At 24.2% G+C, this 72,089-nt stretch overlaps 5 protein-coding genes across 5 annotated transcripts; 3 read left to right on the top strand and 2 right to left on the bottom strand.

Annotated features, from left to right (window-relative positions):
• Positions 1-18,833: 18,833 nt before the first annotated feature.
• LOC129609279 (beta-mannosidase-like) lies at positions 18,834-22,724 on the top strand. The gene is made up of 7 exons (XM_055521212.1): positions 18,834-18,944; positions 19,300-19,550; positions 21,033-21,140; positions 21,245-21,455; positions 21,808-22,200; positions 22,302-22,502; positions 22,569-22,724. Exons 1-7 carry the CDS (start codon positions 18,834-18,836, stop codon positions 22,722-22,724), a joined length of 1,431 nt encoding a protein of 476 aa, XP_055377187.1.
• A 10,564-nt stretch (positions 22,725-33,288) lies between these two features.
• LOC129609069 (U4/U6.U5 small nuclear ribonucleoprotein 27 kDa protein) lies at positions 33,289-42,176 on the bottom strand. The gene is made up of 2 exons (XM_055520930.1): positions 42,116-42,176; positions 33,289-34,311 (listed from the first exon to the last, which is right to left on the bottom strand). Exon 2 carries the CDS (start codon positions 34,085-34,087, stop codon positions 33,524-33,526), a length of 564 nt encoding a protein of 187 aa, XP_055376905.1. The 5' UTR covers positions 34,088-34,311; positions 42,116-42,176; the 3' UTR covers positions 33,289-33,523.
• Positions 35,773-40,383, bottom strand: LOC129609067 (polyhomeotic-proximal chromatin protein-like). The gene has a single exon (XM_055520927.1). The coding sequence runs from the start codon at positions 39,513-39,515 to the stop codon at positions 36,387-36,389; it is 3,129 nt and encodes a 1,042-aa protein (XP_055376902.1). The 5' UTR covers positions 39,516-40,383; the 3' UTR covers positions 35,773-36,386.
• LOC129609068 (MIT domain-containing protein 1-like) lies at positions 40,468-41,732 on the top strand. Its single transcript, XM_055520928.1, has 5 exons — positions 40,468-40,591; positions 40,653-40,888; positions 40,954-41,192; positions 41,247-41,446; positions 41,522-41,732. Exons 2-5 carry the CDS (start codon positions 40,774-40,776, stop codon positions 41,664-41,666), a joined length of 699 nt encoding a protein of 232 aa, XP_055376903.1. The 5' UTR covers positions 40,468-40,591; positions 40,653-40,773; the 3' UTR covers positions 41,667-41,732.
• Positions 42,177-44,605: 2,429 nt separating the features above from the next.
• On the top strand, positions 44,606-67,973 carry LOC129609278 (polyadenylate-binding protein 4-like). Its single transcript, XM_055521211.1, has 3 exons — positions 44,606-44,940; positions 45,166-45,490; positions 67,854-67,973. Exons 1-3 carry the CDS (start codon positions 44,606-44,608, stop codon positions 67,971-67,973), a joined length of 780 nt encoding a protein of 259 aa, XP_055377186.1.
• The last annotated feature ends 4,116 nt before the right edge of the window (positions 67,974-72,089 follow it).

Raw genomic sequence — 72,089 nt, 5'->3', positions numbered from 1 at the left:
CCGACTTATAGCCGTATAACTGAAGAAAGATGCCCTGATTTAACAACATTACACAAAAACGCAACATCCCCATTTGATTTGTTGGAAATTTTTGGTCGAAAATACCGTCGAATTGGATGTTTTTCTGTCCCTCATACAAATAATCATTTTTATCGTTTTCATTATCCTATTGAACGATATTTTCATATACCAAAATCATTTACAAATAAAGAAGATTTAAGAAACTTTTATTTTGAAATCATTTTTCGCCACATTGGACTTATTGAGAGTCAAATGTGTCTATTTAAATTTAAAAATATTAATACCGAAATAATTCAATCGGTTAATTTTAATTCAGGAAAAATCTTAACTTATATTGCCAAATCAAATTCAGGATATAAACATACAAGAGCAGTATTAAATACAACAAATGATACTAATAATATTGAAAATTTAATAAAAATTTTATCATTATTTTGAAAATAATAATTCAATAAATTTTATAGATTTATGATGGGGAATGGCATCGTCTTCAAGTTGAAATTATTCCAATGAGAGAAGTGATTGAAAATAATGATGAAAATTATGAAGAATATTGGAGTAAAACAATTAAATTTCATGAAGATTGTATTCTTTTTGGTGAAGGTAATATTCTAGATTCAACACCATTTAATACAATTGATCAAATTGGAATAGTTTTTAAAAAAAAATTAAAGAATTCGTTTACAGATGTAAGATTTTCTATAACTATAGGCAAGTTTATGTATTAGAAAAGTTTCTATTTTAGTTCAATGTGCTTTAAATGAGAAATAACATGTAAAAAAACTACATAATGAATAAACAGATTATTTGAAAAGTGTTACTAAATTAAGAGGGAATTCTCCATTAAATACGCTATGCTTAATAAAATTCTTTAGCTAGACTTTAATACATTTTAAAACTTGCATTTATTTTAGGTACGCTCACTTTAGGTACGACATCAAGAGTTTAAATTACGATTTTATGGCTGCTATTTGTCGTTCTTTGCCAAAAATGAAGAAGCAATAAGTTGTAAATGCTCTCTAGTATCTGACTACTCAGTATTGATACACACATGCCTATAATATAAAAAGAATTTCAAAAAATATAATTAATTTTGGATTTATTGGACTTGGTCACAACAAAAATACTTTAGTTAAATTTAAAAAGATAAGCAAAAATATCATATTCGCAGAGATTTATTAAAATTTATTATGTGAGAGGTGGTCAAGCTCTTCGTTAATTCAAGCCATATTTAAAAATTTGAAATTTTTCGAGAGCCAAAATTTAAATTGTATTAAAAAGTTATCATTCTTAACTTTCATAAAATTCTTAATTATGATTGAATGAAATTTGTTTCTTAACTAAAATGGAATTAAATTTTTATATTAAATAATTTCCATTTATTTTTCAGTAACTTAATTTAACTTTTTGAGTAAAATTTTTTAAAATACGAGTATATTAACACAGAAGTTAAAATAGAACTTGGGTACATTTATCATTTGACTCGGGAGTCGCGTTTTGCCACACCAGTAATATTGTTTACTTTTTGGAATTTATTGTTTACCACTTTGTTGAATCATAACGTTAATTCAAAGAAAGTGTACTAATTCACACTATACCAGCCATAAATAATTCTGTCCAAATTTTGAAAATAATCATAACTTGCAATAGTCAACTGGACTTCTTCATAAATCGGATAAATTCTCGGAAGCTGCACAACAATAAAAATTTTAATAAAATGTTAATGAGAATTTTCTGCAATCATTGTTGAAACTGAAATTTTATACATATATTATTTTTTAAATTTCTCTTAAAATCTGTAACTATATACATATATGTATATATATACACACATTTGTTTAACACAGATGTAAACAGAAACTTCCATTGAGCAATTTAGAACAATTTGCTTTTTGAACATTTCCAAACTTTGAATATTAATACATATATATATGTAAGTATATTTTCTAGTATAAGTGATCACTCTTTAATTTTCATATTATTATTCTTAAATTGTAGAATAAACTTGGAACAACAACAACTTTTAATAACATATATGAATCATATTTTAATAACAATTAAAAATTTTATGAACCGGCATTGTTTTTTTATTTTTATTGTAAATATAGTGAAATGTAAATATGTAAACGGTTGTAATACTTGTAAATTTCACATTCTGTTCGTCAGCCATACGAATTAATATACACTTATACAATGTAGATCGATAAGAACAGAAACTGTACAAAATATTAAACGTATAGGTCATCATGCAAGTACAGCAATAATTGCTGGTAATAATGAAAATGAAGCTGCATTAGTACAAAATTGGTAAGAAATTTAATTTTAAGATTTACACTTTAAATTGTTAAATTTATTTTGAAATATTAAAATAAAATTTATTCGACATAATTTATATTATAAAATTTAAAGGTACAATACAAAACCTGAGCAGAAACGTTTTGAAAAAGAACATCGGCTTTTATACAATGCAACAATCAACGATAAGTAAAGAAAATTTTATAATCATCCATCAAGACCAGATCCATTAACATCATCACCATCAAATTGTGATAAAACTATTGAAGATGATTTTATATCACCACAGCCACAAGATCCAAATTATGGTGACAGTAAGTTATATGTTAACAAAAATATTCAGTTTTATTTCAATTTTGTTTTTGCAAATCATTTGGGTCCAAAATTTTTCTCGAATTAATTCATTTTAGAATTTATTTATTTATTTCATTCATTTTAGAATTTATTTATTTCAATTGTTACTCAAAGAAATCCATAGCATCACCAATTTTTTAAGATTTTATTAGAAAACTTTATTACTCTCGCTCTTTTACAATAATATTCGATCTCCATTATTATTTAGAAAAAAATATGATTCTGATGTAACCTTAAAATTTTCTAAAAAAATTTTAATAAAAATAATTTATCACAATTGTTATAAAATTTTTAAAATAATTTTTTGTAATTATTGTTTTTTTTAGTACATTTCTATGAATATTTTCGTGATTGGTCTGATCCAGACGTATATCCAATACTAAGATTTTCATCAGAATATGCTTTTCAATCATTACCACAAAAATCTGCATGGGATAAAATTATGTATAATTATGATAATTTCAATGATTTATTAGAACATCGTCCACATTTACCATTTGGTAATGAAATAAGATCATGTTTAATATTCCATTAATAACAATTACCATTAATAACATCAGATCAACCAGATTATGCTGAAAATATTATATACCTTAGGCAACTTACACAAGCTTTAGCTACAAAATTAGAAACTGAAATTCTTCGTAAAAATCGTAATAGTAAACATAATACAATGGGTGCATTATATTGGCAATTAAATGATGTTTGGATAGCACCATCATGGTCTAGTATTGATTTTAATGGAAATTATAATGTAAAAAAAATAAATAATACTAAGTTTTACAATTCAATTATTTAAATCTTTTGTAATTTATATTTTAATAAAAAAAATTATTGGGCTATAAAGAATTTATGAAACCAATATCAATAATAGCACATTCAAATAAAAGTACAAATGATGTTGAAGTAACAGTTATAAGAGATACCATCGAAAAGTCATCAGCCAAAACTATTTCTATTGTCATTACTCTTCCTTAATACATGTAACACAAAAAAATATTTTAAAATTGATTAATTATATTTTAGAAACCAAATAGTGTGTTGTCTGCTGATACATTCCAACTTGAATCAAATTTAGATCCAAAAACATATTTTTATGAGATTCTTCTTAAAGATGGTAGAGGTGATACTATTGCTAAAACATATCATTTTCCTCAACCTATTAAAAAAGCAGTCGGATTAAGAGATCCAAATATAGAGGTAAAATTTATAATTTTAGAATAATACTTAGTTAATAAATTACTTAATTTTTCGTTTAACCAAAAAAAAACAGGTGGAAATTTATACAAGCAAATATCAGGCTCCAATTTCAAGTATTAGTATTGGTGTTAAAGTTAGTTATCCAGCATTATTCGTTTACATAGAAATTGCACATGATAATATTACAAGTTATACATTATCAGATAATGGTTTTATTTAAACTGATCCAATTAAAATGATTTATTTAGAATATAGAAATGATTATAAAATATCAACAGAACATATTAAAATTTATACAGTAAATCAATATATGAATGAAAATTATCCAACAACTGAAGAACTACCAGAAAGATGTAAAAAATAGAGATTTTTTGCTTATGAGAAAATTTCTTTTTTAATGATTAAAATTATGTATCCAAAAAATTCCTATTGTACTTTTTTAAATTGTGTATCCGAAACTTTTAATTATTATAGTCTCTTGTACTTTTAAATTACTTTTATTAGCGTAAAATTGATATTGGATTTGATTGCTCAAATAAAAATTTTATTGCTTAATGTACCAATTCATTATATTAAAAATTCGATTCAATCTGCAATCCAAACGTACATAGTACGTAAATAAATATATTTATAAAAACATACTAAATACGTTAATTCAGAAAGAATAACACCCGAATCATAACAGCTTGAAGTTTACCATATTAAAGTTTAGTTTAGAAACTAGAGAAAATTGCAAAATTACGTCGATTAATTGAAAAACTAACAAAAATTTTTTTAAAAATTAAAAATTGAAATTTTTCAAACTCTAAACACACGCAACTTCGAAATTTGAAAATATCACAATGAAGAGGAATATCAATTAGAAAGCCGTTGTTTTAGGCTCCCCAAAACATATTTAAAGATAGTAAAGTACTTAGAAAGAAAATTCTGTGTATTTACATGAAACTTTATTATATTTTAAAATTTATTATTTCATGCAAACAAAAAAAAAATTTTCTTATAAAAATGGTAAAAATTGAATTTGAACTCAAGCATATTTTTTTTGTATAAACACAAAAAATGTCAAAATTTTGACGGATCCAGACCTAAGTCCGGTCTAAAAATTTACCAGTGACTACCCTTAAGCCTCGCGGTCGTACTGCAATTCTAAAAATTTAAGTCTAGGAAATGTTTTGAAAACTTTTAACTTAATCTACTAACACATTCACACAACAACTAACAAACTCAACAACATTCACACAAAATATATAGGAACTAACTCTTAATATAAACCACCAAATTATAGTATACATATATTTTTTCCAAAAATATTTTTATTTTTTAAATATTCACGAGGATAAAATTTTTCTTTTTTCATTTTCAATTCAAAATGAAAATATTATTAAAATTTTTTTTTTTAGAAAATGGTAAAATTTGGATTCGAACTCAAGACAAATTTTTTTGAAAAATTGCTGTCAAAAAATTATGAAAAAAATCATAAGAAAATATAATATAAGAAAATCAAAACATTATGAAGAGAAAAATATATAAGAAATTAGAATTGAATTAAAATTTTAAAACGGATAACAAAATGGCTAAAATTACTTAAATATGCACATTAAGGAGTCTAAGGAAATTTATTAAGAAAAAATTAATCCAATTAGCGTTTACCATAAAGCTGAAAATAACAAGAACAATGAAAGTTTCGAAATGTTTAAATGAACTTTTTTTAACAATAACCAGAATATTATGAAATTTTCATCTGGAATCAATTTTCAAATCAAAAACATTTTTAATAGCTAAAAGGAGACATGTAATGCACACGGAGTTTGAAATTTTTATAGAAAAAATGGAAAAATTCAAATTAACAAAGCTGAGAATTTGGAATTAAGGTAAACAGCTGTATTTTCGACCTATTTTTCAAACCTCTGTCTAAAGAACACCTTTCTTTGATTTTGCTGTATTAGTACATTACCCTGAAGAAAAACATAGGACCACAATAATAAAAATTTTTTCTTAAATTTTATGTGAAATTACAACATTCTCTGCAAAAAATTGAACTATTCATGCCCCGACAAAAACTAAATAATAAAGTCAAAATTATATCGGAAGCGCTGTGGACTCGAAAATCACCTTAGTTATGGAACATTAATTTAAAAACATATTTAATTTTTATTTGTCACTTTATGTAGATTTTTTTAGAACCGAATTACATGCGCGAGACCGACTTATAGCCGTATAACTGAAGAAAGATGCCCTGATTTAACAACATTACACAAAAACGCAACATCCCCATTTGATTTGTTGGAAATTTTTGGTCGAAAATACCGTCGAATTGGATGTTTTTCTGTCCCTCATACAAATAATCATTTTTATCGTTTTCATTATCCTATTGAACGATATTTTCATATACCAAAATCATTTACAAATAAAGAAGATTTAAGAAACTTTTGTTTTGAAATCATTTTTCGCCACATTGGACATATTGAGAGTCAAATGTGTCTATCTAAATTTAAAAATATTAATACCGAAATAATTCAATCGGTTAATTTTAATTCAGGAAAAATTTTAACTTATATTGCCAAATCAAATTCAGGATATAAACATACAAGAGCAGTATTAAATACAACAAATGATACTAATAATATTGAAAATTTAATAAAAATTTTATCATTATTTTGAAAATAATAATTCAATAAATTTTATAGATTTATGATGGGGAATGGCATCGTCTTCAAGTTGAAATTATTCCAATGAGAGAAGTGATTGAAAATAATGATGAAAATTATGAAGAATATTGGAGTAAAACAATTAAATTTCATGAAGATTGTATTCTTTTTGGTGAAGGTAATATTCTAGATTCAACACCATTTAATACAATTGATCAAATTGGAATATTTTTTAAAAATAATTTATGGAATTCGTTTACAGATGTAAGATTTTCTATAACTATAGGCAAGTTTATGTATTAGAAAAGTTTCTATTTTAGTTCAATGTGCTTTAAATGAGGATGCAGTATAATTATGAAGAAATAACATGTAAAAAAACTACATAATTAATAAACAGATTATTTGAAAAGTGTTACTAAATTAAGAGGGAATTCTCTATTAAATACGCTATGCTTAATAAAATTCTTTAGCTAGACTTTAATACATTTTAAAACTTGCATTTATTTTAGGTACGCTAACTTTAGATATGACATCAAGAGTTTAAATTACGATTTTATGGCTGCTATTTGTCGTTCTTTGCCAAAAATGAAGAAGCAATACGTTGTAAATGCTCTCTAGTATCTGACTACTCAGTATTGATACACACATGCCTATAATATAAAAAGAATTTCAAAAAATATAATTAATTTTGGATTTATTGGACTTGGTCACAACAAAAATACTTTAGTTAAATTTAAAAAGATAAGCAAAAATATCATATTCGCAGAGATTTATTAAAATTTATTATATGAGGGGTGGTCAAGCTCTTCGTTAATTCAAGCCATATTTAAAAATTTGAAATTTTTCGAGAGCCAAAATTTAAATTGTATTAAAAAGTTATCATTCTTAACTTTCATATCATTCTTAACTAAAATGGAATTAAATTTTTATATTAAATAATTTCCATTTATTTTTCAGTAACTTAATTTAACTTTTTCAGTAAAATTTTTTAAAATATATTAACACAGAAGTTAAAATAGAACTTGGGTATACTTATCATTTGACTCGGGAGTCGCAGTTTGCCACACCAGTAATATTGTTTACTTTTTAGAATTTATTGTTTACCACTTTGTTGAATCATAACGTTAATTCAAAGAAAGTGTACTAATTCAAATTTTGAAATTAATCATCACTTGCAATAGTCAACTGGACTTCTTCATAAATCGGATAAATTCTCGGAAGCTGCACAACAATAAAAATTTTAATAAAATGTTAATGAGAATTTTCTACAATCATTGTTGAAACTGAAATTTTATACATATATTATTTTTTAAATTTCTCTTAAAATCTGTAACTATATACATACATATATGTATATATATACACATATTTGTTTAACACAGGTGTAAACAGAAACTTCTATTGAGCAATTTAGAACAATTTGCTTTTTGAACATTTCCAAACTTTGAATATTAATACATATATATATGTAAGTATATTTTCTAGTATAAGTGATCACTCTTTAATTTTAATATTATTATTTTTATATTGTAGAATAAACTTTGGAACAACAACAACTTTTAATAACAAATATGAATCATATTTTTATTAAATATAGTGAAATGTAAATATGTAAACGGTTGTAATACTTGTAAATTTCACATTCTGTTCGTCAGCCATACGAATTAACATACACTTATACTTTGTAGATCGATAAGAACAGAAACTGTACAAAATATTAAACGTATAGGTCATCATGCAAGTATAGCAATAATTGCTGGTAATAATGAAAATGAAGCTGCATTAGTACAAAATTGGTAAGAAATTTAATTTTAAGATTTACACTTTAAATTGTTAAATTTATTTTGAAATATTAAAATAAAATTTATTCGACATAATTTATATTATAAAATTTAAAGGTACAATACAAAATCTGAGCAGAAACGTTTTGAAAAAGAATATCGGCTTTTATATAATGCAACAATCAACGATAAGTTAAGAAAATTTTATAATCATCCATCAAGACCAGATCCATTAACATCATCACCATCAAATGGTGATAAAACTATTGAAGATGATTTTATATCACCACAGCCACAAGTTCCAAATTATGGTGACAGTAAGTTATATGTTAATAAAAATATTCAGTTTTATTTCAATTTGGTTTTTGAAAATCTTTTGGGTCCAAAATTTTTCTCGAATTAATTTTCATTCATTTTAGAATTTATTTATTTCAATTGTTACTCAAAGAAATCCATAGCATCACCAATTTTTTATGATTTTATTAGAAAACTTTATTACACTCGCTCTTTTACAATAATATTCGATCTCCATTATTATTTAGAAAAAAATATGATTCTGATGTAACCTTAAAATTTTCCAAAAAAATTTTAATAAAAATAATTTATCACAATTGTTATAAAAAATTTTTTGTAATTATTGTTTTTTTTTAGTACATTTTTATGAATATTTTAGTGATTGGTCTGATCCAGACGTATATCCAATACCAAGATTTTCATCAGAATATTGTTTTCAATCATTACCACAAAAATCTGCATGGGATAAAATTATGTATAATCATGATAATTTCAATCATTTATTAGAACATCGTCAACATTTACCATTTGGTAATGAAATAAGATCATGTTTAATATTCCGACAATATATAATATTGGCAATTAAATGATGTTTGGATAGCACCATCATGGTCTAGTATTGATTTTAATGGAAATTTTAAGGTAAAAAAAATAAAATATACTAACTAAGTTTTACAATTCAATAATTTAAATCTTTTGTTATTTAAATTTTAATAAAAAAAATTAATATTAATTATTTTTAGATTCTTCATTATTGGGCTATAAAGAATTTATGAAACCAATATCAATAATAGCACATTCAAATAAAAGTACAAATGATGTTGAAATAACAGTTATAAGAGATACCATCGAAAAGTCACCATTAACCTTTAATATTATTCGGAATACTTTCTTATATAATACATTATCTCCAGCAAAAATATGTGCAGCTAAAACTATTTCTATTGTAATTACTCTACCTTAATACATGTAAAACAAAAAAATATTTTAAAATTGATTAATTATATTTTAGAAACCAAATAGTGTATTGTCAGCTGATACATTCCAATTTGAATCAAATTTAGATCCAAAAACATATTTTTATGAGATTCTTCTTAAAGATGGTAGAGGTGATACTATTGCTAAAACATATCATTTTCCTCAACCTATTTATTATAAAATTTATAATTTTAGAATAATACTTAGTTAATAAATTACTTAATTTTTCGTTTAACCAAAAAAAAACAGGTGGAAATTTATACAAGCAAATATCAGGCTCCAATTTCAAGTATTAGTATTGGTGTTAAAGTTAGTTATCCAGCATTATTCGTTTACATAGAAATTGTACATGATAATATTACAAGTTATACATTATCAGATAATGGTTTTATACAAACTGATCCAATTAAAATGATTTATTTAGAATGTAGAAATGATTATAAAGTATCAACAGAACATATTAAAATTTATACAGTAAATCAATATATGAATGAAAATTATCCAACAACTGAAGAACTACCAGAAAGATGTAAAAAATAGAGATTTTTTGCTTTGTATAAAATTGTATTAAATATTTATTATGAGAAAATTTCTTTTTTAATGATTAAAATTATGTATCCAAAAAATTCCTATTGTACTTTTTTAAATTGTGTATCCGAAACTTTTAATTATTATAATCTCTTGTATTTTTAAATTACCTTTATTAGCGTAAAATTGATATTGGATTTGATTGCTCAAATAAAAATTTTATTGCTTAATGTACCAATTCATTATATTAAAAATTCGATTCAATCTGCAATCCAAACGTACATAGTACGAAAATAAATATATTTATAAAAACATACTAAATACGTTAATTTTCTGAATAACACCCGAATCATAACAGCTTGATGTTTACCATATTAAAGTTTAGTTTAGAAACTAGAGAAAATTGCAAAATTACGCCAATTAATTGAAAAACTAACAAAAATTTTTTTAAAAATTAAAAATTGAAATTTTTCAAACTCTAAACACACGCAACTTCGAAATTTGAAAATATCACAATGAAGAGGAATATCATTTAGAAAGCCGTTGTTTTAGGCTCCCCAAAACATATTTAAAGATAGTAAAGTACTTAGAAAGAAAATTCTGTGTATTTACATGAAACTTTATTATATTTTAAAATTTATTATTTCATGCAAACAAAAAAAAAATTTTCTTATAAAAATGGTAAAAATTGAATTTGAACTCAAGCATATTTTTTTTGTATAAACACAAAAAATGTCAAAATTTTGACGGATCCAGACCTAAGTCCGGTCTAAAAATTTATCAGTGACTACCCTTAAGCCTCGCGGTCGTACTGCAATTCTAAAAATCTAAGTCTAGGAAATGTTTTGAAAACTTTTAACTTAATCTAATAACACATTCACACAACAACTAACAAACTCAACAACATTCACACAAAATATATAGGAACTAACTCTTAATATAAACCACCAAATTATAGTATATGTACTTATATTTTTTTCAAAAATGTTTTTATTTTTTAAATATTCACGAGGATAAAATTTTTCTTTTTTCATTTTCAATTCAAAATGAAAATATTATTAAAATTTTTTTTTTTAGAAAATGGTAAAATTTGGATTCGAACTCAAGACAAATTTTTTTGAAAAATTGCTGTCAATTTAAAATCAAAACATTATGAAGAGAAAAATATATAAGGAATTAGAATTGAATTAAAATTTTAAAACGGATAACAAAATGGCTAAAATTACTTAAATATGCACATTAAGGAGTCTAAGGAAATTTATTAAGAAAAAATTAATCCAATTAGCGTTTACCATAAAGCTGAAAATAACAAGAACAATGAAAATTTCGAAATGTTTAAATGAACTTTTTTTAACAATAACTAGAATATTATGAAATTTTCATCTGGAATCAATTTCCAAATCAAAAACATTTTTAATACCAAAAAGGAGACATGTAGTGTACACGGAGTTTGAAATTTTTATAGAAAAAATGGAAAAATTCAAATTAACAAAGCTGAGAATTTGGAATTAAGGTAAACATAAATGCTGTATTTTCGACCTATTTTTCAAACCTCTGTCTAAAGAATACCTTTCTTTGATTTTGCTGTATTAGTACATTGGTTTCGATCGGTTTTAAACAAATTTTTAGATGAAATTTTTAATTTTTAAATTTTAGCATAAAATATCTACCTAATTCAGTCTGTAAGCAAGCTATAGAAACTTATGGAAAATTATTATTATAGTGACGAATTATTTGTATACATAATGGCTCATGCTTATAACAAAAATTGATTGTGATTAAGAAGCACAAATATGTACGAAGTTTTACAATTTCTTTTTTTTTTATTGTATATTTTTTAAAATTACATTTTCTAACAATTTGATAACATTCTTACTTTCTCACTATATAAAACTATTTCCTCACAAAAAGGATAACAAGAATGTTCCTAATATAGTCTTAAAAGAATGTACCTAAAACGGTCTTAAAGTTTTTTAATTGTATTTGTAACCCTGAAGAAAAACATAGGACCACAATAATAAAAATTTTTTCTTAAATTTTATGTGAAATTACAACATTCTCTGCAAAAAATTGAACTATTCATGCCCCAACAAAAACTAAATAATAAAGTCAAAATTATATCGGAAGCGCTGTGGACTCGAAAATCACCTTAGTTATGGAACATTAATTTAAAAACATATTTAATTTTTATTTGTAACTTTATGTAGATTTTTTCAGAACCGAATTACATGCGCGAGACCGAATTATATAGCCGTATAACTGAAGAAAGATGCCCTGATTTAACAACATTACACAAAAACGCAACATCCCCATTTGATTTGGTCGAAAATACCGTCGTATTGGATGTTTTTCTGTCCCTCATACAAATAATCATTTTTATCGTTTTTATTATCCTATTGAACGATATTTTCATATATCAAAATCATTTACAAATAAAGAAGATTTAAGAAACTTTTATTTTGAAATCATTTTTCGCCACATTGGACTTATTGAGAGTCAAATGTGTCTATTTAAATTTAAAAATATCAATACCGAAATAATTCAATCGGTTAATTTTAATTCAGGAAAAATTTTAACTTATATTGCCAAATCAAATTCAGGATATAAACATACAAGAGCAGTATTAAATACAACAAATGATTTTAATAAAAATTTTATCATTATTTTGAAAATAATAATTCAATAAATTTTATAGATTTATGATGGGGAATGGCATCGTCTTCAAGTTGAAATTATTCCAATGAGAGAAGTGATTGAAAATAATGATGAAAATTATGAAGAATATTGGAGTAAAACAATTAAATTTCATGAAGATTGTATTCTTTTTGGTGAAGGTAATATTCTAGATTCAACACCATTTAAAATTTAATACAATTGATCAAATTGGAATAGTTTTTAAAAAAAATTTAAAGAATTCGTTTACAGATGTAAGATTTTCTATAACTATAGGCAAGTTTATGTATTAGAAAAGTTTCTATTTTAGTTCAATGTGCTTTAAATGAGAAATAACATGTAAAAAAACTACATAATTAATAAACAGATTATTTGAAAAGTGTTACTAAATTAAGAGGGAATTCTCTAATAAATACACTATGCTTAATTAAATTCTTTAGCTAGACTTTAATACATTTTAAAACTTGCATTTATTTTAGGTACGCTCACTTTAGGTACGACATCAAGAGTTTAAATTACGATTTTATGGCTGCTATTTGTCGTTCTTTGCCAAAAATGAAGAAGCAATAAGTTGTAAATGCTCTCTAGTATCTGACTACTCAGTATTGATACACACATGCCTATAATATAAAAAGAATTTCAAAAAATATAATTAATTTTGGATTTATTGGACTTGGTCACAACAAAAATACTTTAGTTAAATTTAAAAAGATAAGCAAAAATATCATATTCGCAGAGATTTATTAAAATTTATTATATGAGGGGTGGTCAAGCTCTTCGTTAATTCAAGCCATATTTAAAAATTTGAAATTTTTCGAGAGCCAAAATTTAAATTGTATTAAAAAGTTATCATTCTTAACTTTCATAAAATTCTTAATTATGATTGAATGAAATTTGTTTCTTAACTAAAATGGAATTAAATTTTTATATTAAATAATTTCCATTTATTTTTCAGTAACTTAATTTAACTTTTTGAGTAAAATTTTTTAAAATACGAGTATATTAACACAGAAGTTAAAATAGAACTTGGGTACATTTATCATTTGACTCGGGAGTCGCGTTTTGCCACACCAGTAATATTGTTTACTTTTTGGAATTTATTGTTTACCACTTTGTTGAATCATAACGTTAATTCAAAGAAAGTGTACTAATTCACACTATACCAGCCATAAATAATTCTGTCCAAATTTTGAAAATAATCATAACTTGCAATAGTCAACTGGACTTCTTCATAAATCGGATAAATTCTCGGAAGCTGCACAACAATAAAAATTTTAATAAAATGTTAATGAGAATTTTCTGCAATCATTGTTGAAACTGAAATTTTATACATATATTATTTTTTAAATTTCTCTTAAAATCTGTAACTATATACATATATGTATATATATACACACATTTGTTTAACACAGATGTAAACAGAAACTTCCATTGAGCAATTTAGAACAATTTGCTTTTTGAACATTTCCAAACTTTGAATATTAATACATATATATATGTAAGTATATTTTCTACTATAAGTGATCACTCTTTAATTTTCATATTATTATTCTTAAATTGTAGAATAAACTTGGAACAACAACAACTTTTAATAACATATATGAATCATATTTTAATAACAATTAAAAATTTTATGAACCGGATCAATGAAATTCATTGTTTTTTTATTTTTATTGTAAATATAGTGAAATGTAAATATGTAAACGGTTGTAATACTTGTAAATTTCACATTCTGTTCGTCAGCCATACGAATTAACATACACTTATACTTTGTAGATCGATAAAAACAGAAACTGTACAAAATATTAAACGTATAGCTCATCATGCAAGTATAGCAATAATTGCTGGTAATAATGAAAATGAAGCTGCATTAGTACAAAATTGGTAAGAAATTTAATTTTAAGATTTACACTTTAAATTGTTAAATTTATTTTGAAATATTAAAATAAAATTTATTCGACATAATTTATATTATAAAATTTAAAGGTACAATACAAAACCTGAGCAGAAACGTTTTGAAAAAGAACATCGGCTTTTATATAATGCATCAATCAACGATAAGTTAAGAAAATTTTATAATCATCCATCAAGACCAGATCCATTAACATCATCACCATCAAATTGTGATAAAACTATTGAAGATGATTTTATATCACCACAGCCACAAGTTCCAAATTATGGTGACAGTAAGTTATATGTTAATAAAAATATTCAGTTTTATTTCAATTTGGTTTTTGAAAATCATTTGGGTCCAAAATTTTTCTCGAATTAATTTTCATTCATTATAGAATTTATTTATTTCAATTGTTACTCAAAGAAATCCATAGCATCACCAATTTTTTAAGATTTTGTTAGAAAACTTTATTACTCTCGCTTTTTTACAATAATATTCGATCTCCATTATTATTTAGAAAAAAATATGATTCTGATGTAACCTTAAAATTTTCTAAAAAAATTTTAATAATAATAATTTATCACAATTGTTATAAAAAACTTTTGTAGTTATTGTTTTTTTTAGTACATTTTTATGAATATTTTAGTGATTGGTCTGATCCAGACGTATATCCAATACCAAGATTTTCATCAGAATATTGTTTTCAATCATTACCACAAAAATCTGTATGGGATAAAATTATGTATGATCATGATAATTTCAATGATTTATTAGAACATCGTCAACATTTACCATTTGGTAATGAAATAAGATCATGTTTAATATTCCGAAAATTACCATTAATAACATCAGATCAATCAGATTATGCTGAAAATATTATATACTTTAGTCAACTTACACAAGCTTTAGCTACAAAATTAGAAACTGAAATTCTTCGTAAAAATCGTAATAGTAAACATAATACAATGGGCGCATTATATTGGCAATTAAATGATGTTTGGATAGCACCATCATGGTCTAGTATTGATTTTAATGGAAATTTTAAGGTTAAAAAAATAAAATATACTAACTAGGTTTTACAATTCAATAATTTAAATCTTTTGTTATTTAAATTTTAATAAAAAAAATTAATATTAATTATTTTTAGTTTCTTCATTATTGGGCTAAAGAATTTATGAAACCAATATCAATAATAGCACATTCAAATAAAAGTACAAATGATGTTGAAATAACAGTTATAAGAGATACCATCGAAAAGTCACCATTAACCTTTAATATTATTCGGAATACTTTCTTATATAATACATTATCTCCAGCAAAAATATATGCAGCTAAAACTATTTCTATTGTAATTACTCTTCCTTAATACATGTAAAACAAAAAAATATTTTAAAATTGATTAATTATATTTTAGAAACCAAATAGTGTATTGTCAGCTGATACATTCCAACTTGAATCAAATTTAGATCCAAAAACATATTTTTATGAGATTCTTCTTAAAGATGGTAGAGGTGATACTATTGCTAAAACATATCATTTTCCTCAACCTATTAAAAAAGCAGTCGGATTAAGAGATCCAAATATAGAGGTAAAATTTATAATTGTAGAATAATACTTAGTTAATAAATTGCTTAATTTTTCATTTAACCAAAAAAAAACAGGTGGAAATTTATACAAGCAAATATCAGGCTCCAATTTCAAGTATTAGTATTGGTGTTAAAGTTAGTTATCCAGCATTATTCGTTTACATAGAAATTGTACATGATAATATTACAAGTTATACATTATCAGATAATGGTTTTATACAAACTGATCCAATTAAAATGATATATTTAGAATATAGAAATGATTATAAAATATCAACAGAACATATTAAAATTTATACAGTAAATCAATATATGAATGAAAATTATCCAACAACTGAAGAACTACCAGAAAGATGTAAAAAATAGAGATTTTTTGCTTTGTATAAAATTGTATTAAATATTTATTATGAGAAAATTTCTTTTTTAATGATTAAAATTATGTATCCAAAAAATTCCTATTGCACTTTTTAAATTGTGTATTCGAAACTTTTAATTATTATAATCTCTTGTATTTTTAAATTACCTTTATTAGCGTAAAATTGATATTGCATTTGATTGCTCTAATAAAAATTTTATTGCTTAATGTAGCAATTCATTATATTAAAAATTCGATTCAATCTGCAATCCAAACTTACATAGTACGTAAATAAATATATTTATAAAAAAATACTAAATACGTTAATTCAGAAAGAATAACACCCGAATCATAACAGCTTGAAGTTTACCATATTAAAGTTTAGTTTAGAAACTAGAGAAAATTGCAAAATTACGTCAATTAATTGAAAAACTAACAAAAATTTTTTTAAATTCAAATTTTTCAAACTCTGAACACACTCAACTTCGAAATTTGAAAATATCACAATGAAGAGGAATATCAATTAGAAAGCCGTTGTTTTAGGCTCCCCAAAACATATTTAAACATAGTAAAGTACTTAGAAAGAAAATTCTGTGAATTTACATGAAACTTTATTATATTTCAAAATTTATTATTTCATGCAAACAAAAAAAAAATTTTCTTATAAAAATGGTAAAAATTGAATTTGAACTCAAGCACATTTTTTTTGTATAAACACAAAAAATGTCAAAATTTTGACGGATCCAGACCTAAGTCCGGTCTAAAAATTTACCAGTGACTACCCTTAACCCTCGCGGTCGTACTGCAATTCTAAAAATCTAAGTCTAGGAAATGTTTTGAAAACTTTTAACTTAATCTAATAACACATTCACACAACAACTAACAAACTCAACAACATTCACACAAAATATATAGGAACTAACTCTTAATATAAACCACCAAATTATAGTATACATATATTTTTTTCAAAAATATTTTTATTTTTTAAATATTCACGAGGATAAAATTTTTCTTTTTTCATTTTCAATTCAAAATGAAAATATTATTAAAATTTTTTTTTTAGAAAATGGTAAAATTTGGATTCGAACTCAAGACAAATTTTTTTGAAAAATTGCTGTCAATTTAAAATCAAAACATTATGAAGAGAAAAATATATAAGGAATTAGAATTGAATTAAAATTTTAAAACGGATAACAAAATGGCTAAAATTACTTAAATATGCACATTAAGGAGTCTAAGGAAATTTATTAAGAAAAAATGAATCCAATGAGCGTTTACCATAAAGCTGAAAATAACAAGAACAATGAAAATTTCGAAATGTTTAAATGAACTTTTTTTAACAATAACCAGAATATTATGAAATTTTCATCAGGAATGAATTTTCAAATCAAAAACATTTTTAATACCAAAAAGGAGACATGTAGTGTACACGGAGTTTGAAATTTTTATAGAAAAAATGGAAAAATTCAAATTAACAAAGCTGAGAATTTGGAATTAAGGTAAGCAGCTGTATTTTCGACCTATTTTTCAAACCTCTGTCTAAAGAACACCTTTCTTTGATTTTGCTGTATTAGTACATTGGTTTCGATCGGTTTTAAACAAATTTTTGGATGAAATTTTTAATTTTTAAATTTTAGCATAAAATATCTACCTAATTCAGTCTGTAAGCAAGCTATAGAAACTTATGGAAAATTATTATTATAGTGACGAATTATTTGTATACATAATGGTCCATGCTTATAACAAAAATTGGTTGTGATTAAGAAGCACAAATATGTACGAAGTTTTACAATTTATTTTGTATATATTTTAAAATTACATTTTCTAACAATTTGATAACATTCTTACTTTCTCACTATATAAAACTATTTCCTCAAAAAAAGGATAACAAGAATGTTCCTAATATAGTCTTAAAAGAATGTATCTAAAACGGTCTTAAATTTTTTTAATTGTATTTGTAACCGTGAAGAAAAACATAGGACCACAATAATAAATTGAACATTCTCTGAAACGCAATGAAATTACAACATTCTCTGCAAAAAGTTGAACTATTCATGCCCCAACAAAAACTAAATAATAAAGTCAAAATTATATCGGAAGCGCTGTGGACTCGAAAATCACCTTAGTTATGGAACATTTATTTAAAAACATATTTAATTTTTATTTGTAACTTTATGTAGATTTTTTTAGAACCGAATTATATGCGCGAGACCGAATTATAGCCGTATGACTGAAGAAAGATGCCCTGATTTAACAACATTACACAAAAGTGCAATAACCCCATTTGATTTGTTGGAAATTTTTGGTCGAAAATACCGTCGAATTGGATGTTTTTCTGTCCCTCACACAAATAATCATTTTTATCGTTTTCATTATCCTATTGAACGATATTTTCATATACCAAAATCATTTACAAATAAAGAAGATTTAAGAAACTTTTATTTTGAGATCATTTTTCGACACATTGGACTTATTGAGAGTCAAATGTGTCTATTATAATTTAAAAATCTTAATACCGAAATAATTCAATCGATTAACATTAATTTAGGAAAAAGTTTAACTTATATTGCCAAATCAAATTCAGGATATAAACATACAAGAGCAGTATTACAACAAATGATACTAATAATTTTGAAAATTTAATAAAAATTTTATCATTATTTTGAAAATAATAATTCAATAAATTTTACAGATTTATGATGGGGAATGGCATCGTCTTCAAGTTGAAATTATTCCAATGAGAGAAGTGATTGAAAATAATGATGACAATTATGAAGAATATTGGAGTAAAACAATTAAATTTCATGAAGATTGTATTCTTTTTGGTGAAGGTAATATTCTAGATTCAACACCATTTAATACAATTGATCAAATTGGAATATTTTTTAAAAATAATTTAAAGAATTCGTTTACAGATGTAAGATTTTCTATAACTATAGGCAAGTTTATGTATTAGAAAAGTTTCTATTTTAGTTCAATGTGCTTTGAATGAGGATGCAGTATAATTATGAAGAAATAACATGTAAAAAAACTACATAATTAATAAACAGATTATTTGAAAAGTGTTACTAAATTAAGAAGGAATTTTCTATTAAATACGCTATGCTTAATAAAATTCTTTAGCTAGACTTTAATACATTTTAAAACTTGCATTTATTTTAGGTACGCTTACTTTAGGTACGACATCAAGAGTTTAAATTACGATTTTATGGCTGCTATTTGTCGTTCTTTGCCAAAAATGAAGAAGCAATACGTTGTAAATGCTCTCTAGTATCTGACTACTCAGTATTGATACACACATGCCTATAATATAAAAAGAATTTCAAAAAATATAATTAATAATTTTGGATTTATTGGACTTGGTCACAACAAAAATACTTTAGTTAAATTTAAAAAGATAAGCAAAAATATCATATTCGCAGAGATTTATTAAAATTTATTATATGAGGGGTGGTCAAGCTCTTCGTTAATTCAAGCCATATTTAAAAATTTGAAATTTTTCGAGAGCCAAAATTTAAATTGTATTAAAAAGTTATCATTCTTAACTTTCATATCATTCTTAACTAAAATGGAATTAAATTTTTATATTAAATAATTTCCATTTATTTTTCAGTAACTTAATTTAACTTTTTTAGTAAAATTTTTGTAAAATATATTAACACAGAGGTTAAAATAGAACTTGGGTATATTTATCATTTGACTCGGGAGTCGCAGTTTGCCACACCAGTAATATTGTTTACTTTTTAGAATTTATTGTTTACCACTTTGTTGAATCATAACGTTAATTCAAAGAAAGTGTACTAATTCACACTATACCAGCCATAAATAATTCTGTCCAAATATTGAAATTAATCATCACTTGCAATAGTTAACTGGACTTCTTCATAAATCGGATAAATTATCGGAAGCTGTACAACAATAAAAATTTTAATAAAATGTTAATGAGAATTTTCTACAATCAATGTTGAAACTGAAATTTTATACATACATATATTATTTTTTAAATTTCTCTTAAAATCTGTAACTATATACATATATGTATGTATATATAAACACATATTTGTTTAACACAGGTGTAAACAGAAACTTCCATTGAGCAATTTAGAACAATTTGCTTTTTGAACATTTCCAAACTTTGAATATTAATACATATATATATGTAAGTATATTTTCTAGTATAATTGATCAGTCTTTAATTTTAATATTATTATTTTTATATTGTAGAATAAACTTGGAACAACAACAACTTTTAATAACAAATATGAATCATATTTTAATAACAATTAAAAATTTTATGAACCGGCATTGTTTTTTTATTTTTATTGTAAATATAGTGAAATGTAAATATGTAAACGGTTGTAATACTTGTAAATTTCACATTCTGTTCGTCAGCCATACGAATTAATATACACTTATACAATGTAGATCGATAAGAACAGAAACTGTACAAAATATTAAACGTATAGGTCATCATGCAAGTACAGCAATAATTGCTGGTAATAATGAAAATGAAGCTGCATTAGTGCAAAATTGGTAAGAAATTTAATTTTAAGATTTAAGAACTCTAAATTGTTAAATTTATTTTGAAATATTAAAATAAAATTTATTCGACATAATTTATATTATAAAATTTAAAGGTACAATACAAAATCTGAGCAGAAACGTTTTGAAAAAGAACATCGGCTTTTATATAACGCAACAATCAAAGATAAGTTAAGAAAATTTTATAATCATCCATTAAGACCAGATCCATTAACATCATCACCATCAAATTGTGATAAAACTATTGAAGATGATTTTATACCACCACAGCCACAAGATCCAAATTATGGTGACAGTAAGTTATATGTTAATAAAAATATTCAGTTTTATTTCAATTTGATTTTTGAAAATCATTTGGGTCCAAAATTTTTCTCGAATTAATTTTCATTCATTTTAGAATTTATTTATTTCAATTGTTACTCAAAGAAATCCATAGCATCACCAATTTTTTAAGATTTTATTAGAAAACTTTATTACTCTCGCTCTTTTACAATAATATTCGATCTCCATTATTATTTAGAAAAAAATATGATTCTGATGTAACCTCAAAATTTTCCAAAAAAATTTTAATAAAAATAATTTATCACAATTGTTATAAAAATTTTTTTGTAATTATTGTTTTTTTTTAGTACATTTCTATGAATATTTTCGTGATTAGTCTGATCCAGACGTATATCCAATACCAAGATTTTCATCAGAATATGGTTTTCAATCATTACCACAAAAATCTGCATGGGATAAAATTATGTATAATCATGATAATTTCAATGATTTGTTAGAACATCGTCAACATTTGCCATTTGGTAATGAAATAAGATCATGTTTAATATTCCGACAATTACCATTAATAACATCAGATCAACCAGATTATGCTGAAAATATTATATACTTTAGTCAACTTACACAAGCTTTAGCCACAAAATTAGAAACTGAAATTCTTCGTAAAAATCGTAATAGTAAACATAATACAATGGGTGCATTATGTTGGCAATTAAATGATGCTTGGATGGCACCATCATGGTCTAGTATTGATTTTAATGGAAATTATAAGGTAAAAAAAATAAAATATACTAACTAAGTTTTACAATTCAATAATTTAAATCTTTTGTTATTTAAATTTTAATAAAAAAAATTAATATTAATTATTTTTAGATTCTTCATTATTGGGCTAAAGAATTTATGAAACCAATATCAATAATAGCACATTCAAATAAATGTACAAATGATGTTGAAATAACAGTTATAAGAGATACCATCGAAAAGTCACCATTAACCTTTAATATTATTCGGAATACTTTCTTATATAATACATTATCTCCAGCAAAAATATATGCAGCTAAAACTATTTCTGTTGTAATTACTCTTCCTTAATACATGTAACACAAAAAAATATTTTAAAATTGATTAATTATATTTTAGAAACCAAATAGTGTATTGTCAGCTGATACATTCCAACTTGAATCAAATTTAGATCCAAAAACATATTTTTATGAGATTCTTCTTAAAGATGGTAGAGGTGATACTATTGCTAAAACATATCATTTTCCTCAACCTATTAAAAAAGCAGTCGGATGAAGAGATCCAAATATAGAGGTAAAATTTATAATTTTAGAATAATACTTAGTTAATAAATTGCTTAATTTTTCATTTAACCAAAAAAAAACAGGTGGAAATTTATACAAGCAAATATCAGGCTCCAATTTCAAGTATTAGTATTGGTGTTAAAGTTAGTTATCCAGCATTATTCGTTTACATAGAAATTGTACATGATAATATTACAAGTTATACATTATCAGATAATGGTTTTATACAAACTGATCCAATTAAAATGATTTATTTAGAATATAGAAATGATTATAAAATATCAACAGAACATATTAAAATTTATACAGTAAATCAATATATGAATGAAAATTATCCAACAACTGAAGAACTACCAGAAAGATGTAAAAAATAGAGATTTTTTGCTTTGTATAAAATTGTATTAAATATTTATTATGAGAAAATTTCTTTTTTAATGATTAAAATTATGTATCCAAAAAATTCCTATTGTACTTTTTTAAATTGTGTATCCGAAACTTTTAATTATTATAATCTCTTGTATTTTTAAATTACCTTTATTAGCGTAAAATTGATATTGGATTTGATTGCTCAAATAAAAATTTTATTGCTTAATGTAGCAATTCATTATATTAAAAATTCGATTCAATCTGCAATCCAAACGTACATAGTACGTAAATAAATATATTTATAAAAAAATAGTAAATACGTTAATTTTCTGAATAACACCCGAATCATAACAGCTTGAAGTTTACCATATTAAAGTTTAGTTTAGAAACTAGAGAAAATTGCAAAATTACGTCGATTAATTGAAAAACTAACAAAAATTTTTTTAAAAATTAAAAATTCAAATTTTTCAAACTCTAAACACACGCAACTTCGAAATTTGAAAATATCACAATGAAGAGGAATATCAATTAGAAAGCCGTTGTTTTAGGCTCCCCAAAACATATTTAAAGATAGTAAAGTACTTAGAAAGAAAATTCTGTGTATTTACGTGAAACTTTATTATATTTTAAAATTTATTATTTCATGCAAACAAAAAAAAAATTTTCTTATAAAAATGGTAAAAATTGAATTTGAACTCAAGCATATTTTTTTTGTATAAACACAAAAAATGTCAAAATTTTGACGGATCCACCCCTAAGTCCGGTCTAAAAATTTACCAGTGACTACCCTTAAGCCTCGCGGTCGTACTGCAATTCTAAAAATCTAAGTCTAGGAAATGTTTTGAAAACTTTTAACTTAATCTAATAACACATTCACACAACAACTAACAAACTCAACAACATTCACACAAAATATATAGGAACTAACTCTTAATATAAACCACCAAATTATAGTATACATATATTTTTTTCAAAAATATTTTTATTTTTTAAATATTCACGAGGATAAAATTTTTCTTTTTTCATTTTCAATTCAAAATGAAAATATTATTAAAATTTTTTTTTTAGAAAATGGTAAAATTTGGATTCGAACTCAAGACAAATTTTTTTGAAAAATTGCTGTCAATTTAAAATCAAAACATTATGAAGAGAAAAATATATAAGGAATTAGAATTGAATTAAAATTTTAAAACGGATAACAAAATGGCTAAAATTACTTAAATATGCACATTAAGGAGTCTAAGGAAATTTATTAAGAAAAAATTAATCCAATTAGCGTTTACCATAAAGCTGAAAATAACAAGAACAATGAAAATTTCGAAATGTTTAAATGAACTTTTTTTAACAATAACCAGAATATTATGAAATTTTCATCAGGAATGAATTTTCAAATCAAAAACATTTTTAATACCAAAAAGGAGACATGTAGTGTACACGGAGTTTGAAATTTTTATAGAAAAAATGGAAAAATTCAAATTAACAAAGCTGAGAATTTGGAATTAAGGTAAACTGCTGTATTTTTGACCTATTTTTCAAACCTCTGTCTAAAGAACACCTTTCTTTGATTTTGCTGTATTAGTACATTGGTTTCGGTCGGTTTTAAACAAATTTTAGATGAAATTTTTAATTTTTAAATTTTAGCATAAAATATCTACCTAATTCAGTCTGTAAGCAAGCTATAGAAACTTATGGAAAATTATTATTATATAGTGACGAATTATTTGTATACATAATGGTTCATGCTTATAACAAAAATTGATTGCGATTTAGAAACACAAATATGTACGAAGTTTTACAATTTCTTTTTTTTTTATTGTATATTTTTCAAAATTACATTTTCTAACAATTTGATAACATTCTTACTTTCTCACTATATAAAACTATTTCTTCAGAAAAAGGATAACAAGAATGTTCCTAATATAGTCTTAAAAGAATGTATCTAAAACGGTCTTAAATTTTTTTAATTGTATTTGTAACCCTGAAGAAAAACATAGGACCACAATAATACAAATTTTTTCTTAAATTTTATATGAAATTACAACATTCTCTGCAAAAAATTGAACTATTCATGCCCCAACAAAAACTAAATAATAAAGTCAAAATTATATCGGAAACCCTGTGGACTCGAAAATCACCTTAGTTATGGAACATTAATTTAAAAACATATTTAATTTTTATTTGTAACTTTATGTAGATTTTTTTAGACCCGAATTACATGCACGAGATCGAAGTATAGCCGTATAACTGAAGAAAGATGCCCTGATTTAACAACATTACACAAAAACGCAACATCCCCATTTGATTTGTTGGAAATTTTTGGTCGAAAATACCGTCGAATTGGATGTTTTTCTGTCCCTCATACAAATAATCATTTTTATCGTTTTCATTACCCTATTGAACGATGTTTTCATATACCACAATCATTTACAAATAAAGAAGATTTAAGAAACTTTTATTTTGAAATCATTTTGTACTTATTGAGGGTCAAATGTGTCTATTATAATTTAAAAATCTTAATACCGAAATAATTCAATCGATTAACATTAATTTAGGAAAAATTTGAACTTATATTGCCAAATCAAATTCAGGATATAAACATACAAGAGCAGTATTACAACAAATGATACTAATAATTTTGAAAACTTAATAAAAATTTTATCATTATTTTGAAAATAATAATTCAATAAATTTTATAGATTTATGATGGGGAATGGCATCGTCTTCAAGTTGAAATTATTCCAATGAGAAAAGTGATTGAAAATATTGATGACAATTATGAAGAATATTGGAGTAAAACAATTAAATTTCATGAAGATTGTATTCTTTTTGGTGAAGGTAATATTCTAGATTCAACACCATTTAATACAATTGATCAAATTGGAATATTTTTTAAAAATAATTTAAAGAATTCGTTTACAGATGTAAGATTTTCTATAACTATAGGCAAGTTTATGTATTAGAAAAGTTTCTATTTTAGTTCAATGTGCTTTAAATGAGAAATAACATGTAAAAAAACTACATAATTAATAAACAGATTACTTGAAAAGTGTTACTAAATTAAGAAGGAATTCTCTATTAAATACGCTATGCTTAATAAAATTCTTTAGCTAGACTTTAATACATTTTAAAACTTGCATTTATTTTAGGTACGCTCACTTTAGGTACGACATCAAGAGTTTAAATTACGATTTTATGGCTGTTATTTGTCGTTCTTTGCCAAAAATGAAGAAGCAATACGTTGTAAATGCTCTCTAGTATCTGACTACTCAGTATTGATACACACATGCCTGTAATATAAAAAGAATTTCAAAAAATATAATTAATTTTGGATTTATTGGACTTGGTCACAACAAAAATACTTTAGTTAAATTTAAAAAGATAAGCAAAAATATCATATTCGCATAGATTTATTAAAATTTATTATATGAGGGGTGGTCAAGCTCTTCGTTAATTCAAGCCATATTTAAAAATTTGAAATTTTTCGAGAGCCAAAATTTAAATTGTATTAAAAAGTTATCATTCTTAACTTTCATATCTTTCTTAACTAAAATGGAATTAAATTTTTATATTAAATAATTTCCATTTATTTTTCAGTAACTTAATTTAACTTTTTGAGTAAAATTTTTTAAAATATATTAACACAGAAGTTAAAATAGAACTTGGGTATATTTATCATTTGACTCGGGAGTCGCAGTTTGCCACACCAGTAATATTGTTTACTTTTTAGAATTTATTGTTTACCACTTTGTTGAATCATAACGTTAATTCAAAGAAAGTGTACTAATTCAAACTATACCAGCCATAAATAATTCCGTCCAAATTTTGAAATTAATCATCACTTGCCATAGTCAACTGGACTTCTTCATAAATCGGATAAATTCTCGGAAGCTGTACAACAATAAAAATTTTAATAAAATGTTAATGAGAATTTTCTACAATCAATGTTGAAACTGAAATTTTATACATCTTCTATTGAGCAATTTAGAACAATTTGCTTTTTGAACATTTCCAAACTTTGAATATTAATACATATATATATGTAAGTATATTTTCTAGTATAAGTGATCACTCTTTAATTTTAATATTATTATTTTTATATTGTAGAATAAACTCGGAACAACAACAACTTTTAATAACAAATATGAATCATATTTTAATAACAATTAAAAATTTTATGAACCGGCATTGTTTTTTTATTTTTATTGTAAATATATTGAAATGTAAACATGTAAACGGTACTATCCTTTAAATGTTCAAAGAGTTTGATGATTTATAATAGAATATTCATTACCAAATATTCATCACTTCATAAACTTAACTTTACTGCTTATCTTAAGTTCACTTTAAAACTGCGGTTGCTTTTGAATTTTGATTCTAAAGGCAATGGCTAAGTCAAGGATTACTCTATTCAAGGATTACAATATTCATATTATTTGAATTTTTTCAATTGATTGATTTTAAAAGCTGGAAGACTTTCACTTAAAGGTGCTTCTTTTAGCCTCTATTAATTTCAATCTTGCATCAAACAAAACTAAAATTCTTTTGAATTCTTTTCCTTTTGCGGTGCGAACAATTTTCTCATTTAAACAAGAAAATATCTTACTTGCATATTTCTTACTTATTTTGTTAATTACAAAAAAAAAGAGGTTTCTCTTTTGAGGTAAAATTTGCACTCAAACTGGAGTCCCTAGCATAAAACAAAATTTTTAATATCAAACTAAATAAATTATAAAATTTTGTAAAAAAAAAATATTAAATATAAAAAAAAAATTTTTTTAAAATGCTAAAATTTGGATTTGAACTGAGGTCCCCATATTTCATATTATAAGACAAAATATTGAAATTCTTGAAGATTATGATCTAAATCCGGACCTAGAGTGGACAAAACACTACCCAGAACCTTTACAGCCATATTGCGGTTTAAAGCGAATACACATGGAAAACGTTTCAACAACTTAAACTAACCTATTTTAAAATTAACTAACAATTTTAGTAGACATATATTCAAGAAAATTTTCATTTATAAACAATTACGAGGATAATTTTTTTTTTTTCTTAAATGAAAATTAAAAATTGCTTTTCAATTCAAAATCAGAATAATTAATATTATAAGTCAAAATTTTTTTTATTGAATCAGAATTGCATTAAGAAAAATACAGAAATATTTAAAATTAAATCAAAATTATAAAATGGATAATGACATGAATGAATGAAAATGAAATGTAATGGAAATTTTAGGGAAATTAATTCTACAACTTACAATTGAATGTGGCTGGAAAAGCAGAAGTTATGGAAGCAGTGAAATTTATTTCAATTAGTTTTTCAGATTTAAGAGAAAATGCTCACAAATTTCCGTGGAATAATAATTTTATTTTAAAAATGTGAACGTACGTTTAAGTAATTCAGAAATCTGGTTAGTTAATAATATGCTGTATGTTCAACACTCACTTATTTTTCTTTACAACTGCATAATTTTGAACTTCAAATATTGTTGAAAAAATAAAAGATTTCCGATATTACAAATATACTGGGATCACTTTCAACAGACACCATAATAAAATCACAACTTGCATATGAATTTTTATTAGAGCAATCATCAATTGACCTAGTAAAATTTAAATTTTTTCAGTTTTATAATAATATTGAAGTTAAAACTATATATTTTTCCAATTTTTAATTTATTTTATTCATTATTTTAAAACAAGATATTCAAGTTAAAAATAATTATAACTAAAAAATGTTTTATATTATTTAGTGGTTACATATTTTTTTAATTTTTTGAATTTTTGTGTTTTTCATATAGCAATTATTTCATCTAAATACAAATTAATTTAATATTATCTAAACATAATTTTATTTTATATATCGAAACTTTTTACAACAGAAGAGTTCTTTTTTTTTTATAGTCCATATTTAAATTTTATTTTTTTGATAAAAATTCTTATTTAGTACTTATATACCTTTATTATATGGTAAATATTAAAAATACATTCATTTTGAAATGTTAGAATATAATTAAATATGTTAATTATTAAAAAAGAAAAAATAAAGAAACAAAAATTAATGAAATTTATCATTCAATTTATATTTTTATGTTGTTTGAATGCATTAAAAACAAAATAATTTTATTATTATTTTTTAATTATCGTATTTTATTTCAAATTCCTTGTTATCTTATAAATAATATTAAGATATATCTTAATTTTTCAATATAAAATGATAAGAAAACAGTGTTTTATCTTCAAATTACTTATTCAATTAATAAGAAATCAATTTTAATAAAATATTTTCTTCAAATTCAAAACAAAAAAAAAATTAACTTGACATTATTAGAAAATTTTAAACTAAATAGTATTAACAATAAATATTGTCAACAAAATATTCATTTAAAAAATCAAAATTTTACAATTATTTTATGAATTAAATATTATAAAATCAATTACACAAATATTTACCAAATTATTTAAACCAAATCCAAATGATTAAGCATACAAAAATTGTACCATAACTTACAATATGGTACACCTGGTATATGATTTTCAATATTAATTACAAAATTCTTTGATAAAGCTTTTTCAAATTATTTTATAAAATTATTTTCATTACAGAGTGATTGGAAAATTGAATGATAAATTTTCTAATGCAAAATAAAAAATAAAAATAAAATTAAAAATATTATCAAGAATTATTATTTTTAGTATCAATAAATTGTTAATGTGGTATGTACTTCGTTTTTTAAATATATTTTTTGAATACAATTTAAATAAAATTATTGATCTAAATTACCAAATTCAGAGCATTAACTTACAATCTACAAAAAAAAAAAAGATAAAAATAAATTAGAAAATAAAAAAATTATTTAAAAAAGGGATTAAAAACACAATATAATTTTCTTTTTTCAAATAATTATGTATGGTTATTTTAAATGTTTGTGGTTTTTATTTATTAATAATAATAAATATAAAGTTAATAAAATTCATTTCAATCTGTTAATTAAAAATGGTATTTTAAGCTTTTTTTAAATGGTTTAATGATCATTACTTTTTTCGGATATCTTACTAATAATAATCGGATATCTTACTTTTTTATATAATATGATAACCTATTTGTTTAATTGAATTTCCCAAATTGTTGTCAAAATATTAACAGAAATTACAACTTTCAAAATTAAAGTATTTAAGTAATGATTAAAGTTTGTAAAGAGAAAAACGACACACGCAATACGGAACAATTTTTTTCACTCGAAAATTACATTGTATATAAATATTATGATAGTTACTCACTTTCTTCTCATTTATAGTGAGTAATAGTGAGATACACGATCACGCCTTAAATATGTATATGTATATAAAAGTATTGATTTTCTTGAATTTTCTAATTTGTAATTAATTTTCGTAATATTTATTTTTAAATTAAATAGTTTCATTATTACACATATATTTATTTCAATATTAATTACAATATTATTTTAAATTAAAATTTTAAAAATTATTAAATTCAAATAAAATTAATCTTTGAGGAACTTCAATAAACGAAAATATTCTTATTTAATTAAGATAAACTTTAAAAATAAATTTCTTGAATTAAAATGCTAATAATAAATGAACTTTTTTCTATTTCTACCAAAAAATAATAACTGTTTGATATTAAATAAGCATACAATTTTAACACTTCCATTAGCAGATTAATATGATCAGTAGTTTGTATGATAATTAAAAAAATTTATATTATAGCTCAATTTTTATTTACTAGTTAAAATGTTCTTAATAAAACATTATAACATTGAAACTGAATATAAATCAAAGAAAATATAACAAAAATTTTTAATTAAATTTTAATACTTTCTTAAATTAATTATATATTCTGTTAGTCGTATCATTTAAAGTGACATGGATTGTTCAAAAATGTTGTAATTGTTGGAATAAAATCAATTCCGAAATTATACTGGAAAACAAAATTCTTTTCAATAATACTTTATCACCTCAAGTGATGCGATTAACAAAATATGCGTTTATACTTTAAAATACCATTAAGATATTAAATTATTTTAAATTTAAAAGTTAATAAAATAATTATTTTTATTTTATGTTTATGGAAATTCATTCAAAAATTTCTCGCTCAATACTTTTAATTTAAATTAGAATTTGAAACTATTATGTCTACAAAAATAACTAATACAAAAATAAATTTTGAGTTTTACAAGATTTAAATCATGTAAAATTTAATTTACAATATTAAAAATAAAATTAAATTGAATATTTTAAACAATTTTACAAATTGAAATGAATTTATATTTTTATAATATTCTAATAATTAAATTTATTTAATAAATTATTATTAAATTATAATAATAGTTTTTTCATCTTGAGGATTAATTAATTTCAAGTTTTTTTTTTATAAATTAAATACAAAAAAAAATAAAATAATAATAATTATTATTTAAAAAAAAATTAAAACAAAAAATACTAAAATTAAAAATTACAAATATTAGTAGTAAATTAAGCCCTGCAATTTCGTTTTTAAGGCAATTATGTGAACTATTGTATTATGCATGCATGTTGTAATAGCCAAAATATTTTGTAGTTATGGATTTTTATATTTTTATTTTAATAATTTTTCATTAAATTGAGGTATATTTTCTATACATATAAAAAAAAAATTAATTTGTTTATTTAATTGTTTTTTTTTTTTTTTTATTTTATTTGTTTACTTATATATTTTCTTTCATTTTTTTTGTAAATTTATTTTTTCTTAATTCTATTACATTATTATTTTGTTTTTATATTTCCTTGAGGTAACAATGGTACAAATACTTGAATGTATATATGTGTACTATTTTATTTTATATAATAATTGTTATATGTAGTATATGAGGTATTATATAATTATAAAATAATTTTTAATATCATTTTATATTAATTGAAAAAAAAAGATGAAAGAAATAAATAAAAAATAAAGCAATTTTCTTTTTATTAATTTTAAAAATTTTATAATTTTTCTTCAATTATAAATTTAAATAATTATTTTATAATTATAAATAATTAAGACAAATATTTTGTTTTGATAGAAAATTTATATAATTTTAAAAAATAATAAAATCAAAATTACTTTGGTGTTATTTATTTCTTTTTATAATGTGTACAATGATTGTGTGTTAAATATAACCAGTTCTATTGCATAATTTTAACAAATTAGTTTTAGTTTTTTAATAAATATAATATTAATATTTTATATTTTAATTTAATAATAAAACATTAATAAAAATAAAAAAAATGTATATATATTTCTATTGCATTTAATTAACAAAACAAAAAAAAAAGGGGAAAACAAAAATGTTTGATGGGGACAATTATGTTAGTTCTATTTGTTGAGGGAGGGTTAAGGATATGAATGATGGAGGAGTATGTGTAGGTACCTAAGGCATTTTTGAAATTGAGTTATAATTTTATTTATTTTGTGTTTTATTTGTTTTTTTTTTTCAATATTTATTTTTTTAATTATATTATATATAAATATACCTGTATTTTGATCCTTATATTTAACAAGAAAACAAAATAATTAAAATATTAAGTTTAACTAATTGTTTTTTTGATTATTATTGAATGTGAAAATTGTATGTAATGTATATAATGTTATAATAAATATTATAATGGTAAACTGTAATGTGGTAACTGTAAAATTTTGTAAACCGGTCTATGGCAAAAAATTGCAGGTTTTTTGTTTTTATTTTATCTTATTTTTTTATAATTACATATATAAGTTTATAAATATATATATATATATATATATTTATAATTAATGTGTATATAATAATGTGTATCAAATTTTTAGCATATTATCTTATTTTTAAATATAAAATTATAATATATTTATAGCATCCTCTTTAATCGTAGCAGAATTTATAAATTATATTTAGTAATCATTTTTAGAAATTTAAAAATTTAATGCGATTCCATCAATGATAAATTTAAGGAAAATTTTAAGAATTCTAATAAAGTATTTAAATAAAATTTATAAAACTATAATATTAAACAATTAATTTAAATCACTGAACCGAAATTCCGATCACAATTATACTATAAAATTATATATTTAATTATGATAATATGCTAAATAAGTATCTTCACTTAAATGATAACTCTTATGATTTAATGATTTTATCCTGATCTTATTCTAAATATATGATTTTTTTTTGTTTTTCTTCATGTCTCAATACGTAAAAAAATTATTAGATAAAAATTAGATAGAAGATTGATCTTTTTTTAAAAAAGATTAATTTCTTCTCTTTTCTATTAAAATTTAAAATAAAATTTTCTAATAAATAAATTTTCTAATTAAATGAATTTCGTTCCAAAATAAGTTCAAATTTTACGAGAAAAATATAATAATTTCTTTTTTGGTAATTTTTGTATGACTCCGACAAAATTATGCGACAAAATCTAATGGCCTATTAAAACCACCTTTACGATTCATATATTGACGATATTTACGTTTTAATATAACATGAACTTCACCAACATCATTACCTTCAACTTTTTTATTTTTTGTAGTATCAAAATTACAAAAACCCATAGTTTTCATTAATTCAATTTCTTCGGGTGTTTTACCAGCAAAATCAGCCTCACAAAAATCTGTACGATGATGTGATTTTGACGATCTACTACCACCACCGCTACTACTACCATGATGATGATGATATGATGATGATGTTGATGGTTGGTCACGTTGATCTCTTGAACGTGATCTTGATCTACTTGAACGTCTTCTTAATCTATCGTCACGACTACGACTACGGCTTCTCTTAGAACGTTCATCACGTTCAATATCTATATTACTGCTGGTACCACCACCACCACCACGTGTTGTTTTTCTTGTTGATTTACGTTCAATTAATTCTCTTTCACGTGAACGTCTTTCACGACGTTTCTTTCTTTCGCTACGTTCTTTTTGTCTTTTTGATGACACAGAAGGTGAATATGATCGACCCATTTTTTTTTTTTTTTAGCGTCTATTTTTGTAAATTTTTCGTTCAATGAAAATAACAATAAAAAAACTAAAAAAAAAATTTAACAAAAATAAAAAAACAAAAAAAAAATAATAAAATAAAAGAATCTTCTTATATTAGGACACCAGAATGATTTCGTTTCTTATTTCTGAATCCAATTATCCCGATCATACATTAAGACCATTTAGATTTGTCGCATATAGAAATTCTAAATGAAATAAAAAAAATAGAAAATGAAAAAATATTAAAATTCTGTTGGAAAAAATGAAAAGAAAAATATAATTTAAAACTGGAATTTATTAATTTAGTACGACAGTTAAATATTAAATCATCAAGTTTAATTTTTTATTTCAAGTTTATCATTAAATTGTATTAACAAACAATCACAACCCCTTCCAGATTTTTGAAAAAATATCATATCATGAACAAGAAATGATAGACACCTACATCATATTCATATAGAAAATATAAATAAAATTTAAAAAGGTAAATATCAAGTAAAACGGAACAAAAATATTATTAGTGAAACACACAAAAAATACAAATATATTCTAAAACTATCAATACAGTTCAATAAATATAGTGATAACTTCCATATTTCAAAAAAAAAAATACTTACCATATATTTTATAAACCCGTAGTTTCATTTATATTAATTCTCTATAACATTAAAATTTAAATAGCTATTATTTTTCTTCTATTATAAATTATAATTTGTGGAGAAGTAAGGTACTATGTATTTGCAAAAATTTACTTTTCCACAAATTATAATTTATAATAAGAATATAGTTAATTAATGAAATTTTTGTAAAAAAAACAGCACAATCAGTTCTCCAAACCGAAAGAAAAATTATTTTTATAGTACCTTTTGTATACAATTAAGTAACTATATGAAATATTTATAAATATTTTAATGATGTTAAAATATTTCTTGATTTTGCCAGATAAAATGGTATATAATTTAAATATAAATTAAATAAGATTTTTAAGATTTAAATTTAAGAAATTCAAATGCATATCCGAATTATCGAAGACCTTAATTGTTTGAAATTTCTAAATTAAATCACAAATTTTTAATCATTTACCAAAAAAAAAAATATGGAAAATTATATTCTTACTCCGTTAAGAAAATTTTTAATCTTTCAGTCCCTTTCAATCTTATAAAAAACTTAAAGCACCAAAAGTGATCTTTTAAATAGTTGATAGAATAAAATTATCAATATTATTAAAAAAAAAAATATAGAAAATTTATGTAAAAAAAAAATTTAAAGCAAGTCTTAAAATTCTTCACTTAATTTTCGTCGTAAAAACCAAATTTAATAACAATTAAAGTACAAAAATAAATAATTTTGTTTCCTTTAGGTCTAATGTAGATTTGTTTACAATTTTTCCACTTTCCAATACTATAAAAATCTCAATTAAAACAATATGAATGTAAAAAAATAATAAAAAATTTATATTAGTTTTGTTTACACAAGCTAAAATTAAAAGCTAGGATTGATGATAAATAAAATTGCAAAATATTTTATTACAATTAATTTTATTTAAACAATAAAATACATTTTATTTTTACTTTTTTTTTTCTTAATTTCATTTTACTTGTTGGTTTTTTTCCACGGTTTCATTTAAAATCTATTTATATTTAAATTTCATAAAAAGTATATGAGCCAAAAAAATATCCTTAATTAATTTGCTTATTTTTGTAATTTAGTTTCTTAATTTAATATGTTTAACTATAATAAGTTTTCGTTTTTCTAATGTCTAATATAGAAAAGGATTAAATCTAGAAGAAAAAAAAATAGTCGATTTGTTTTTTTTTTTTTTTTCAATTTACTTTTTACTATTTTAATTACCAATAAAAATCTACCCTAATGTTCTCATCTATTACACTATATTACTTTCTATTTTTATAAGATAGTCATTACTGTAAAAAAAAAACTTATTACAAAATTATTAAAGTTAATTAAAGTCGAATTTATTTTTTAGAAAATTATTTTTTTTTATAATTGTCTTAAAAAAAACTATATGTAATTCAATATTATGCCAAACTACAATTAATTAAATTATGGCGAATATTTCGACAATTATATTATAAATATAACAAAATTAAAAAAACTAAAAATTCTTAGAACAAAATTGAAATCAATTTAAAAATTAAATTTTGTATCAATAATTTGTAATTATAAAACTCTAATTCTAATTTTATTTTATTATTTATTTAAAATTTTTTTTTTAATTGTAATTATTTCTTTAATTTAACGTCATCTCTTAATTATTAAAATTTTAATTTTCTTTTTCATTTTGACCGTCTTTTATTGATTCAATTTTAGCAACAATTTTCAATGCAGGACCTAATTTCATACCCATTGTATTTACCAAATGATTTTCATTAAGTAATAATAATGCAGGACCATCAATTTCTTGATTTGCAAATTCCTCAGCATAGTCACCAAAACCTGGTAAATTTTTAATAAAATCACAAACATCATTTATTGTCCATCGTTTTAATGGACTTTCATCTTGATTGTTTGACGAACTATTGTTATTGCTATTATTGATGTTATTATTATTTGAATTATTATTGTTACTGTTGTTATTATTACTAGTATTATTATTATTATTGTTATTATTATTGTTATTATTATTAGTAATATTTTCAGTTGAATCAAATAATTTTGAACTTTCACCAATAGTATTAGTTATATTGATATTCTTTATTAGATCGTCTTTATTATGCTTTTCATCATTATAACATTTACCATCTAAATCATTATTACATTCTGATTGAATTTTACCATCGGATAAAATATTTGCATTCGATGATATACAAATACATTTTTTAGTACTACCACATGTTGAGCATTCATCATTATTATGAGATTTTGAATCATTTGTTAAATTATCATCTAAATTCATTTTCTTTGATGGTGGTTCTTCAACGGTATCTCTTTCAGAATATCGTGTTCTTGCAACAGAAAATGGTTCTTTACCTTCTTGAATTACAAATCCTTCAATAACATGTGTTAAAACATTAGGTTTTATCATAGCTTTTGGTAGTTCTCTATCACTTTTTGGTAAACCTTTTAAATTTAAAGATGGTTTTAATAAATTTTCATCCAAATTATGTTTTATTGTAGATGATTCAGTTGAATGTGAAATAACATCTGAAGTAGTACATTTATTATCAGTATTTTCTTCTAAATTTTCTTTATTAGAATTAGCATGAATTTTATTTTCTTCATTTTTGTTATCTTTTACCAACTTAATTGTTTCCTCTAAGCTTTCAGAGACAATTTCATTTGACTTTTTAGATTCTATAATTGAATCAACAGCCTGACTTCCCGATATTTCAGATATTTCACTTATGTCACTATATTTAAGATTATTTACTTTTAAATTTGTATTTTGATCTTGTGATGAAATTGCGTCAGAGACTTGTACATTGGTAATAGAAGCAACTGTTACAACTGGTGTGGTTGTTGCACTACTGGTTATTGAATTCGTTGGCAGTGAAGTAATAAAGTTCGTTTGAGGAGTTATACTTACTGAAGAAGATATGGCTATTGGCATGTTTGCAGTAGCATTTGAATGCGACGTATTAATACAAATTTGTTTTTCTAAATTCGATAAAATCTTATTAGTCGAATTTTGTGCAGATTGCTGCTGTGTTGCAACAAATATCTGATTCAATATGTTGGCCGACTGTTGCTGTTGTTGATGTTGTTGTTGCTGATGTTGCTGTTGGATTTGTATTTCGCGCTGTTGTTGCTGATGTTGCGACTGTATGCAAACATTATTTTGAATTTGCGGCGATTGTGTAACGTAAGTATTTGAATTATTTTGAATCGAATTTTGTTGCGTTTGAATTTGTGGCTGTGAATTAAATTGATTTGCCGAAATCGGTTGTTGCAACTGAATTTGTTGATTTGAATTCTGTTGCAAAATAAGCTGCTGTTGTTGCATTATTGCTTGTTGTTTAATATGCTGCTGAATTTGTTGAGACTTATCAGTCGCACTAAAATTATTTTGTGTATTTATACCACTTTGAAGTACAGGACCTCCAGTACTAACAACGACCATTTTATTTCCCATCGATGTCACAACTTGTTGCATAGACTGCTGTTGCAAATTTTGTTGCTGAACTGTTGCCTTTAAATGAGATGTGACATCCGGCTTAATATTTGATAATGCTGGGCGAACTATATGCTGTTTAGTCTTTTTGATTGATTTTTGAGTTAATAAATTTTGGTTTTGCGCAGTCTGTGTTGAAACGTTACTAGCGGGCTTATTAGATATAGCGTTTTGTGGTAAAATTAATGGGGCTCTAGGTTTACTATTTAAGTTATCAATTTGTGGTCTCATTTGCGTAGCAGCTTGAGGAACTGTACACGACATTGTAATATTTTGATGATTTGTCTGCTGAGTTTGAATAGTTTGATTTGGAGCTGCTGGTTGTAAAAACATACCTGGCGTGCCATCCGGTTGAGTTCCTCTTATAATAAATTGATTTGGAATTGACAGTGTTTGAGGTTGAATTCCAGTAGCCCAAAATGGCTGAACGCTCCACGGAATTTGCATCGATTGCTGCGTGGTTTGTTGTGGCAACGGATTTATGACTTGGGCCGTTGGCATTGCTTGCGATACCTGAACACACTGTTGGCTTGTTTGGATATTTGTATTTTGATTAGTATTCATATTTTGAACATTTGATATTGTCGAAGTATTAAGTTTCTGAACAACCTTTTGATTTTGGATATTTTTTTGCAAATCTTGCTGAGTATTTTTATTGCTATTTGCTTGTCCAGATATATTTGATAATATATTTTGTTGTTGTTGTTGGGATCCTATCACATTTACTGGACTAAAAACTAGAGCTTGTGATTGTGACGATGGTATTCCTGGTATAGTATAAGAACCGCTTATATTTGCAGTATTACCGCTAATCATAGGTTTATTTTGAGTGGTTATCATTTGAGATGTATTTCCTGTTATGGGCTTACCAGCTGTAATTATTTGAATAGGCTGCTGGCTTAGTCCAGTATGTATTATGTTGCCAGGCATTAAAACTGGTGGGTATGCTAAATGTTGAAGATAAGCTTGATTTGATAAAGATGGTTGCAAGAGTTGCAATCGCCCAGTACCTCCCCACTCATTTGGATCCGTTTGGATTGCTTGTAATGGAGACATTGTACTAATAGTTGTCGTGTGATTCCCAATGTTAGAGTTATTGGAACCATGATGTGGACTAATTGGCGGTCCTTCTATTATATGCATTTGTTGAATTTGGTTTTGACTTTGATCTACTATTGGATACTTAATGTCTGCCGTCATAGTGTTAGCATTTGTCATTTGATTATGATTTGGTGATTCTTGCTTCACTTGAACTGCAGTAAATTGTTGCTGAAACTGCATTTGTTGCAGTTTTTGCAACTGTTCCTGTGAAATTTCCAGTTTTGCAAATTAGACTAACCTCTCCAAGTAAAAAAAATTTATATATTAAGCAATTCGATAGGTTTTGCTTTATTAATCTTTAGCTCGTTATAAAAAATTGTTGATTTGATTAAACTTATATCAATGCAACAAATTGATTTCACGTTTACAGTTTCACTTAAGTATCAAAACTTTTTTTCTTTTTTTTTAAAACATGAACATAAATATTAATGTTTGCAAATATCTCCAATTTCTGATTTAGTAATTAGTTTTTTTATAAGGTAAAATTCATAAATAAATAAACAACAAATTGCAATATGCAAAAAATTTGTTATAGCTATTATTACTCAATATGTAGATAAAAATCAATAATTTCGTCTGCTTGCATCTGTAGTCTTACACCACACAATTGCAAAGTTTGAAGAATTCAATTTCACTGTATATAATTGTTAATAAAAGAAAAGTAATTTCAACTCTTAAGTATTCTGGATGTAATTATTTAAAAGTCTATTAAAATAAATATCTTGATAATTATTCCTTGATTTGCACATATTTAATGTAAAATTAAAATTGTAGAATCTAGACAACTTAATCAAAATGCTAATTTCATAAATGCAGAAATGCATTTAAACATGGAACTATAGCATCTAGTTTTGTTATCAGCAAACAGCTTATAATAATTTTTTATTTAAGACACTAATAATATTCTTAATTTAAACTATTTTATTCTAAATAATTATTGAATAAAACTTTTAAACAGACGCGCGCTTGACATTAAATTTAATACTTTTAAAAATTCACCCTTTTAACTTAAACGCCATTTCATATTTTGAGTGCGCGTTCAAAAATTCTGCAAAAATATATATTTATCTCTTTTTTGCGCACATATAATTGACGTTTACTACATTGTGTATAGGATTATTCCAAATTTGACGTTTTAAATTATGATTACTTAGTTTTTCTTTTTTCAAATGTAAATAAACAAAATTTTGATATCTATGCCTGGCAAAATAAAAAAAAAAAAAGAAATTATGTTTTAAGCGGTTGACCAACAAGAAGTATTTCGAAAGATTAAGGATGTTTTTTTAATACTAAAGTTATTTATATTTTTGGTTATAGAAAAAATATCTCAAAAACTCGCATATCAGCAAAAAATAAACAATTTTCCTAATTAAATTTACACAAAATCTTCCAAAAAAAATTCAAAATATATGAACACATATATTTATTAGCTCATATTATGAATGCACGTGAAATTTTAATAAAAGCTTGTGAATTTGATAAAGCGGGCAGACGTTTAGAAGCATTTAATTTATATTTTGATGGAATTCAAATACTAAATGATTTAGCAAAAGGTAAAAATTTACTATAAAAATCATTAATGTATACATGGAAACTTTTTTCATAAAAAAATAATTAGCTGAGAAAGATGAAGCTAAAAAGCAGCATTTTAAAGCAAAAATTGAGGAATACATTAACCGTGCAGAACATTTAAAAAAATCTATTCAAAGAAATTGTACAAGGGGAGAACTAGTTGAAAGAATACTTATTATGGAGGGTGCAACAGGTCACAGCTACAAAAGTTTATTTGGAAAATATTTAACTAATGACGTGAAAGAAATAGAAATTGCTGAAACGTATTTAAGGGAACATTATCAGGTCTTTTTTTTCCTTTTTTGTTTTATTGGAATTTTCCTTATTTGTTCAATTTAGTTCCAGAATTTGATCATTTTTTTAGAACTTTGTGTTAAAAAATGTAGAAATCTAAAATATGTAAAATTAACCACTAAAACAGATCCAAAACCAATGTCGGATCAAAAAAAAAATTTGGAAGCAATTCAAAATAGTTTATTGTCCAAAGGTATTACATTGGCAATTGAGTTTTCTGAAACACTTCATGACCGCGAAATAATGTATGTAAACCTTCTTCGTTTCACTAATTTTTAGATTTTACATTAATATATACACAAATATTTTTCTCGTTTCAGATTAAATACTGGTTTTATCATCAAAATAGGAAGAGGGTTGCATTATTTTAAAGCACCAAATCCAAAATATTCTTTAGGATTATGCGATTTTGATTTTAGAGAATGCTTTGAAACAACTGCCGATATTTTTAAATGTACACTATAAATAAAATAGGTTTCTATAAAATTTGATTTTTTATTTCCCTATTAACATTAAAAAACACATAATTAATGCAAAAAACTCTTGGTTTTTTTTTTTAAATTTAAAAATTTCAATAATTTCTTGCTAATGAATTTTAGTTTTCTTAGCAACTATTTAATAAGGATTTCTCATTGAGAAGCAGTTAAACAAATTGATACAAGGTCAAGGATATTATGTGCATTTATCACAATGTGCATAAATATGTACATACACACATATACATATGTTTACTCAACACAGCACAGATTAATTTTTATGTAGTAAACAAGATTTAGAAAATAAATTCACTATAAATGGGCGCGCAAGTTTGTATTTTTTTTCTCAATTAATAACACTTTCAACACGTTAAAACCGTTTTAACGAAGAGATAAATTGAAAATATATGATAATTTCTTAAAAATTTAATACATTACCAAAAAAAAGTATAAAAATTTTTTCCTTAAAAAGATCTCCTTACTATCTACTTGTTAAGAAAAAGTTACAAGACTACATAACCTAAAAAATTTTTTTCTACTTTAAATATGTATCTTGAAAAATGACAAACCTTATACATAACAAATATATTTATCTCTTTTTCTTACACATGTTTTGCGAAATAGACGTATAATGTAATTATATGGCCATTTTTCTGAACATGCGTTCAGAAAAAAGAACTGTCAGAAATGGGATATTAATAACTTTTTTACTTTACAAAACACAGAGTCGATTTGCAATGAATCAATTTATTGTCTGAGTAACTCACATATTAATGTAACAACATGTTTTGTACTTTTCTACACATAATGAAAAAATAAAGTTTTTCAATTTTAAACACTTTTTCTGAAATGTTAAAAGTCTGGATACTACTTCTGACATTAAATTAAAAAAAAAAATCAAATGGAATATGTTTGTCAAAACTAGTTTGACATATTTTACACCTTAGCAAAACTGATAGATTTCAATTGTTTTTCATTTCTCGTATGAATTTTTCTGTTTTATAATAATATTTCTTTCCTTTTTCATAAATAAAATTATGCAATAATAAAAAATATATATAAAAACTATCTTTTGGGTAGAAGACAATTGCGTGCGTTAATTGACGTAATGAAAAACTATTACTTGTGTTACAACAAATTTGAAAATATCGATGTATTCGCGTATCAATATATGGTCCATATAGTGTCACTGACGTGCGTCCAACCATCAACTACTCAACTTGGCCTTCTTCAATGTGTTGAAAACATAGCAAGTTTCCAATTCGTTGAATCGTTGTTTGGTAAGTTTGAAACTTTGTTAAAGAAAATATTATAAAATATGTATATTGTATAAAGACTTTGTGTATATGAAGAAGTTGAAGTATGATTTGGTATGTTGATCAACTTTTTTTAACTTAACCAAACGTGGAATGCATTATGACATTATAAATGTCAAATCACAAATTTAAATCTTACTTTTATTGGTCAAGTAATAATTGACTTAATTGCACTTAATAATTAAATAATAATTGACTTAATTGCAAGTTATCGAAAAAAAATTTACGTTTAAAAATTTTATTTTACAAAAATTTTGGTGATTTTCCTAGTTTTTTTCAATTAGCACAGTATCAATTAACACAGTATTTCGGCTACTCGATTTTTAGTAGCATAAACGTTTAAAATTTTTGATATTATTTGCAAAAAAATTTTTGACTGAAGTACTTTTTACATATCATACAATATCTAAGATTAAATCTACGATAAAATCTGATGATTTTTTAGGTATCAGACTAAAATTATCTCAGACTTCACGTCAAAATTTAACAATAATATCCTAAGAAAATTATAAAAAAAAAAAAATCGGCTGCTCGATGCTCAAAACTTTCACAACAAACTAGATTTGAAAAAACTGAAAACGTGAAAAAAGAGTAATTATAATTTTTTCCGTTGCATACAATTTGATGTCAAATCAGGCTTATGTATACGACTTTCATCAGATTGACGAAAATATTTTGTAACTTGTGATTTCTGATTTTAAAAATGAAATAGAGCTTATTTCGCAAATTTTTCAAAAATGAAGTGTCAACAGAACATGAGCTCTTTGAATGCTAATAATTTTTTTTCGTGCACTCTAAGCATTCTAATATTTCCAACGCAACGTATTTTTTTATTTTGTAATTAGAAAAATTATATCATTAATAATGAACTTTGTCCCGTTACGGGTTTTTGACATTAATTATTTTAACATATACTTGCTTATATTATATCTTAAAAAATAGCTCAATTATTTTTTAATCTACTTATTATTGAATAGAAAATCCATTCTTTTATTTTATTCGCATGAAAACATATTTAAATAAATAGTATACTTAACTATTTGATAGCCCAAGCCAGAGTGAGCGTTTTTTTTTCTTATTGACAGCTTACTATAGTATTTAATACTGAAGTAAAATCTTGGAATATAGATGAATTCACAACTAAGTTTTTTAGACGTAAAAAAAACTTTATCAATTTTTGAATGTGTAAAGCAAAAAATTTGGAATTGTTAAAAAATTAATTTTTTTTTGTTCTGTTGAAGTACCATACGAATATACAATACAATAATAACACAATACAGGTGAGCGTTTAAAAAATTCACTGTTTCAATCAAGTTTCAATATAGTTTGATAAAATAAGCGATAAGTCAGATAACATAAAACGGGAAAATCCCAGTTATAAATATATGTAAAGCTTAAAAGTAACAGAGTAATTCAAACAACAAAGAAAATTTTGCAAGTTATTTGAAATTTTATATTAAGAATGTCGACTGTATTAATCAGAGATTTTGCAAGCGATGTAAATAAAAATATTTTACTTCGTATTTTCTCTAAATTTGGTAAAATACAAAACTGCAGCGTTGTCAATGGGGGAGGAAGCGCTAATTTACACGCTTATATTAATTTTGAGGACATGGAATCTGCAGAGGCAGCTGTTGAAAATTTCAATGGTAAAGCCGTTCTCGGTTCCTCCAATTTATACGTTGGAATCGCTAAAGTTAAAGGTGGGCAGTCATGCTTTGGACCAGGCAATATTTTTGTTAAAAATCTGGATAAGAACATAAATGAGGAAAGTTTAGAAAAAGAATTTTCAATCTTTGGTAAAATTGCATCAAAAAAAATTATTAAGAGTTGTACTGGTGATTCGGAAGGTCGTGCGTTTGTTTGTTTTGAAAGTGTAGATGATGCTATAAAGGCAATTGCAGTTATGAATAACAAAGTAATTGGATCAAACACAATTTCGGTAGAGTTTTCTAAATGCCAAAATAAAAAAGAAAAACAAATTCGAGAGGATCATATTAAAAAATTAATGGAAAAAGAAAATCTATGCAATGATATTCAAGCTGGTAAAAATAATGAAGCATCGGGTTCTGAAGACAAAAATACGAAATGTGAAAAAAAAAGTAGAGCGAATACAAGAAAATATAGAAAACTAAAAGAATTCAGATTACGTAAAAATTCGTACTGTTCTAGAGAAAGTTCATCTGAAAATAATTTGAAATTTAAAATCGAAAGTGATAGTTCAAGTGAAATTGAAAGTTCATCAAGTGAAAGTGAAAGTTCAAGTGAAGTGTCATCCTGTAAGGAGAAGAAAAAATCGAATCACATAAGAAGTGAGCTATTTTCAGATGCTTTTGATGATCTGTCACAAGAAGAACAAAAGACCCTTCTTTACCAGTTATTATTACCTCAAACGGAACGTTTATATCCCGAAATAGGAGATCAAATATTAAAAAAATTAATTTTAATAGACAATTCAGAACTAATGAAAATGTTTGAAGATAGTACACTTCTTAAGGCAAGATGTGATGGCATTGCAATGGTTTTCAAACTAAAGAATGCAAAAATTTTTAACTCTAAAAGAAATTGAATTTTCGGTAGTTTTATGTTTTTTTCTTTTTTTGTGACTATGTCCAAAATTTTTATATGTACTTAAATATCTTAATATGTACTTAAATATGTACTTAATAATATCGTGATAATAAAATATAAATAAAATCTTTTTAAAGTGTTTGAATTACAAACACGGCTGACAGAAATGCCAAGATTACAAAAGATAAGCGTCAAAGCTTTGTTGCTAAAGTGAAAATTTTATTCCACAATCGAATATTTTTACCGAGAAAATAAAAAATGTTTGAAATTTTCTGAAATATGTATTCCAATTAATTCACTTAAAAAGAAAGTGGAAGACATATTTTTTTTCGAAAAATTACCCAGCTGCAATGAAATATGCTTTTGGCTCCAGAACGAACAGGTTTTTCTACATAACACGAAACTTCTCTACATAATTTTTCTATCTTCAAAGAAATAATAATTTGTGACCCCCCAAACTCAAACGAAGTGTCGACTTTATTTACGCAGAAATTTTAACGAAACATTAATTCCATTTTGCTTTGTTTTTACTCCATTAGCATTAGGATCTTTAAATTGCTTTTATTTTTTCTAAAAAATAAAAAGATTTTCTTTGTATTGAATACTGAGGGTTGTTGGTAATCTTTTCAATTTGAAATACTATGGATATATAAGATTATCAGAATTATAAGTATGTTCTAATGGATGTTTTACTTTTCCAATAAGATTACTAATTTTTTTAATTGGATTTTTGCATTTTTTAAAATTTTTCAAATCATCGAGCGAATGTTTCACTTTCAAAAACAAAGTGGAGAACTTTTGTATACAATTTAAAAAAAAACGGGATACGCAATCGGAATAATTCTTCTCATTCGAAAATTACATTATACAGGTACATGATAGTCACTTTTTTCTCAGTAAGTGTAATTTTTTCATTGACCTGGCCAGAGTTTTAATCCGAGATCCTTCGGCTAAAAAAGCGGTTTAAAAACCGCTTTAAAGGCGCAAAAAATCTAAAAGTGTTTGAAAAAAAAATCTAGCTGCTTTTTTTAAACTTTTAAAATGTAGTGTTGCAAGATGGATATATTTGACTCGTTTTATGTCAAACGTATGTGAAGTTGGTGTCGAAAGATAAACTGTCAAATAATTATTTTGAGACTTATCAACTTTGATTTTTTAAATTTTAAATTCGTTTCATAATACAAATATAATACTTTATAAACTTTTTGCGCTGGAGCATTCATGTAACAATAATAAATTTGAAGGCGACTTAGTTGTAGAAACAGAACCAAAGCGGTGACAGTTAATTATTCAGTAATTTGTATATAACTTTATTACCACCCGCAGTTAAATTCTCGACGGTAATTTCACTTGATTCTAGACAATCGCATATCTGTTGCAACATATTCGGTTAATAATAAATATGTCTAATAAAGTTAGAACTAAATTTCATTTCATTATTCTCATACAAGTAGATTCATTGGTTTGCTTGTTTCGCAACGAGCTGATGTATTTTGCGTGGAAATTTGACATTTTGACACTTTCTTTTTCTTTGTGCCAATTTTTTGCTCTCTCTCAAAAAGTTGAATTAACTTTGACTTTATTTTAATTAATATGTCAAACAGTAGACGTTCAGTATTGTTTTAATTTAAATTTGGACAATGAAATCAAAACTACATATTAAAATACGAAAAATTTTAAAGTTTGAAGTGCTGCCCCACTGTGTTTAGAGCATCAAAATTAAAAGATATAATTAAAAAGTTTCTGCGCTAACGCATTATGAATTTATAAATTATAGATAAAAATTATAGTTATTGTTGAATAAATAAATATTATAAAAAACTAAATATACTAGATGTTCATATTGCCAAAATAATATATATTGGATTCAGATACTCAGTTTTTCCTCACGTGGGAACGCCACATTTTTACATTGAGTGTAATGCACCACTTGACTTGTCGATCTCCCCAAACTGATTTAATTTTATAATTAAGTCTATTATATGTTCATATATAAGTCTATTATATGTTCATATAAACGTTGCTTAACTTGAAGCCCTTCAAAAAATTTTGCTTACTGACTTGCAATGTCATTCTCCAGAATAACAGAACAAAATTTTTGATCATAAATTAGATTTATACATAAGTAGTTCACATAAGGTGACAAATGAATTCAGGGGTGATCCTTTGATCAATTTCCAGAAAAAAAATTTTAAGGCGGGTGGGGAGGGGCATGCAGATAAATTTGTTTTCAAGCTACAGCATGTTGAAACAAAGGATACCAGATTTTTCTGCAAATAAATAAATTGTTTAAAAGACGATTGGTCTTTACTTAAGCATTTATTGGTTTTACAATCAGTTTGATATGAGGTATACTTTTTGAGATAGGCTCGTCAAAGTCAGCCTTTTTGGTTTTTTTGTTTGAAATTTTTTTTTAAACAACTTGAAATTTCTCGAAAACTTTTGTTTTTTTCTTTTTTTTCGATGTACTACGATGAAAGCTAAAAGTTAATCCATATAACATTTTACTCTATCTCTTATAGTTTTGCCAGAAAAATGTGTTAAAGGCGTTTAAAAAATATGCGAACAGTGCATACATTTTATACAAGTTCCATTATACATATACAACATACTTAAGTAATATGTTCATGATTTGTATGTATGTATTATAAAGTGATGAGCTTTCAAGCTGACTAATAAAAAAGCAGCTTGAGCCTCGAGGGAATTTCAAATCAGACATTCAAGCCGCCTTATAAACGAGATGGGCATTTCTTCAAAAAATATCGTATTTATTAACTTTTGTTTTTGAAAGATCGAGAATTTTAAATAACTTTTAAAGGTAAAATTTTAAAAAGGCGTTTTATTATTTATAAAATATTTTTTATTTTTCTTATCAGAAAATTATATTTTTAGGGTGACAAAATTTCTTTTGGCGATGAAGTATTCTAGAAGGATGGAAAAATTCAATCTAAATTTCTTTTCATTTTCGGAAAGAAAATATTTTTTGTGCCGTCAGTTTAATTTTATGTTCGTTATCACACCTAGTGTTTGTAATACGTACTTTCCACATGTACGATTTGTGGTGTTATTTACAGTACTGGGAAAGTGCAAGCGTTTTGAAATTTAAATAATTTTACAAATCAATAAAGTTGGTGAGACGCGGTGCAGCGTACTTTAATCCAGGTTAAAATTTAAATTACATACTATTCAATTTATTTAAAAAATATAAATCCTTTTTACTTTAAGATAATTCAGCAAAAAACAACGCATAGGAATATTTTAAAACCGGCATTAAAGAAATACTAATATATTTACATATGTATGTCGCTGATAAAAGTGAAGTTTTCTTGCGATGTAGATGACGATGTTTTAATATCAAAGTTCTTATGATTTGGTCACATGTTGCGATGCACAATAATACAGGATAAAGAAGTTAATTCCAAAAAACTTCGATTGATAACTTTTCAGTATAAAGGCTCGGCAAAAAATCAATTCTTGCATTGAATAAAAATAAGGAGCACGCAATTTTTTTTGTAGGATTTCCAATGAATCAACGGTTGCAAATTTCTGTGATGCAAACGTATGTACCTACATATGTATATGTAAACCATTTATATGAAAATATTCAGGGATTTAGTTTGCAATGAAAATTTTTTTTTGGAGTTCAGTGAAAATTTTAGAAACTTATAATAAATCTAATGGTCTAGTATTTGTTTTTATTAAGTTGAAGATGCATTTGCAGCTGTAATGGTTATGAACGGGAGAAAAATTAGGTCGCAAACGATTTTTACAGAATTCGGTAGGAATGTCAGTGAAGTAGATAAAGAATTGCGAATGCTTCCTGCGGAAAAGTTTTTATAGCGGATTGAAGTTGAAAGGAGCGGATATTTGAGGTTTATCTAATCATCTGCTTTTAAAAACATCCGAATTCAATTGGCAACCAAAAATTTAAAAAAATCAATTCGTATGAAAGAATCAGTTGCAAGTGATGTTACAACATTGAGAAATAAACCTGATTATTGCTAAATTTAGAATCCAACAGTATTAAAAATTAGTAAGTGATTATGAAAGCCACTAAATTTCACTATTTTTTGTTATCTTAATGTACTTGAGAATATTGAAAATGTCCTTAAAATGTATAGCAATCGTTTAATTCGTTTTAGTTTACGTAAAATAAGATTTCGGAAAATTAAAATATGTAAATATTTTTATTTACTTCTGGCAATGGGACATAGAAAAAGTACAAGAAACAAAAAATAATAAAAACAATTAACAACAAGAATGACATCAAGTCTTATGGAAAGAGAAAAAAATAAAAGTTGAAAACGAAAATTTCAACAAAAGAAAAAATAATACAAAATAAAAGCATTCCTGAATCTTCCTCAAGGACAAAAGTTGTAAAGAAAAACTAAACAGTTTTACTCTAATACTTAAAGCATGAACAGAAAAAAAATGGCATCTTTAAATGGCATGGAAGAAAATTAGTGTAGCGACACTTGGACATTATTTATTACAATTGTTAGAGACTTGAACTATCTATAAATCTTCGTGCTGTTGCTGCAGTATTTTTGTTTCGTCTTTTTTCTTTTTTTTTCTGTTTCCACTTTAGTGATCTTTTTAAATCCCAATTTTTTTTTTTGCCTTCTATTTTATTTATTAATATGTATATTATACAATATATAAATAAATATTTAGATATGCGTGTATGTATCAAGTATTACATGTTTTGAAATAAAAGAGTTATTTAAGAACTTAGTTATAACAGAAATTTGCAAAATGTTCTCATTGTTATGTATTATGTACCACAAAAAATAATATATGTATATGCGTACTTACATATATGTGCATATATAAAGCAAGTGTTTTTAACAAATTTAACAAAAAAAGAGAAAAAAAAATATTTTTATTAGAGTCACAATGTTTGTTAGTCCGTCTATACGCCTGCCGCAATTCAATATGGATATTTGAAATTTATCAATAATATAAATAATTATTATATAATTGTAATTAGAATAAATAATTGTGCTAAATGTTGGTACATATGTATGAATGTATTAAATCAAACTCATCTTATTTCTAATTGGAAATTCCTCCATTTACAATAAAATATTCATATTATTCGTTTTTCTCCATTAATAATAAAAAAATAAAATTCAAAATATTTTCGATTTTATTATAGCAGATTTTCTATACATATACTAAAATTTTTTTGGATTTGAATATATGTACATATTTAAGTTTTGTTGGGTTCAGATAAGTAGGGGGATTTTGTGTAGGAAATAATTATGTGTTTTTGTTTATAGATTAAGTTGTTGAAACGTTTTCCATGTGTTGTACTCTTTTTGATTCACAATATGACTGCAAAAGTTCTGGTCAGTTGACTTATCGACCTTTAGTCGAGATTTAGGTCTTAATTTTTCAAAATTTTAAAATTTTTCATACATATTTTGCTATATCTTTTATATACATATTTTTATACATATTTTGTTATAGGAATTTTGAGGCTAGGGTTCAAATCCAAATTTTAATATTTACCAATTTAAAATTTTTTTTTTGTGCATATGAAAAATTAAATTTTTGGAATAACCTTTTTTACATAATGTTTACAAAACGTGTAAGATTTTTATATTCACTGCCATATAGTTGTCGTCGCATAAACCTGCTAGAGTAGATAAAGTTTTGTATGCAGGCGTAATGTTTATAATGTAGCAGGTTCCAAGATTCTGGGCCTTAAAGGCAATTTTAATTTTTTTTCCCCTTTTTTATTCTTTGAAATTACTTTTTTTTTTTAAAGTATTACTCCGTTTCTGTGTAAGATAGAACCATGATGATAGACAAGTTGGAAACCGGAGGAAAAAGGGTTTCTTATGAATATTCAATTAGATTACGATATTTTCAAATTTCGATTTCGAAATTTTTTTTTTCCATTTAAATCTTAAATAATTGCAAAATTGTATTGAATATTACAAAATTAATATTGCAATATTTAATGTACACACTCAAAGTTGCTCTTCTATGGTATATATACTATGTGTAGTTACAATTTCAAATAATAATGTGAATGTTCTCCAATTTAAACGATTAAATAATCATAAGAATTGTTTTGCACAAACATCGAGTATAATTATAATAAGAAAGGGCATAGGGGACATTATTTAACATTATCGTGGTAAATTAAATACATATATATATATATGTGTGTATGTATATAAAGTTGCAGGGAAAAAATTTTACTTGAAAACAAAAAAAATACAAATAAAAATAATAAGAAAATAACAACCCCTAAGTTTTTGAAATTTTCTTTTTACAATCATAATGCAATTTAAAATTTGAATATTATAAAATTTTATAACCATTCTAATATGGGGAATCATAATATTTTTTCTTTTGTTTTTTTTTTTTTTTCAAATTTTGTTTTACACACAGCGTTGCGCTAAAATTTTGGTAAAAAGTTTTTACAAAAAAATTTTTCTTTTTAGAATGTAAGTACTCATGTATGTATACAAATTATAATTGTATAATATACATACATAATACGAGTATTATGAAAATTTCCCATGAGCGTTATTTGCTTTTGTTTTACATACTACATAAAAAAAAAAGCAGAATAAAATAGGATTATATCTGTTATATTGCAACCAAATAATAATAATGAGTGGAAGATGCAAATTAGATTAGTACTAATCTAATATAAATAGAAAATGAACAATAAATGGTAATGTGTTAAAAAAGAAAATTATAATACATTAATTTTAGTTTTTATATTACTATTTTATAGTCATTTTATTAAATCAGAGCTCTTATTGGTATATTTCCTAAAGAAGTTCAAAAATATTAATATAACTTTTGTTTGTCAATCTGTCCGTATATCATTCTTTCCGTCTGCTTACATAAATTCTACGCCGATCAAGATAAAACTATACAATTTCGTACAAAAAATATATTTTAGTGAATCTATTATTCCTTTACAATAATATTTTGTCATAAATGTCTTCTTCCATCTCCTTAAAGTTGTAAACATACAAGTGTTTATCAAAAACTAGTATAGGCTGCATTTAAATCAATAGCAATTTATTAATTCTGTAAACACAGGAAGGTATAAGTAAAAATTATAAGTGCATACATAATTTTCTAAATCTATAAATTATTAAAAGATATGTTTAAGCAAATGTCCGATTACCGAATTGATACTTCAAATACAATTCAAATTAAAGTAAATTTATTTTGCAATTTTCAAAAACTGTTAATTTTTTTTCGCTGAATTTTCCAATTTTTTCAACACATTTTCAAAATGATGGTTATAAATGAAGGAAAAGTTTTATTTTCGGCCTATAATTTAAATCTGTGGCACAAAAAGTAAAATGTTCACAGATTTTTCAAAATGATCTTTAATTCTTTATGTTTGTGGTCAATCTATTATTCTTTTTATAAAATGGAAAAATTTCTGATTCTATAAATATGCGTAAGTTAATGCACAATATGTGTAAATATAGCTGTTATTCAATTATGTAATATGAATTTTATTATAGGACTTCGATTTTCGCGCGCTAAACCATACCATATATAGTAATCGTTGTTATAACAGTGTAATATTAACCAGTAATATTCATGAAAAATTTTATCCAACATTTATGCACATGAAATTTTGATTAAAATTGGAAACTTTCTAATTAAAAAGGAACTAGAAAATGTTCGGTTTTAGAAGTACAATTTTTAAAATCTATGAATTCTTATTAAAATGAAAAAATGATATTTAATTACTATTTATTATAAAAGAAGATATTCTTTAACATTAAAAGAATTTGCTATTGAAATACAAATAATAATTTAGTCAATGGAAAAATCTGGAAAAAAAACGGAATACATTTTGAATTTAGAATATTCAAAATATTAACATTGATTACAAAAGAAACTAAATTTATAACAGCTTTATACTTGTACATAACATGAAAATATGTTATTGCAACAAAATTATATGCAACTTTTAAAACTAACATGGGTTTCCTTACAATTAAAGAATGCCCAAGTATTCCAGAGTGAAAATGCATATATTTGCATTACATATTCCAAGAATTTCAAAATCTTTTTTATCATTTTATAATCTTATTTCTTATACAAGTCTGTTAGAAAATCCATTTTCTGTTATTCGTCTTTTAATTTTCTATAAAAATTATAAAATTTACCCTAGTAATAAGATTGTCCTCCATCGTTGTTCATTTTATATTTAGAAGAAATCATGGTTGGCTATCAATAAAACTGCAAAATCAATAAAACTGCATAGGTCTTATTGTTTTCATATTTCTTATAGATAATTTGGAGGTAGTACTTGATTTTTAAAGAATACACTGGTACGTCAGTATTTTATTTTTAAAAAAATTTTCCTTGACACTAAAGTAATGCGTTATTGATCAGATCTCTTAATAACGGATTAAGAGATCTGATATTATATATTAGATCGCTTAATACCATAGAAAAATTCGAACTGAGTTTTCTTTAGCGCTGTAATCTATTTCATATAAAACCAAATAAACAACAGGATGTTTTGAATAAATTGAATGATGTAAAACAGCTTATTTGGATATGCTAAAATTTATTATATAATTCATAGGATTGAAGAAATATGAATTCTTGAACATAAAAAAAAATTTTATAGGGTTGTTTCTATGCTATTTTTAATTTTATTCCTAATACACAAAGTTCAATATTTTTGAAAAATTTTCAATATTTTCGAGTTTTACTTACTCTAGAAATTTCGTTTACATGTCCCTCACCACATACAATCATACAATCGAAGCTATAAGAAAATTAAATATAATAATAATAAAAAGTAAATAAAATATGTCCCGACCGCATTAAATTTAATATATGTATGTGAATATGAGCGTTTGTGTATATACATATAAATAACATGTATAATATGTGTGTACTGAAAATATTTAAGTATAAAAAATGCAAACGTGCATAAATCTTTCAATAAAGACTATAAATTTTTTCTTCATATCCTCATTTTTTTTCTTTAATTTTTTTGAACATACAATTTGCTCTGAAATTCTTTTACCCTTTCCCTTATTATATTTTACTTGCTAAGTAAACACTTAGACTCATATACAATAAATGTCATGTATTTGAGGAAAATTCTTTATTGTACAATACTAAAAGAAAATCTATGTAAGCATGTATGAGAAAAGAAAAATATTATACAACGTATAACCGCTCAATGGTAATGCATTATAATTGCGAAAGTTTCGAGTGTAGGACAAGTCAAAAAAAAAAATTATATAACTTATGTCCGAGAGAGTAAGATATACTTTAGGTTACGCGTTGTTTCTTTGTTAAAATTTTAATAGCTACTATTTACGTTGCGGGAACGTCATTTTAGATACCATTTTACATTTACAAAATAGGTCTAAAATGATCGGCAACAATACGGAACATGATTTTTGAGCCCGAATCTTAAGTTGTAACAGCATGATATATGAATTAACTTGTATCGCAATACAAAAGTATTTTTAATATCTTGAATATTAGCAAAATTTATCAAGAATTTTCTTCAACATTTATGTGATGTGCGAATAAAAGAAGAGAAATTCGAGCCGACACGTTGGAAATATCGGTTTTTCTTCTTTTATATACATACATATATCAGAGTGGATTCAGATCTATCAAAAAATAAGTTGGTAAATTGGTAAAAATTTTAAATTTCTCTGAACTTGCTCTTCATTTGTTTTTACCTCACAGTTTCATATACATATACGTACTTGAAATTGTTAATGGTTTTTAAATGAATTCACCAAGTATATTTTTGTAGCAGGTTTCAAAGTGGTAGTTCTTTTGTAATTAAAATTTGTTCAAATTTGTTAATACCTTCATACACTAAAATATAATTGCATATAATTAAAATAATAATACTGTTATTAACCAACAAATTTATTATATTAATTTTTATACCCCCAGCAAGGTAAAGAATATTCATTTCATACCGGTTCTGAAAATTCATTAATAAAGTTCAAATTTTATTGGAAATTTGAATATTCTTCGTTGAATCTGCTAAAATGTTAAACGTTCTCTTAAACTTGTCTACTAAATGCTATCTTCCACTGGAATATCTAGATAACAAATCAATTAAATCTAACTAATTGTGATTCTTCAGTTTCCTTCCCAAAATAATAATGTTATAATTTTTAGGAATTTTCATTACTTCTATGGTCCCAGGTTTTAAAACTTAATCTACATATTTCTAATTTAAAATTTCTTCATTTTCAATAACACTTTCATATTATTCCTTTTTCTCTATTGATAATTAAAAAACATAATTTTGATTTAATAAAAAAAAATATTTTGATTATTATTTCGATGTTTATTGTTAGATTTTTTATGTGTATACTACAATTTATAGAATAATGTTTAAGTTTTGTACATATCCAACTCATGATGGGATCTGTTTGGGGGATTTTGTATAGGAAATCATTAATATGTATTTTTGTTTATATAGATTAAGTTAGGTTAAGTTGTTGAAACGTTTTCCACATGTTGTGCTCTTGTTGATTCACAATATGATTGCAATGGTTCTCGTCAGTTGACTTGTCCACCATTAATCGAGATTTAGGTCTTAATCTTATAAAATTTTAAAAATCTTCATATTTTGTTATAACATGAAATTTGGTGACCAGGGTTCAAATCCAAATTTTACTATTTACATATTTAAAAAAAAATTTTTTTTTTTATTATTATGAAAAATAAAATTTTTAGAATACGAAATAAGTTTTATTTATAAACGTGTAAGATGCTATAGAGCTACCGTGACATAAAACTTAAAAAAATAGATAAAATTTTTTGTATGGGATTATAACGTTCATGTAACTTAACATGTACCAAAATATTGGGGCTTAAAGGCAATTTTATTTACATTTTGCTTTTTTTGAAATTTTAGGAATTATACTTAGTTTCTGTGTAAGATAAACTCATGATTAAATATGATTTGGAAAGAATAAAAAAAGGGTTTTCTATTGAATGTCCACCTTTTCATACAGCGAATTTCGAAAAACTTGGATTTTTTCACTTTTAGTTTTAAAAATCCTTAGTTTTTCAAGTAACGTAGCATTGCAGCTTATTCTAAATTTTATGCGCGTACAGTTCCTGTAAGCTAAGCTTTAATTTGGTATGTTAAACATTGTTCCAGCTTTAATTGTATGAGAGTTATTGGGAAAACTAAGGCACTATAATTTTATTTATACCAATTTGTTTTCTTTATTAACTCTAAAAAAAAAACTTATAACAACCGTTCAAAATTGTGTCTTACTTTTATTTCTACATTGTTTCCATATTTTTCTGCGAACTAACTTGACTCTGATAGATGAAATTCTTAATTTTTCAAAATTTTGTCATAAATATTCAATATATTTATAAATTGTTAAAATTTGGAGATCTAAGTTCAAATCTAAATTTTACTATAAATTAATAAATTTTGAGAATTTATATAAGAACTTTAGATCACACACACATATATATAATTTGAAGTTGTATTTTAAAGAATCAAATACGGAGTGCAGTTGGTAATTTTTAATGGAATTCTTTTTCATAATACGGGAACAGTTTGTTTTAAAAAGAGTTAATTGAATTGGATTGGAAACTATATAGACGAAAAATATCTAAAATTTAAATTAAGAATGTTAATTACTTTTAATTATGGAAATTCATTTCAAGTATATGAATATAGAAGAAAATAATTGAGATAAGATTTTGTGATATTGTTGAAAATTTGAAATATTGCAAAATTTTATTTTAAAATCTTAAATATTGTGTAGAAATCCATTCAAAACTTAGATTTTGAAATTAAATTTAATAATTTTGAACTATTAAATTTTGAACTCTACTGATTTTACCATCAATTTCAATTCACTTTTTTTTCCGTGTTTTTGTATAGAAATCTTATTTTTTCTATAGATTTTTATTGTATAGTCAATACAGAAATAACTTAACATTTTTTTGTAACCACATATAAAAATATTTCAATAATATACGTAGATGCATATATATGTATATTAATTTGTAACAGTCTTGTGGTGATGACAGACAATGTCGCTCTTCATAACTTCTGTAATGTTAAAGAAAATTTTCTTTTTCTATTTGAATTTGATTTTGAATTTTACTTTTCTTATTCTTATCTACATACATGTAAGTATGTTTATCATTGTGCTATACCGTATAAATTATTTGTATATTCACAATGCATTTACAATACATTTCTTAAAACGTATACACACATTTATGTTTTTTCAATATATTTGTCTGTATATTAATGTAAACCAAATACAGTAAAACCTGGCAGAATTGAAATCGCAAGGAGCCGAAAATAAGTCAGGTTTTATGAGATACACATAGGTACTGTTAAATAAAAATTGAAAATTTTCGAAATTTTTCGACCTTTACAGTATTCGTATTTCTCTCCGTGAGTTCAAAAATCTAAGGAATAATGGCAATTTCAAAATATTTTAAATAGTGTTTTTCTATTCTGTTATATTTTAAACAAAAAAGGTAATTAAGGCAAGGTCAAAATTTTTTAGAAATAATTGAATTCCTCTAAATTTTCTAAAAAAATTTTATACGGCTTGCGCGTTTTTTCACTACAAAATATTTTTGCAGTGAATTTAATTTTTATTTTACAGGGTCCGGTTTTAATAGAATTCACTGTATTTATGCACATATAACTTGAATAAAAATTGTAAATATTTTTCTACTACATTTATGCAAAAAATAGTATAAAAGGATAACAATAATAGCAATAAGGATTACACAATATAAGACAAGGAAGAAAATGAAAAACGAAAATATTTTCAGAAAATTTCACATAAAATGTCGATTGTAAACATAATTTATGATGCAATATAGATAGAACGAATATACAAATGCTATGGAACTGTAATTTCTCTGGACAAGTTGACTGGAGTTGCAAAAAGAAGAATTTAAATTAAATTAAGGCTAAAATTCAGAATTAATTTTTTTAGAAAAATGTTTCTTGATCATAATTTTGAAATTAATTAAAAAACTATCAGTCTTAACTTATTTAACCGTTCAACCTTTAAATACGTACGAGTATTCAACCTTTACCTTAACATTTCTTTCAATATTTTTCTTTTGTTCATCCTATATGTATGCAATTTTTTGAATACATAGTTTGGTATTATTTCACTTGAAAGTTTTTTGAACAATGTAAGTCAATTGTTTTTAAAAGCAGTATAATATATTTTCGCTTATTCAAGGGAATAGTCTGTCTTTACAAAACAAGATTTTTCGATATTTGGGATAAATATTAGAATTTTCTACTGTAAATGAAAATAAAACTTCCATATATCAAATATAACGGCTCAGATAGACATTAATTTTTGGTTTTGCAACTGTAATAAATAAGCAATAAATTATTTCTATATTGTCGCAATTAAGCAACTAAACAGTTTGTAATTTATTACAAACTAATTATGATTTTTATTTAATGCATTCGATTTGAAATTTACACAATAGTTTAGTTGGTTAGGTGTGCGCTTAAAAGATTCTAAAATCAAGCAGTAATTGTAAATTTGAAAATTGCATGTCTGTCTGAACCCTAAAAGTCAATTATTTTAGAGCGTGCTGAACAATTTATACATTTTGAATACAAATTAGAACTTAAGCCGTATAATTAGTATATTTTTACTTTCCTGCTATTTGAATTGAATTATTTCATTCCAAATACATAAATTATAATTAAAATTATAATTCCAATAGAAGTACATTTTAATTTTGTTTTTGGACACCCTGTTTATAGAAAACGTTTCTTAATATAATAATTTCATATTTTTGGGTGAGAAAGTTTTGCTTATAATATCATTTTTAACAATTTTTAAGCCTATTAAGTGGGCGAGATGATCATTAAATATAAAATATTTTGCATATAGCTCTTAATTGCTTAAATCTTAGGAATTATTTAATGTTTTTTCCTTTTTTAAATAAAAAAATCTTTTTCTCCTAGTCCTATGATTCGATAATTTTGTAGATTTTTCATGAATTTTCAAATATTATTGAATTTCTTCTTTAATTACATTTATATATTTCTAAATAATTTTCTATTATTGAAAAGTTATAATCGTGTATTCGAATTAGATATATTTAATATCCAGAGTTGTTGTCCATCATTTATCTAGATATTGTTATACACTTTCTTGTTTCGGCCAATTTACAATTCCGCATTCATGATTTCGTCATGATTATGTTGAATATTTTCTTTATTGTATACTTTTAATTTTGTAATTAATAAGTTTTACTTACATAATTAATTTAAATAACAAAAATCCATAATTGTAATGAATTAAATGAATAATTTTCAAATTTAAACAAAAATTACAAATTCTGTTTCTTTTTGTATAGAATTCTATTTAAGGGCATTCTACCAAACATTCAAAGAAACATGAAACTAGGACGTTCTATACACATAAAACTATCTCAAAATTAGATTATTTGGGCAGTTTACTACTTTTATATTCCTGTATATACAGGATGATTCTAATTATAAAAAAAGGTAACAAAAACTAAAATTATACTTGATTTTTCCTAAAGTTTGAATGCTTAGTATTCCGAAAATACATAAAATACAAAATGAAGTAAGCCCTTAAATAGACCTTTCAAAAACTATTTCTTTGAAGCGCCTATCTCTTTCGGAACAGGAAAACTTGGAAAAGCAGAAATTTAATGAAAATTCGTTAAAATCCATGTAACTCGGAACTCTTTGAGATTTAACATCTAGTCCTGAACAAAATCTTGTATATTCCTTACTGAATCACCCTGTATGAAAGAATATGATGGAAAAAAGTATTAAATTTTCATCTGGATTTTTGCTATTTTCTTTTTTCTACACATAACATTATTCAACTTTTAGCAGATTCAAATTGTATAGTCCATAAAAACCAAGGAATTATCTCGTTTCTGTTTTTTCTTTCAATATACAATTCATTTACTTACCATTTTATCTTTTGTGAACACGTTAATTTATACATATGTGTTAATGTGTACATACATCCTTTTGTATGCCCTTACATTACATTACAAACATTTAATATTCTTTTGTTGTTCTTTTGATTTTTGTTTATTTAAACAGCTTTTCATTGCAGCAACAACTTTTATGGGGAAAATAAGGATAATAAACCCCAAAAATATAAGAAAAACTAAAATTTAAATGTCCTCTTATACTTATATATGTTTGATAATTCTTTCATTTCGCGATATTTTCCATATTTGACCATATTATATGTTTGTATACAAAAGAAAATTTTAATATACAATACAAGAGGAAAGAAAAACAAAAAAAAAATAAAAACACACAAAGTAAAATGTCTGCGGTCGTGGTTTTTAATCTTTTAGCTATAGATTGCGACAGGTATATGGTATATGATATATATGGAAGGAAATTATGAATGTATACCTTATGTATATGGTGTGTTTATAAAATGTGTATATGAACTTTTAATACACACAGTGTAGAAGAAGTTGATCTTATATAATGATAACGGAATTTTTTAAGTAAACCTTATTGTTTTCATTGTTATTTTCTTATGTAGTATGCAATATAATATTGTGAATGGCCCTAATGTTGGCGATACAAGTAATAGATGAAATTTCAATTGTACAAAATCAAATTTTGCAATTATTTGAGCTTAGAAAGTTGATTACATTATTACGAAATAAAAATATGTTTAAGAGTTTCTGAAGAAAAAAGTTAAAGGACTAATTGAAATAACAACATAGAAATTGTACAAATCAAATGGGAATTCTAGACCCCAAAACTTATTATTTAAGGAGTAATTATTAATTAATTCAATTCCCGTTATTATATAGCTTTTGATTCTTTTAACTTTGCTTTGAATTCTCGTTTTTTTACTTTCAAATACAAAATTTTCATATAAATAATATCGAAACAACAATGCTATTCGATATTTTGCAGTTTGTAAATGAAAAATATCAAAGGTTTTCAAGTAACTGTGCAGCGTTTTTATTACTAGAACGGGCTAATGCAGTAACGTTAACTGGTTTAAATATGTGTTTCGTGGTTCCTTTCAAGGATTTCTAAAAACATAACGAGTAAATTGTTAAAATAAATAAAAATAGCTATATGCACGAGCAAAAATTTGAAGTATGCACTATAGGGTTTAAGTCGAGTACTATTTAGGGTGGCATGCTTTTTATACACGAAGCAACAACAATATCGGTCATAAATTTTCACAAATGCTTCGATGTTAGACTAATTTACACCGCTACGTGAAGAACCTTTGCATAAAAGTTGTATTAAATTTTGAATTTTTATTTGTAGACAAGCAGATTTAAGAGACTATGACGTGACCATAGATTAAAATTTAATTGTATTTAATTGATTATGTAAAGTGAAGGTTTTATTCATTTAAAAAATCCCGGATTTTGGTCTGGTGCTAAAATCCTATTAAAAATTTTGTATTTAATTGTTAAAGATGTTCTCTTAAAAATTTCTCATTATTGAACTTTAACTTCCTTCTAGTAAGATTTTCTGTGTCAAATTGAATTTTTTTTACTCTTCTTATCGTCCAAATAATTTATTGGCATGCTCCAAAATTCTCCAAAACCTTTCTCTATTTATTTATGTATGCAGTTCAACTTAATTCTGTGATCTCAATTTTTATACAAAGTTTAATTTACTTTTTGTTTTAAAATTCAATTTTCTTTAAAAATTTTCTTATTAAAATTTTTGCTTAATCAATTCAATTAATTTCAGATTTACTTGGATTTTAAGTGTCGATCATATAGTTCCCTTAAATGAAATATTAAAATTTTTAGAATACTTAGTAACTACATGGTATATAGAATTTTATTTGAATAAAAATAAACGGCTGCAGTGGGTTTTTGTAAGAATGCAGTTCTTAAAGCTAGAATTGTAAAGCTTTCAAAATTTTATGCAGAAATTATATGCAGAGATTTTATATAGCTATGCAGTTTTAACCTTAAGTACTGAACAACTACTGAAGTGTTTGTTTTTTTTCCAGTTAGCAAGTAAAAAATTTCAATTTTTTACAATTGAATACTTTTGATTTGTAATTGCAAGGAGTAACAATATTCATTTAGCAAAATGCATTTTAATTCTGATCATGCCTTTATATTATTTGATTAACAAGTGGAAATGTAAAATATTTATTTTACAAACATCTGCCGAAATTTTTATAGAGACAAATACTTGCACGTATATTTAAGCATTTTAACGAACTGTTATCTATATATGTAAATTTACAAAATATGTGCAAGGAATTACAATAGGAACCGAAAAAAAACCTACAGTATATGATAACAAGCGCATACTATTCCTGTATTACTTGTATGAGAAGAAGAAAAAAAAATTACATTAGCGTATACAAGAATTCAATTGTTTTTACTTTAATGTTCGGTTGTCATTTTCGATGTTTATTTTTCCTGTTATTTTTTCTTGCGCCTCCTCAAATATCTTTGACTTTATTTCTCTATAGCCATATACACGTCATATAATATATGTATGTAGTTTTCATTATAACCAATATTGCACAGTAAATATTATACATTTATACTAATAGATCCTGTAAATATAGTTTGGAACATTTTAGTCTAGTTAATAAAACCAAAAGAAAAAACGACAAAGAAAAAAAGCCAGAAATGAATAAAGTCAAACATAGAAGAAAACAATAAAAAATTGAAATCGTATAGTTCAGGACGAAAAAGAAACAAAAAAAAACGACAAGGAAAACATGAAAAAGGACAAGGTAAAAGTGTTACTCGTTTCCAATGTTCCTTTTATGTTTTTCAATATTAACTTTTTTTTTTGAGAATTGAAAAAAATACCAACTTAGTATTAAAGACAAAAGATAATTCCCGAGTGGTGGTTTGTTCCTTGTTTTTATTTTGTTTTTTCTTATTTTTTTTTTAATTTCATATGTACTTTTAGTTTTTTTGCCCGACTGAATTGCATTCAAATAAGAAGGTATTGTGATCGTAATGAATTTGATATGTCGAATTTTCAAGAGAAATACATGAGAAGAATATGAAGAGGAAGAAAGAGAAGACGACGAAAAATTATGTAAACCAAATTATCTGAAGCTTAAAAACAGCTTCAAAAACAAAAGAAGTCTGTTAGAATTAACCGTTATCTGAAATCCCTTTTTTTTTCCAAAATTTTCATATTTTCTCATCATATCTTCTATTAAGAAAATTTTTTCCAGTCTATTGGGGAGATCACTCCACTTAAGTTATGGCCTCTCGAAATTCGTAAAATTCGAATTTTCGCCAATTTATATTCCCGAAATTTTAAGGTTATGAAATTTTTGTATCTTATGTGATGGGAGTACTGTGTTCAAGGGTCTATATTTACTAAATATGAGTTACAAACTGGATTTTTATGGGCCGATTTTATATTTTTGATTATTTTTAAGAAGATATTAGAAAGATTTCTTCGATATTTTATAGGCTCTGCTATTTGTGATTTATTTGATAGTATAGAAACAATAAATTTTTTCCCCGTTTCATTCTCGATTATGGGCCATTCTTTAAGTTTCTGGTCATATCATGTAGGACGTTGGGATCTCTTTCTTTACTGCTCTTTGACATATATTCTTAGTTCGTTCAACACTTATTTTTCGCTTCGAAAAATAATAATAATACTCGGCATATTTTCCCAGATTATCAGATTTCAAAAAGTGAAATTTAAGAACAAAATATTTAAATTTGTAGAGTTACTCATATTAGCTTGAAGGTTATTAACTTAAAGTGCGCCAAATACATTCTTACAAGGAAAATTTAAAAATTCAATACGAAAAATAGGTAATGTTGTTGGTTATAGGCTGACCACATCAAATGCTTTTTACTCTATTTTTCCTATGTTTTTTTGTCTTTTTTTTTTCTATTATTATGGAACACAAAAATAAAATACAAATGAATGGAATATGTGTGTGTGTAAAATATACATGTGTATATAATTAAGTGATCCTTACGATATTCGAAAACATATTGTTGTTGAAAGTTTTTTTGTCCTTTTTTGTTTTAGTTTATATGTAAATGTTTGATGTCCTTCTTTATACTTTCTTTATTTGTTCTTATATCTTGTTTTTTTTCCCTATTTTTTTTCGATTTTATTTATTTATTTGTTTACTTATACTTGCTTGTTCTTTAATTGAGTGGAAGTGAATAAAAATCTTTTGGTGGTTTTCCGCACATATTGTTTGTTTTTTACAGAAAAAAAAAATTATTAATTTTTTTTTTTTTTAGTAATAAAAAACAATATGAAATTGCGGTATATTAGATTATTTTTTTAACTGCAAGTATGTATTTTAAGGATGAGAATATTGTTTAAATTTTTGTTAGCGGGGCATATGACGGTATTGTGTATAGAAAATCAACTTAAAACTTAACTTATGAATAAACAAAAAGTATAATAGGTAAAAAGGATATTTGGAGTTCTTCCTTTTTAAATTTTAATTTTAAAGTTTTAGTTTTTAATTATTATAGTAAATTGGAATAAAAGAGGAAATTCAAGATGAAAAATTTTACAGAAAAATTTCTTAAATATTTATTCGAAAGTTTTTGGTCAAATTTAATTATTTTTATACAAGAGTAAATTTAATTTTATTGAAATGGATCAAAATTTTGCTTTATTACAGACACTGTAATTAATTGTTTAAGGAAATTTTAAATTGTGAGACACGAGTTTGTTTAATAGTAATATTGTTCTTTTAATTACACAGATTTAGAGTTGAACATTTGTTGGTTTTGAGATTTAATTACTAAATTGATAGTCATAAATTTTGTGCTAAAATAGTATTTTGTGCGTATGCCATAGCATTACAGTAATTTTTTTGAATTTTCGCTAATCATATAGCAATAATTGTTGAGATTTAATAAATATTTTAAATTCTATTTTCATTTTTATAAAAATCAATGGATTAATTTCAATATATTTTTTAAGATTATGTGTTGAAACTTGTCATTATTTCTCTTTGAACATTGTTTATTCAATTTTTGAGTATACTATGCTTTCATAAATCTAATGTCTACTCAGTATTATATTATGCAATATGAAATACTAATTTACTGATGTAGATATATTTTGGATGTACATTCTTTGAGTTTTAATTTAATAACTGAGAAACAATCCAGGTTATATACTAGTAACATGCCAACGAATTAATAAATTTTTATGTATAAAAATTACTTCAATTGAACAAAATTCAATATAATTAACTCCTATGTTTTTTCTCAGTATAATCTTGATTAATTTTTAAATAGAAGCAAGAAGGACCATGTTTGTTTAATATTCCTTATTTTATTTTTTTATACTTCTGCCTTATACATATATGGTTAGTATAAGCCCTCTACTTAGAAATGAAGTGTATATGAAGAGAATAAAATTTTCATTGTCCTTTGACAACATTTGAACCTAAAAATATTTAAAAAAAAATTTCAAGTAAATAAAATTGGTACATAGTTTTACTTTGAAATTTGTTCATAAATTTTTCCTAAATTGAACCGATGAACCCCCATACTTCATTGCCTATAAAAGATATTGAATTTAATTACGATAAAAATTCAATAAATGAAATGAAAATTGAAAGATTTTCATAGGAAAAATTCAATAAATTCTAAGAATGTTGTCCGATTTTTAAATAAATTTTAGCTACTGTTTATTGTTGGCCAAATACATAAATTTCGCAGACATAAGAATTTCTATTGATTACAGTTTATATGATTATATTAAGTATTTTCATCCTTAAAGATTTTAAAGTTATTAAAGATTCTTAAATATGACAACAATTTCTACAATACGATGTAAATATAAGTATAACTGTATTGTATAATATTAAAATTCTGGAAAATCGCAATACTTTTTTGATTTGCTAATATACTTCGATATATAGTTATTGTATAGCTAATATATAGTTATTGTAATATTCAACATAGGAATCACCATATATGTAAAGTATATGAAATGAGCGAAGGCAAACAATAGCGCAACTGTTTATCGCAATATTATGCAATGTTTATTGCGTATTGTTCATTGCTTTGAAAGCGAGAGGGCACCGGACAAATCAGAATCGGGCTTGGTAATATTTCCAAAAATGATTATTTTTATATATTTTAGTTTGAGTCTTCTGCTATAATCGAATTAAATGTAAACCATGATTAAATTATAGGTAGGCATATGAGTGTATACCAGTTGATAATTCCTTCCGTATTTAAAGCTATTTCAGCCGGACTTTCATTGGTATATTCTTAATATTTTTACTTTGGCAAAAGTTATAATAATTTTGATTTGGGTTATTGAGGTTGTATATATGGGTCAAACTTTTAGTTCATTAATTTATTAATTCATTAATTAATAATGCAGTAAGTCTAGAATCGAAATTATTAGTTTTTTCCTAATACATAGTGTGTTCTAATTTAATTTAGTACAAAAAACTATATTTAAAATACAAATAACAAAGAAAACTTTGTAAGGTTTAAAGTACATAATATATAATATATACCCGTAAGTACATATATGTAGTAGATTAATGTGTAATTCTACATGTTGTACGTGTGCATATAAGATGATTTATAGTCTATATGTCTATTTCTACAATTATGTATAATGTTTACATATGTATAAAACAACAAGTCAAAATCATTTTTATTGACATGAGAATTCATTTTATTTAAAAGCAAGTAAAAAGTAAAAAAAAAGAAAAGAAAAATATTATGTAGAAGAAAAATTGTCCCAAATGTGGTAATGTTAGAAGAAGAAGTTTGTTTTAGAAAGTACTACACAAATTTTTACAAAAACTGATTTTTTTAATACAAGGGGTTTCAATTAATATTGAGAAAATTTCGTTTCAGTTGTGTGATTTTGTAAAGTTCACCTTGGAACTAGATTTTCTTTTATCTCCTTTCCTTTCCAGGCAAGTAAAATTGATCAGAAAAATTACTTTTGGGGCAATAATTTTTCTATGTGATACTCTATATTTGATTTTACGCTTTAAATCCTTTATTGAGCTTAGTCATTAGACCAATTTACATATAGGCATATGTAATATATCTTGGTTATAAATAAATTTGCATCTTTAATAAGACTTGTTTGTTAACATTTCATAAGACTCTGAAACCTTTCAAAAGTTTTTCAATTAAACTATTGAGATGAAGAATTCAATTAAATTATTGAGACAACCATCTACTGCGTAACAAGTAAGTTGAGCACAATATGTAATTGTGATAACTACCTTAAAAATTTGTAATTCGTTAAATAAAATTCAAATGCACAATAGATAATTTCTATAGCGTTCCATTTAAAATCAAGTATAGTTCTCAAAATTTGTATCACTCCAAGAACTACATCAGCTTATGGTAGTAGTTTAAGGGTAGATATACCATATCATACACCATAAGCTCATATGTAACTTAACATTTTTATATTATGTATTTAAAATAAATATGAAATCTTCAACATTGCAGTTAATAGCCTATAGATTCTCTTGGATTTCCATACTATCCGGATTATACTGACCAATCCGGACTAATTCGCAATTTTCTTTGTATTCCTTTAAATGAATTGTAATAAATATTCTATAGAATCGTTGGCGACACTTTGTACCTAAATTCAATAAAATTCTTATAGAAATCGAATTATTACGACATAAATGAGACAAAAATTATAGAAAACAAAAATTTTGAGTACAAAATAAATCGAAAAAGACAAGATTTTTCAATTTTTTTCTGATTTTAATTTGGTTTTTTGAAAATTATTCGTACTTCAGTTTTTAGTTATCTTATATGTGTACAAGATGAAGAAGAAGAAGAGAGGAAAATTTAATCAAAATAAATATTCGAATTTATAGTTACAACAAATTACGACAAACTTTTATTCTGCAGTATGACTTTGATTTTATTTTTTACTTTACTTAATTTCGGTTCGAACTCATATATGTAAGTGTGTAATGTACAATATGAAATTCAAATATACATACAAAAAAAAATAGAGTAAAAAAAGGATAATAAAATTAAATTTTTCAATTTTTACATTATAATAAATTTTAAAATTGAAAATTTTTGAACAAATTTGTATGGGTTTAATGTGCTTACTAAATTTATCCCTGATATAATAATTAAGCGATTTTTAATAGGATAACAATTAAAATCAAACTATCTTGCAAACTATCCTAAACTTTTATGATGAGGACAGATTTAAGTCACTAAAGCGGAAATAGTAAAATTTCACAGTTAGATCTAGAATATACAACATAACGAAGAGTAAGAATTGGGCTTAAACCATAAAAATTTTCTGTCAAACTTCAATTTTTATTGCTAATACGAATTTGATAAGGAATTATACGAACTTTATAGTTAAAGCTTTTTTGCCATGACTTCAAAATATAAATTTATATCAATTTTAGATTTAACTATATAAAATGTACTCTAAATTCTTAAATATGTTAGTGGCAATAAGGCAAATAGCTTTAAAATAGCTTGGGACCTTACTATGTAATTCAATTTTCACGAATCAATTTGTATGGTACTACATTCCTATTTCGACAAATACGAAAATCGTTTCACGAAAATCGACTCACATAGTAAGGTGGCTGTTGTTAAAATTCATTGCAATAATTGAAAGATCGTCAAATTAAAATTTGAAAAACACCTGCAACACAATTTAAAAAAATTATTTTTTAGTAAAACTGAGAGTGTGACCAGATTATTTTTAGGCTAAATTTTGTAAAAATTTTGATTGAAACTAAAATTAAATTCATCCAAACGAAATTGAAAATAAAATTGTTAAAAATATCAATCAATTTTCCACATTTTCGATTTTTATTTGGAGTCTTTTATATTTTCCAAAAATTACAACTTTTAAATTTTGTGTATGTGTCCGAAACTAGTTAATCTTAGTTCTGACTTACAAAATTGACTGATTGTGTTGTAGTAGAAAATATATACTTCCTTATAATATACGTTTAAGTGCTTAAGATAATATCTGCAGAGGAAATGGAAACCCTTACATTCGAAAGAAAAAATGTTGTAATTCAAAGTAATTTATAAATCAATTGTAATTATTTTTATCACTTGAGTCAATATTGTTATACTGAAGTTATTAAATTTATAAGATTCTCCCCATATCTATATTAAATACAAAAACAGTATGTAATATAACAGATATTATCCTTTTTATTAAATATTCTTAATAAGTATGCCAAATTATTCTCTATTTCTCTTATATACTATTTTAATTCTAAGTCAATATAAATTTTATTTTTCTCTTTTCATCTCTTCAATATTTATTTTTGTTATAATAATTATTTTCGATAAATGTAATTAATTTGAGAAAATACAAATTAATATAAAATAAAAATAAAAAAGAAATTTTATTTTTATTTGTCGGTGGGGCCATTGTATATAAGTATTTCATATATTAGGTTATAAACCTAAAATAAATATTAGTGTTGACCGTTTCAATTTATATAGCCCAGAATTTATAAATCTTAAAGTGAACGAACACTAAACTATATAAAACTGGAAATCAAGAAATTTAACCATTGAAATTCTTCGAACATATCAGAGCTTCGAACCAACATTTTCACTAGCGACTGATTTTACATTTTTAATCACATCTAAAGAAATAATTAAGAGAACATCTTTGAAAATTTTGTTAATGAATCTGAGTCGACTAGTGTTTTTAGAATCGATTGATTATAGAATTGTTCAAATAGTTAACGGAAAAATTTTGCTTCCGGACAATTTTTCTTTTTCTTTATAAATTTATGACTGTCAGGCATAATAATTTTGACATGTACATATAGTTAATAACTTCTTACCATTGTAAACTTTGTGAACAAATAAGGACAAATATTTTTTGAATTTTGTGAACGCAGAAAAGTACTGGTGGGTCTCTTTTACTGTGACATAGCATAGTTTATCTTTAAAAAAATAAACTAGCCGGTTAAATTGCCCGTTGGTTTTGCTTCTAAACTCCAACATGTAGAAGCCTGAAATTTTAACAGCTTTTGCTGTGAAGATGCTACTAATACATGATTTTTGTTTTATTAAAAAATTTTTTTCTACCTTATATTTCCGAAACTGCTAAGTTTTCTTAATTTCTATAAATGCAAAAATCTAACCGGAAATGCAATCCAAAAATATAATTTTTTTTCTTAACTGACGATATTAACCCTTAATTTCGAGCATTATGTTGAGGCTTCTCTCATTTTTTTTTTTCATCCTAAATGTAGGCAATATTTTGAATATAATGAAAGTAATTTTAATGACGTTTTATCTAGATTATTTTTAAAAGTAGTATTTTTACTTGTCGAAGAGGAAACCATTAGTTTAGTTTAAAAACTATTAGTTTGACCCAACCTTATTTAACTAACATTTGTTGTAACTACCATCAAAATAAATTCATACTTAAATATTTTTTTATTATTATTGAAGAAAGTATTTGATGGTCATAAACGTACATACATAAAAAAAATATTCATAGAGAGTATGAGCTAAGCAACACGAGGAAAATATAATTCGCATTTCGGAAATTATGAGTTCATATAGGAGATGATATGGGACAAGACAGAAGATCAAATGTTGGAGACAGAGAAAATTATAGTTATTAAGAAAATTGAAAAAAATATTTATTAATAATATAGAAAATTTGTTATTATTTTTGTCATTAATTTTTCTCTTTTCTGATTAGGAAATTTGACACACACACGAATCATAAAAATAGACGAAAAATTGAAATTATTCGTGCTCGTGAAAGTGATTACAACTATATGATTAAGAAAATATTTGTATAACTTTAATAGAATTGTTATAAAGATTATTGTAAGGATATAAAAACTTTTTATTTATATTAAATATTTTTATTCATAGTTTGTGAATAAATTAAAAGATTTTTGTTATATAAATTGACTAAAATAAAATTGACCTGGAAGCAAATCGTTAATACTTTGCTTTTTTATTTGTAATTGAATTATTGTTGAAATTATATAGCAATTATTAAGTTCTGGTAATACTAGTTCCTAAAATTAATTGTAAACTTCTTTAACATGTTTAGAAACAGTTTAAGTTCTAAGTTATGAAAATTAATACTGATTTACTTAATAACTCCCGATTTGTAATTGCTAGAATTATGTTTGATGTAGAAGAATAAAACTTTAAACTTTACGACTTTACGATTTAGTACTTGGAACTAGAAATATAAACAATTACAGAATGCTGGAATGTTGTGTTACTAATATTTTTTTTTTAAACAAGTTAATAATTTGAATTAGAAACAGAACAATAATCAAAATTTCAAGAAGTGAAGAGAAAACCAAGTAAAACTAACTTGGACGCTCGGTTTTTTGGAAAGTGTTGTGCTTTAAAATATGTACAAAAATTCTATCTACCTATAAAGGTCTATGTATCGTTTTATAGCAATGGTCTTAAGAAACTAACAATCTAATTATATTTACGTAAAGACTTAAATTTTTATCGTTTAAATTTTCTCAAGAAAACAACTTCGGCTCGAAGTA

This window comes from Condylostylus longicornis, unplaced genomic scaffold (assembly GCF_029603195.1).
Source record: "Condylostylus longicornis isolate FDR11 unplaced genomic scaffold, ASM2960319v2 ptg000038l, whole genome shotgun sequence".
NCBI lineage: Eukaryota > Metazoa > Arthropoda > Insecta > Diptera > Dolichopodidae > Condylostylus > Condylostylus longicornis.
Note: the sequence above shows the minus strand (reverse complement) of the source record. Positions and strands in the feature narration are given on the sequence as shown.

What these genes read in the sequence shown, in the direction of transcription:
- LOC129609069 (XM_055520930.1), bottom strand. Translation starts at nt 34,087, where the DNA reads ATGGGTCGATCATATTCACCTTCTGTGTCATCAAAAAGACAAAAAGAA.
- LOC129609067 (XM_055520927.1), bottom strand. Translation starts at nt 39,515, where the DNA reads ATGCAGTTTCAGCAACAATTTACTGCAGTTCAAGTGAAGCAAGAATCA.
- LOC129609279 (XM_055521212.1), top strand. Translation starts at nt 18,834, where the DNA reads ATGACTGAAGAAAGATGCCCTGATTTAACAACATTACACAAAAGTGCA. An exon ending in TTTTCTATAACTATAGGCAA is followed by an intron (nt 19,551 to 21,032) that starts GTTTATGTATTA and finishes TATACAATGTAG; the next exon opens with ATCGATAAGAACAGAAACTG. An exon ending in GCTGCATTAGTGCAAAATTG is followed by an intron (nt 21,141 to 21,244) that starts GTAAGAAATTTA and finishes TAAAATTTAAAG; the next exon opens with GTACAATACAAAATCTGAGC.
- LOC129609278 (XM_055521211.1), top strand. Translation starts at nt 44,606, where the DNA reads ATGGAATCTGCAGAGGCAGCTGTTGAAAATTTCAATGGTAAAGCCGTT. An exon ending in TCAAACACAATTTCGGTAGA is followed by an intron (nt 44,941 to 45,165) that starts GTTTTCTAAATG and finishes GTACTGTTCTAG; the next exon opens with AGAAAGTTCATCTGAAAATA. An exon ending in AAGATAGTACACTTCTTAAG is followed by an intron (nt 45,491 to 67,853) that starts GCAAGATGTGAT and finishes AATGCACAATAG; the next exon opens with ATAATTTCTATAGCGTTCCA.
- LOC129609068 (XM_055520928.1), top strand. Translation starts at nt 40,774, where the DNA reads ATGAATGCACGTGAAATTTTAATAAAAGCTTGTGAATTTGATAAAGCG. An exon ending in ACTAAATGATTTAGCAAAAG is followed by an intron (nt 40,889 to 40,953) that starts GTAAAAATTTAC and finishes AAAAATAATTAG; the next exon opens with CTGAGAAAGATGAAGCTAAA. An exon ending in ATTTAAGGGAACATTATCAG is followed by an intron (nt 41,193 to 41,246) that starts GTCTTTTTTTTC and finishes TGTTCAATTTAG; the next exon opens with TTCCAGAATTTGATCATTTT.